The sequence below is a fragment of the Patiria miniata genome, unplaced genomic scaffold (genome assembly GCF_015706575.1).
Source record: "Patiria miniata isolate m_02_andy unplaced genomic scaffold, ASM1570657v1 HiC_scaffold_5, whole genome shotgun sequence".
NCBI lineage: Eukaryota > Metazoa > Echinodermata > Asteroidea > Valvatida > Asterinidae > Patiria > Patiria miniata.
Genome location: NW_024037072.1, coordinates 35,776,990 through 35,849,078, shown reverse-complemented (window position 1 = coordinate 35,849,078; position 72,089 = coordinate 35,776,990). Strand labels below are relative to the sequence as shown.

The 72,089-nt window shown below is 39.1% G+C and overlaps 2 protein-coding genes across 2 annotated transcripts; one reads left to right on the top strand and one right to left on the bottom strand.

Moving 5' to 3' along the window:
* The first annotated feature begins 25,215 nt into the window (after positions 1–25,215).
* On the top strand, positions 25,216–60,839 carry LOC119740592 (symplekin-like). Its single transcript, XM_038215945.1, is given in 28 exon segments — positions 25,216–25,386; positions 27,726–27,848; positions 29,361–29,434; positions 29,975–30,107; positions 31,424–31,530; positions 32,786–32,897; positions 33,835–33,938; positions 34,618–34,715; positions 34,963–35,021; positions 35,743–35,838; positions 37,625–37,732; positions 38,793–38,990; positions 39,805–39,951; positions 41,649–41,724; positions 42,827–43,009; positions 44,004–44,090; positions 45,475–45,667; positions 47,007–47,088; positions 48,481–48,663; positions 49,703–49,881; positions 52,324–52,393; positions 52,834–52,942; positions 53,965–54,065; positions 55,350–55,542; positions 57,005–57,240; positions 58,258–58,386; positions 59,095–60,168; positions 60,171–60,839. Coding segments are annotated over 28 exon segments (4,467 nt in total). The 5' UTR covers positions 25,216–25,284; the 3' UTR covers positions 60,282–60,839.
* A 623-nt stretch (positions 60,840–61,462) lies between these two features.
* On the bottom strand, positions 61,463–66,731 carry LOC119740594 (protein dpy-30 homolog). Its single transcript, XM_038215946.1, has 4 exons — positions 66,587–66,731; positions 65,424–65,479; positions 64,264–64,451; positions 61,463–62,876 (listed from the first exon to the last, which is right to left on the bottom strand). Exons 1-4 carry the CDS (start codon positions 66,639–66,641, stop codon positions 62,804–62,806), a joined length of 372 nt encoding a protein of 123 aa, XP_038071874.1. The 5' UTR covers positions 66,642–66,731; the 3' UTR covers positions 61,463–62,803.
* Positions 66,732–72,089: the final 5,358 nt, after the last annotated feature.

Sequence of the window (72,089 nt, the reverse complement as noted above, 5' to 3'; positions counted from 1 at the left end):
TAACACTAAATCAATTTTATTCGACACGGCATAAGCACATTTGAAAGAGGCCTTACCAAATTGTTTATATTTTTGATCTGTGATGAACGGTAACCTGCTCGCATCCAATTACAGATGTGCACAATGTAGACCTATATATATATCTTTGATATACGATCACTACGACGAACGGTAACCTACACATTTGTTGTTATTTTAGGATGTGAAACAAATGGCAACCGAACAGTATTTTTTATGTACTACGAGGCAGTGAACATGTTTCAGTGAGGTCAGAGGATGTTTTTCATTTGAAATTACTATTTCGGCAAAAAAGTAATTGACTATTTTTTTTTATTCACATGCTTACTTTGATTTTTGTTCTTTTAACTGATTTGTTTAACTTTTTATACTTTTATATAGATTCATATCGAACCTTCGTTTTTCTTATAAAGTGTATGCAATGATGTTGATGTATCTTTGAAATCAAACATTTTTTAATTTTTTTCATATTTTTTTGGCACTTGGAAATGGCACATTTCGTTTATTCAAACTGTAAGGTAGTTTTATAGTTATTTATATTATTTGTTACCCATCTAGGCTGTTAATTTCATATTCAAAATATGCTGACTTTTGTGGGTGTTTTGAAGTTGCTTATCGTTTAGATCCGTGAATGGTTTATATCTTATATTTTATTTATTGACTTTAGTTTTATCCAGTATTATATATAAATGAATAACGTTTTGTTTGCAAGTGTTTATATTTCAATGTTCATGCTTTCCGATTTAATTTTTCTATGAAGACCTGTGCTGGATGTGTTAATTTCGTTACGTATAAAGTTTGGATTAAAAATGAAATAACATGAGAAAAATGGCATGAACGTTATCACTTAACATGTGTTAATTTTAAAAAAAAAATTAACAAATAATAAAATACAATTTTAGTAAAAGTTTACTAGAGTTATCGCATTACAATTACAATGAAAAATTATACTAAACAGCATCACTGTAACACATGTAACTTGAACGGAATGGGGAATGTTTGAAAACGTGCATAATGAGTCCGAGTTGGTTGTGGGTCCGATTTGGTAGTGGGTCCGAATTGGCATGGGTCCGAGTTGGCTTGGGTCCGATACGTACACAGTGCTAAAGAGATGTTGAAGACCCCTTTAGCATTATGTAGATAGTGTAGACCTCTTAACCACTGTGTAGATGCTGTAGACTTCTTAACCACTGTGTAGATGCTGTAGACCTCTTTAGCACTGTGTAGATGCTGTAGACCTCTTAACCACTGTGTAGATGTAGCACTGTGTAGATGCTGTAGCCTTCTTAACCACTGTGTAGATGCTGTAGACCTCTTTAGCACTGTGTAGATGCTGTAGACCTCTTAACCACTGTGTAGATGTAGCACTGTGTAGATGCTGTAGCCTTCTTAACCACTGTGTAGATGCTGTAGACCTCTTTAGCACTGTGTAGATGCTGTAGACCTCTTAACCACTGTGTAGATGCTGTAGATCTCTTAACCACTGTGTAGATGCTGTAGACCTCTTAACCACTGTGTAGATGCTGTAGATTTCTTAACCACTGTGTAGATGCTGTAGACCTCTTAACCACTGTGTAGATGCTGTAGACCTCTTAACCACTGTGTAGATGATGTAGACCTCCTTAGCACTGTGTCGATGCTGTAGACATCAAAGCTCTGGCACTGTGGCAGAAACTAGTTCCAATCATGGAGCTGTGTTTTAAAGCTCCATGTTCCCATTAATATTATATTGAGGGATGTTTCGCATGCTCAGTATGTGTAGCGTGTAGTGTATCTACACGACGTGCGGTCTGTGAAAAGTGTGTAGCGTGTAGTGTAATCTACATGACGTATGGTCTGTGAACCTGGTCTCAAATGTTGCATCATATGTTTGGGTGTCGCAGCAGGGGGGAGGGGTTTGCATTATTTTTTCGGAATTTCTATGGACATTTTTTTTGACAGCTGGGGGAGGGGCTGGATCCGCGCCTGGGGTTTGACCTCCTCTGGATGTAATCCATATCCCCATTTATACTTATTTGATTTTATTAATTTATATTAATATCAATTTCTTATAATTTGTCATTTAATTTGTGTTGCACAAGGGTCATTCCATGTCAGACCAACGCACTTTTTTACCTCATGTCTTCCGATTTTGATAAAAATTGCTGTGCTTGTAGGTCCTAATGAGCAATGAATACACACCAATTTTTAGCCCGATCCGACCTATTATCTGGTCAGGGCAGAAGCCACAAAAAATTGGCATTTTTAGAGTAAAATACCACCCTTTTGGTATAAATATGTCAAAACTATGGCAATTTTCATCGAATATATGTGAATTTGTTATTAAAATAATGAGGATTGCATGCTCAAAGCACTTCTTTTGTCAAAATTAAATTTTGTGAAAAGTAGGTCACATGACCTTTAATATGCTATCGTGACCTTTGACCCATTTTTTGAAATAATGTATCATTCCGAAAATCAACGAAATAAAAATAACTTGCTAGAGCAGGTCTTCCTCTATCAGAATCTACTAAAAATCAGTTGGGGTCTTCAAAATTTACAACTTTATGACTATTTTTGTACAGTTGGTAGGTTACAAATGAGTCAATTTATAGACTTTACATAAGAAATACACCAACACAACTTACTATTCTGTTTCTAAAGTTACTAAAATATATCTTGGTTTGTGAATTTCTCATTCTGAGGGCTGATGAGGTCTAACCAGACTCATAGTGTAAATTATCAGCAGTGGCGCACCCAGGATTTGGCTTTTGGTGGGGGGGGGGGGGTCATGAATCGTTTTTTGTTCAAATTTCTGTAAAAGATTGGACCAACAAAAACTAGCCTAAAATCAAACAAACAAATTGACAATGTTGGGGGTGGGTTCAAGCCCCCCCCCCCCCCCTCCTGGGTGCCACTGATAATTAGTTATCCCACGAGCGCGCTTGGAATATGAAATAATGCAATGCTGCTGTGACCCATATGCCACTCGATGCACTACATAATTCCGTGTTATTATAGCCAATTTATCTTCAAGCAAACTTGATATCAAATGCGTACACGCGGTGAAGATGTACGTGCATACATGTAGTGTATTGGTCCGTTTTGCAGGAAATAATACCACATATGTACACGTGCATTTTTAATATCTGGGGTGCAATATAGCTGTGCAATATTATATAAAATCACACAGTTGTTGCTATAGATGGACTAATCAGGGTCTAGGATTCAAGTTTGCTTGAAGATAATACTTAATATTACAATCAAAGTGACCTTTAATCATTCATCACTGTGCTTCTTAATGACTCTCACTGACTTGGCATTTTGTTCCTTTGAGATGAATTTCACCTGGACGTGAGTCCGCTGTACTGGGTGAAGGTCTGGTTACTGTTAGTGGTTAGCACACTTCCGAGTCCAGATATTCTGATTAGACAGTTTCTTTGGAATCAGAAGGTAGAATTTTGTTTTTCCTGGCTTTGTACTTTATACATAAAAATCTAGATTAATTTTAGTAACTTAAGAAACAGAATAGTAAGTTGTGTTGGTGTATTTCTTATGTAAAGTCTATAAATTGACTCATTTGTAACCTACCAACTGTACAAAAATAGTCATAAAGTTGTAAATTTTGAAGACCCCAACTGATTTTTAGTAGATTCTGATAGAGGAAGACCTGCTCTAGCAAGTTATTTTTATTTCGTTGATTTTCGGAATGATACATTATTACAAAAATTGGGTTAAAGGTCACGATAGCATATTAAAGGTCACGTGACCTACTTTTCACAAAATTTAATTTTGACAAAAGAAGTGCTTTGAGCATGCAATCCTCATTATTTGAATAACAAATGCACATATATTCGATGAAAATTGCCATAGTTTTGACATATTAATACCAAAAGGGTGGTATTTTACTCTAAAAATGCCATTTTTTTGTGGCTTCTGCCCTGACCACATGGTAGGTCGGATCGGGCTAAAAATTGGTGTGTATTCATTGCTCATTAGGACCTACAAGCACAGCAATTTTTATTAAAATCGGAAGACATGAGGTAAAAAAGTGCGTTGGTCTGACATGGAATGACCCACAAATGGAAATAAACAAATAAACCCAAAGTATGGAAAAAGTAGTTCATAAAATACCCTATATAATCATTATATCGGGTATTTTATGAACTACTTTTTCCATACTTTGGGTTTATTTGTTTATTTCCATTTGTGCAACACAAATTAAATGACAAATTATAAGAAATTGATATTAATATAAATATAATGTCCATATCTCAGTCATTTCTGCATATTCTCTACGGTCATTGTTTGGTATGTGCTTGTAATATGCAGGTAAATCTGTGTTCTCAAAAAGTGAGTAAACTTTTTATCGCAGGTATGCAATAAAATATTTTATGTTCGGTGCATGCAGGTTGGGAAAACTATATTGGAAATGGGCCTACTTGTGTTTCATTCTTAAGGGTCACGGACGTTCAGCTTGGATGGCGCTATGCTAATTATAGTCTGGTTCCCAGACCTAACAATTATTCCCGACGCTCACGTCTTAAATTGTAGGTCAGGCAGCCTCCGTGGCTAAAAATAAACATGACATTAATGGCCCTTTTTCAAAGCGCGGCTTCGTTTCCGATTTCGCTTTATCACTTGTAGCTTTTAATGTTCTGACCAAATCTTTAAATAAATCACTTGCTTCGTAATATCATACAGTTATGATAATACAGTTTGATGTTTTTGTAAGATAATATTGAGTAATGTTGATCTGGAATCTTCAAAATTAGGGAACCAAATAGCACTGTTAGCAGGCGGAGCCGAATGAAGACCGAGTTTTGGAAAATCTCGGTAACGGTGTCAAATTCAAAATTGTACATGACGCAGCAAAAAGTTCGCCCGTACGATCCGAGTATATTTGATGCACAAAATCGTCGTTGAACTATTTCAAGTTTTCTAAATGAAAACAATGAATATTAATTATCAACTCATTTAAAATAAAATTAATAAGCAATTAGCAGTTAATTAAACCTATATTATATACACGGAAAACTTCGGAAATTTTCGGAAAAAGGAGGAATTCCTCCCGTTTTAGTCACGTGACGTAAATTGTAATACATTGTATTACCGGAGGCTACCTATGGCGTGTCCGACGTTGCAATATTCAATATTTTGCAATATATATGTTGGATGTTCAATATGTGTTTGTTATCTTTTACATTTATGTGCGATGTTCAATATAATTCATTTTATCACTGAAAGATAAAATACATTATTCTCCACGAACACAAGGCAGGCTGAGTTTCAAACTCTCTGTTAATCAGCGGATGGTTGCTATAGTGTAGAATTAGTAAACATATTGATTGCCTAAATTGCAGCTGACCATCCATTGCTGGCATGAAGCTAAAAACGCTGTTCATAGGCAGAAGTTGATATAACTTCCAAGGGAGATATAAACATTGATACAAATGTGATAAGTCCACGCGCGCGCACAGACGCACTACGTGCACGCCGTGAATGAAAGGCCAGTTCGGCGTAGCTTTTTGAGACCGCTACATCAAAAATAAACCCACCTCCTCCCCTTCGCCCTCCATACTTTTATACTTCTATAAATGATCGAAGTTGGCTGGGAGCGACGGGCAGTGCTTCAATTCAAACTAAATAAACAAGTTGGGTGAATAGTTCTTAAGTAAAACCTTTGAATTTGGACGTTAAACATTTAACAAGTTGTGTTTAATCTTTGTAAAAAAGTACGCCAAGCATCCATTTGTAATGATGGGGCATGCCAACCGTATCTACGAGCGGTGGATCAAATCGGTGTGCTTTAACTACAAATAACTTCTTGAGTAATATAGGCATATAAATACTAAAGTCACGTGACAAATACTTAAGTCATGTGACAAAACACTTTGGCTAGCATCCACTTGTTCAGGTGGGGCTAGTGAATGGTTGGCAAGCGTGCCAAGGTTTCGGGCCAAGTGATGCCAAGCATGGCAAGGCTTTGGGGCAAGCGTGTCCCATTTTTAGCTTGTTTAAAATGTTTCTAAGGCAAATATCGTTTAGCAAATAGGTAATTATTGTTATGTTATAGCTTGTTAACGTATTTACGGACATTTAATACAGTTAAACATTGACCGAGGAGAAATAAATTAGCGGCTCAAAAAATCTATGCCAGAAAAGTCAAATCAACTCTCACTGTGTGGTTTTGTGTGTTGTCTGAGAATAAGTGTGCGATGTTTTTTTCATTATTTGCGCGATGTTTAATATATTTGTGCGATGTTTTACAATATATGTGCGATGTTCAATATATGTGTGCGATGTTTTACATTGATATGCGATTTTCAATTTATATGTGCGAAGTTTTTGACGATATATATGTGCGATGTTTTCAATATTATGTTCGATTTTTTGCATTAAATGTTCGATGTTTTTCGATACAATTGTGTGTGTTGTTCTACAATATATTTGCGATATTTTCAAATATGTGAGCAATGTTTTACACATATGTTTGACATTTCGAGCTATTTGTATTCGATGTTTCATCGGTATGTTTGCATTTTATCTTTTGCAATATAAATTTGATATTTCCCTTTTCATTCGATGTTTCTTTAAGAGTCAAAGTCTGGTTACTAGACCGCAAAAGTCTGACTATTTTGCCTAAAGTCAGTGTATGAGACGTCAGGGGATCGCGTAAAGTGATTAGAGCCAGACCTAAACGGTAAAAACCGGAATTGTGGGTAATTCTTTAAGCATACGCAATGCGTTCATCATTGTGTGGGCAGTACCCCCAGCTGTGCCTGTACTACCCATAGTGTTATGTGCATCATCTATGCATTGAGGAGTGCATGACAAATGGTCTGAGCTCCAAGGCCGATATGCACCTGTCCCATTTAATGATCCAGTTACCTGATAATTTGTTAGCATAAGCTGATGTAAACTTGGGCAAAATGAGATGTTTATGAAAAAAAATCAAATTGTAAGGGGTTAACCTTGATTTTTTTAGCAAAATAGGGAAAAATCAGATGTTTCTGGAAAATTGCAGATTGTATGGGGTTAGATGTTTATAAAACATTTCAAATTGTAAGGGGTGAACATTGCATATTTTAGCGAAATTGGGCAAAATCAGATGTTTCCGAAAAAATTCAGATGTAAGGGATTAAGGCCAAAAAAAAAGTCTCCGGTTTCTGGTATGCGGGCGCGTCGCCGTAGCCATGCGCGTCGGCAAAATGAAAAAGTTTTTATTTTCAATGAACGATGATGTCTCAAAACCGCCAAACTCACTGGTTTGACTGGAATCCTGCTGCTGCAAAATTTTAACGTGTTTTTAGATGGGGTTATGATCGAGAATAAGCTTTATGTGGCCTCTCTGGTCTCCCATAATATTTGCACTAAGTTTAGTCGGGCACCATTTGCAGTCATCAGCCGACATTTGAACCAAAAAAAACCAGGTATAAAAAAAAAGCCGCGTCGCCGCACCACTTTTTGGGCAAGCTACATACCAGAAACCGAAGACTTTTTTTTTTGGCCTAACCTTGCTTTTTTAGTGAAATTTTGCAAAGTTAGATGTTACGAACAGTTTCAAATTGAAAGGGGTTAACCTTGCTTTTTGAATAAGATTGGGGAAAATTAGATGTTCATGAAAAAAATTCAAATTGTAAGGGGTTAACCTTGCATTTTTTTTAAAGCAAAATAGGACACAATCAGATGATTCTGGAAAATTGCAGATTGTTAGGGGGTAACCTTGTATTTCAAGCAAAATTGGGCAAAAAAGAAATGTTTATGAAACATTTTAAATTGTATACCTTGTATATTTAGTAAAATTTGGCCAAATCAGATTTGTATGAAAAATCTAAAATGGTAAGGGGTTAACCTTGTTTTTTAGCAAAATTTGGAACATATTTTACAAAAATTGGGCAAAATCAGATGCTTCTAAAAAATCCAGATGTAAAGTTTCCGCAAAAAACAGCTGTTGAAAAAGAGCCCAATGTTGAACTTTACTGAGTCTGAGGTCTAGCGAGGGGACGATCCTTATTTCAACTCCCGGAGATTCACTGACAGTCTCTATTTTTCTTTTTAACAAAGTCGAAATAGCTGAAGAGGGAGGTGAGAATCTATATGTGCCCAGATACAAAGAGTAGAAACCTACGCGTCTGCCTTTTGAAAATACACAATTGCGGTGTTCATTGTTGCGTAATGATCCGCCTATCACACGACTGTTTTGCACATTAGGCTGTGTTATGCAGCTTCCTAACAAACCAAACACACTGGGCTCATTATATCGACTTGTTTTTACCCATTAAGGTAAAGCAAATGGACCCAGTAATCTTCCTGGCGCGTTTGCTCACCTATAAAGACAACTTTTCTCAGTTTAAGGAAAATTCTAAGTTAAAGAAATGGCCGAGTGGTTACGATTCGTCGTCCACGGTTAGCGGGGTCCCGGGTTCGAATCCCGCTGGTGTCTTTTTGGTTTTTAACGTATGAGTTCAATTATTCACTATAAGAGATTTAATTTCCCGTCGTAAAGTACCAACAGTACCTTAGCTTAATCGGTAAGCACTGCTGCTGGTACTGTCCGCGAGTTCCAGGTTGGCGCCTTCGTACAGATTCAGGGCATGTGGTCCACTCGGAGGATCAGGGCTTAGGGGCCGCCCTGTTCCTCCCTTAGCTCTTTGCTTTTACATGGTGCCTGGCCCTCCGGGGTTATATGGATGGATAGGGAAGGAAGTGTGTATTGGTCGGGGACGCCGAGACCCCGGAAGAGAACTAAGGGATCGGCTGGGGCATTGTTATGGCTCAGACCGATCCCTGAAAGCTTGACTAGCACATAACTTTTTGATTTCTTTTACCCTCTTTCTTTTATACTTTGGTTTAGTTTGATATCTACAGCTGCTCGGCAGGTCTACGGGTAGTATTAAAGTTGAAACAAAGGTGTATGTCATAAATCAATGAATATTTCATAATTGACTATAATTTAAACGGAGTTTCGTTTGATCAATTTGACTATCATTATATAATGACGCGATTGCCAATTGACGTAAGAAAAGCCATAAATTATACCGGGAAAGAATAAAGATGTACATTGTAATATGAATATATTTATACATCTTTCAAATAACGTGTCTTTAATTGTGAGCATTCCAAACAATACAGTAATTCGCAATAGTAATAGAATGGTATATGATAGCACGATCAATGCGTCTCTATTATATTTAAAAAAATATATAATTTAGGCGCCTATTTGTGAAATATTCTTTGATTGACTATGAGCATTCCATACGAATGAGTTAATTCGCAAAATATAGTAACAACAAAAGAGAAAGGAAAAAGAGAAAATTCCTTTACCCTAAAAACTGGGGAAATAATTTGTTTTAAAACAGTCAAATGGGACACTTCATGTATTGATTTAACAGTTTGTAGTTAACCTTACATTTTAGCAAAATTGGGAAAAATCAGATCTTTCTGGAAAATTTCAGATATTAAGGGGTTAACCTTGCTTTTGTTGTAAAATTTGGCAAAATAAGATGTGTATGAAAAATTTCAAAGTGTGTAAGGGGTTAACCTTTCTTTTTTAGTAAAATTGGGAAAATTTAAATGTTTACGAAAAATTTCAAATTGTCGGTGGTTAACCTTGCATTTTTTAGCAAAATAGGGCAAAATCAGGTGTTTATGGAAAATTTCAGATGGTAAGGGGTTTACTTTGCATTTTTGGCAAAATTGGGCAAAATCAGATTTGTATGAAAAAAATCAAAAATTGTCAGGGGGTTAACCTTGCCAAATTAGGGCAAAATCAGATCATTCTGGAAAATTGCAAATTGAAAGGGGTTAACCTTGCTTTTTTAAGCGAAATTGGGAAAAATCAGATGTTTCTTGAAAATTGCAGATTTTAAGGGGTTAACTTAGCATTTCTAGCATAACTGGGCAATATCAGATTTATATGAAAAATCTCAAATTGTAAGGGGTGAACCTTGTATTTTTAGCGAAATTGTGCAAAATCTGATCTTTCTGGAAAATTTCAGATTGTAAGGGGTTAACCTTGCTTTTTTAGTGATATTTGGCAAAATAAGATGTGAATGAAAAATTTCAAATTGTAAGGGGTAACCTTGCTGTTTTAGTAAAATTTGGCAAATTTAAATGTTTATGAAAAATCTCAAATTGTAAGGGGTGAACCTTGCATTTTTTAGCAAAATAGGGCAAAATCAGGTGTTTATGAAAAATGTCAGATTGTAAGGGGTTCACCTTGCTTTTTTAGCAAAATTGGGAAAAATCAGATTTGTATGAAAAATGCAAAATTGTAAGAGGTTAACCTTTGCCCAATTAGGGCAAATTCAGATGTTTCTGGAAAGATGCAGATTGAAAGGGGTTAACCTTGCATTTTAAGCAAAATTGGGCAATATCAGATTTTCATGAAAAAAAATCCGATGTAAGGAATTAACCTTACTTTTTTTTAGTGAAATTTGGTAAAAATTAGATTTGTGTGAAAAATCAAAAATTGTAAGGGGTTAACCTTTGCCAAATTAGGGCACTAAAAAAGCAAGGTTAATCCCCTTACATCTGAAAATTTCAAATTGTTAGGGGTTAACCTTGCATTTTTTAGCAAAATACGGCAAAACCAGGTGTTCATGAAAAATTTCAGATTGTAAAGGGTTCACCTTGCATTTTTTAGCAAAATAGGGCAAAATCAGGTGTTTATGGAAAATTTCAGATGGTAAGGGGTTTACTTTGCATTTTTGGCAAAATTGGGCAAAATCAGATTTGTATGAAAAAATCAAAAATTGTAAGGGGGTTAACCTTGCCAAATTAGGGCAAATTCAGATGTTTCTGGAAAATTGCAGATTGAAAGGGGTTAACTTTGCATTTTAAGCAAAATTGGGCGAAATCAGATATTTCTGAAAAAAATTCCGATGTAAGGAATTAACCTTACTTTTTTTAAGTGAAATTTGGTAAAAATTAGATGTTTATGGAAAATTTCAAATTGTAAGGTGTTAGCCTTGCTTTTTTAGTAAAATTTGGCAAATTTAAATGTTTATGAAAAATCTCAAATTGTCAGTGGTTAACCTTGCATTTTTAGCAAAATTGGGCAAAATCAGGTGTTTATGGAAAATTTCAGATTGTAAGGGGTTAACTTTGCAGTTTTAGCAAAATTGGGCAAAATCAGATTTGTATGAAAAATCAAATATTGTAACCTTTCCAAAATAGGGCAAAATCAGATGTTTCTGGAAAATTGCAGATTGAAAGGGGTTAACCTTGCTCTTTTAAGCGAATTTGGGAAAAATCAGATGTTTCTTAAAAATTGAAGTTTGTAAGGGGTTAACTTGGCATTTTTAGCAGAACTGGGCAATATCAGATTTATATGAAAAATCTCAAATTGTAAGGGGTGAACCTTTACATCTGGATTTATAGAAGCATCTGATTCTGCCCAATTTTAGTAAAATATTCTCCAATTTTTGCTAAAAAAGCAAGGTTAACCCCTTACCATTTTAGATGTTTCATACAAATCTGATTTTGACAAATTTTACTAAATATACAAGGTACACCTCTTACAGTTAAAAAATTTTCATAAACATTTCTTTTTGCCCAATTTTGCTAGAAATACAAGGTTCACCCCTAACAATCTGCAATTTTCCGGAATCATCTGATTGTGTCCTATTTTGCTAAAAAAAAAATGCAAGGTTGACCCCTTACAATTATAATTTTTTTCATGAACATCTAATTTTTCCCAATCTTATTCAAAAAGCAAGGTTAACCCCTTAAAATCTACAATTTTCCGGAAACAGCAGATTTTTTTCCCAATTTCACTAAAAAAAATGCAAGGTTAACCCTTTATAATTTGAAATTTTTCATAAGCATCTAACTTTGCCAAATTTCACTAAAAAAGCAAGTATAATCCCTTACATCTGAAATTTTCCAGAAACATCTGATTTTGCCCAATTTTGCTAAAATTCATTTTATCACTGAAAGATAAAATACATTATTCTCCACGAACACACGGCTGGCTGAGTTTCAAACTCTCTGTTAATCAGCGGATGGTTGCTATGGTATGGAATTAGTAAACATTTGATTGCCCAAATTGCAGCTGGCCATCCATTGCTGGCATCAAGCCAAAAGTGCTGTTCATAGGCAGAAGTTGATGTAACTTCCAAGGGAGATATAAATATTGATACAAATGTGATAAGTCCACGCGCGCGCACAGACGCACTACGTGCACGCCGTGGATGAAAGGCCAGTTCGGCGTAGCTTTTTGAGACCGCAACAACAAAAATAAATTTCTCCTGGAATAAGCGTTTGTTTGCTTACATTCCATGGATTTTCGTTCACATTTGAACTTCGGTTAGTGAACTTATGATTTGCAAATGTTATGCAGCTGACTTCAGTGATCTTTGGGGGTTTTGGAGACGGCATTTACGTATATCCTACGAGTACGACCATACAGCTTTTACAAGATGCCTCGTCAGAACGTCAGCCCAAGCGATCCGCTCGCTTGTCGACATTTCATGTGATTTGTCACAGCCGTCCAAGGTTTCCAGAACATGAATTCTCAGCGTTATAGGCCTAGGCCTACTCGTATTTTTTGGAATGCTGAATCACCACTGGATTATGTCAGCCGTCCATGATTAAAGCTTGTGTAGTCCTATTTGAATCATGGCCCTTCATAAGTTTACGGACACCGAAGTCCAGGTGCTAAATCAACGGTCATGACGGTGCGTTCCAGTCGAGTCCGGGCGGTGCATCCCCGCCCAGCTTTCAATCCGCCCCGGTGCTGGTGGCTGGTGTTCTCGGCATGCTTGACCGCGGCAACGTGTCGGCCTGCAGTACAGTGTGAACGCTGGATCTTTGTTCGTCACGACCCTCTCTCGAGATTTCCCGCTTCGTGCAATGGCTTGGACATCATGCTCAAACATGCCAGGCATGATGGAATTCAAGGTGAGAATTTTCCAATCACACAGCATTTGTTTTGGGCCCGTTTGTTTGTTGTACTGTGCAATATCGTGTGAAGTTTTTGTTCACCGTTTCTATGATTTTAGTTTTAACGCTAGGCCTCAATTATACGCAGCCAGCGGTAGGGCCCTATTGAAAGTGCGGAGATCGATCGACATTTGATTGAATCCTACAATTTACTTTCATACCTTCATGGTTTGACCTAATTTGGATAGTTGAATTAATGATTTTGATATTTAAACTGAAAAAATTGTCCAATATGTCTGATGAGTTTTACGGCACATTGAATGTAATATCACCATGATCACTCAGACGGGGCATCGGTGTTGACGTCGGCATAGGCCTAGGCCGATTTGATACAAATTCGATCATTCGGGGACCGTTAAGCGCGATAATAAAATGCCTATCCACTGCAAGCTGAAGGCGAATCATGGCGATTAGGCATCACTTGATCACCGAGGCCTTAACTTTGGTAGCCTACTGAGTCAACTTTATACCTGGGTAGCTTAATTGTTTGCCATAATTAATAAGCCTAGGCCTACATCCTGGTTTCCTTAAAGCTATGACTATGAGCGTGAGCTATTCTAAGTGTGCAGTTGACTTGTTCATTCACTTTGCAATTACTTCCCTCAACGGAGATACCTGGTCCCTACTTCATTTTCTTAAAAAAAAAAAAAAAATTATTGAATTTTATCAATAGTTTTGTTTTTGCAGCCAGCCATTTATGTTTAATAATATAATTAATAGGCCTTTGTTGGCCCTATATTACGACATGTTGAGGCATGCATTGGGGGCTTGTTTTGTTTTCCTAACATATAGGACTAAAACTCATGAAAGAATTAGCAGGGGCTAGGCTCTTGCGCCTATTCAGTTATTTCATTTGTTTCATTTGTATTTGTCTCAAATCGTGGCCAGAGTGCAAATGTAACCGTAAAACATAATAAGAAGTAAATGAATAGCCTAATATAGTAATAAATAAATAAACTAACAAACACACAAATATATATATAAAAAAAAAAAAATCCAATAAGATACTAGAGCTAAAACAGCCCTGGGCAATTAATTAATTTTTCAGACCATTTCTAGTCTGACAAATGTTATTGTTCTGCAGCTAATTTGAGCCGATCTTTCGGCATTGGTTCCTAATACAATAAATAGGGGCCCGGGGCCTATAATAACACCGCGGTGCAACCTGAGCAGTTTTTAGCCAGTGCATGTAATGCTAATTACATAGTTATAAACATAATCATGATGATATTAATTGTAGGGCCTACACAATTAAATGTAAAGAAAGCACTTTAATGCAAATTAAAAAAAAAAAAAAACAAGAAGAAGAAGAGGAGTGACAGTGTCCCCACTGGCATGATTAATCTTGACAGTTCCTAAGATAAGATAGTACTTCCACATAAATTTGCGATTTTGGCCAAACATGACATGATCGCTGTTTGTCAGAGCAGCTGCTTTCGGAGCAGGTTGGCAGATCTGAGATCACTGGATGGGCACTTTCTTAACCTATTTTGAAAAGGCATGTTAATTGTTAACCCAAGGAACCTGGCCAAAGAGTCCAAAAACGCAGTAGGCTCCGCTTGACAATGTGTAATTAACCCAACCTTGTATGATTGCAGCAAAATGCTAGATTCTTTTTCACACAATTAAGGGGGACCTATTCATTCGAGGTATAGTTTCTCTCCTGTTTAGCTTGACATCCTTTTCTGTCACCTGGGCCAACTTGTGAAGCCATAGGAATTTATACTGACATTCAAAATTATAATGAAATACTATACTACAAACTTTAATAATTAAATAGTAAAAATTTCTACTAATGCTATAACAGCGAGACTTTACCATAGACTTGTGCACAAACCTAAACTATCACCTAATCCAAGTTTACCTTTTATCTTTTCTTCACGAAATTTGGTGATTTTCTCGAGTTAGATAATTTGCAACACAAACATTCCTTGTCCTAAGGGTCGTTCTAACAATAGGGTGACTCCAATTTGTCACCCCCACATGGCATGTTGCCAAAATCCAGATGTGACTTGCCAAATAAATTAAAAAAAAAAAAAAAAAAAAAAAAAAGAACCTGTCGCCCATTTGTGGGATGCTGTAGATTATATAATAATAATGATAATTATGATAACTAACACCCTGACAAAACAAATAAACACCCCAACAAACAAACAACCTAACGAACACATAAACAAAAAATAAATGAATACATTTAAAAGATAGATATGTTTGCAAAGGATAGCTGCTGCTTTGAGTATTTTCTGTTGCAGGATGCCAGGGGATAGCACACGCTACAAATTGGTTTGGGACCGGGACTCAAACCATCGAATGCTCTTCAGATTTGCAACATTGAGGTCTTCCAAGGTTGGACATCTTGTCAAGTTCGGTTGGTACTGATCGTCCAGCAATTTGGCCAGTTTGGCGTCCAGATTATAAACTGTTGCCTAAAGGCGAATATCAGGAAAATAACTGTCAACAGGAAAAAGCTGTCAACAGAAAAAGCGGCACACTTTTTTGACCATGACCTATTAAATTCTATGGACATCCATTTCAATTAAGTTGACGCGATTTAAAAGCATGATGGCATTGAGGAGGATAATACAACATAAAGTGTACGCTAAGTTATATGATCCGTAGACACATACATTTAACCACACGTTGCGCGTTTACGTGCTTGACGCAGATCTTTAGCAGCCCAATTGTACTATTCATATGTAGGCCTACCTGTAAGTGTATTAATATTTCCCATTGTCATGTTAACGTTGATGCACCGTACTTAAGCCTCCTGCTGGTTATGATTTTTCAAAAAAAAAAAGAAAATTGGGCTTCAAAAACAAGAAACAGATAAAGCTGGTTAGAAACATTTCTTGACATGAAATGAATATTGCTAAGTAAATTACAACTTGGAATTTTCTAAATTGCATTCATGCTTTTGATGTCATTGTATTGGGTTGTAGGTTGTACATAGTCCTGGCTATTTTGTACTGTATTTTATATTGAACACGGAATACTTATCTTCAGGTAACAGTTTGAATGACTAGCTATAGCTATACATTGACTGTTTACATTTAATAACGGCTACTTCAACAAGTTCATTGTTTTAAGGGGATTTAAGTAATAATTGTACTTTTGGAAGTTAACATAAACAATTAAAAAGTAAAAAAAAAAAAAAAAAAAAATCTGTATGCCTCCAGATAATTTTGCTCCAAAAACTACAAAGAAAACTTGGTCGCCTATTTGGGGGCCGGAAGGGAATTTTTTCGATCTTTTCCACCAGGATGGGTTTCGTACTGGCTTTTTCACCTTTTTCAGGAGCAATAATAGCTAATTTGTTTAGTTCACGTTAGTGATACTCACAATAGGAGGTTGATATGTTGGGGATATTTCCCCTTACTGATTTATATTAGATCTATCCACGGGAGAATAGTACATTTCGTCCTCTTTTTGTCCACGAATGGTTTTGCCACTTTGTAGGCCAGCTTAGAAGGTAGCCACTAACATTTCCCCCTTTGTATCAATTGAATCTATATCGATCAGGATTGGTTTGAGAAATATATAAATGCATTTAATCAACATTTGTAATTAGTTTTACCTCTTTTGACAACGTTATCCAATGATCAAGTTGTGGCGTATGATTATAATACCTGACTTTGTAATGTGTATTATTATAATGCATGTTTAATTTTCAAAAATTTCAAGGAGGCAGCTTGTGTGGTTTAGGAAGAGTGCCTAAGATTTGTGGCAAGCATGCCGATGAGGTTACAGCATTAATGATGTTTGCAACATTAACTCTTTAAAAAAAAAAAAAAAAAATGGTAGCAATCCTCAGTTGGTAATAGTTATACACAACTCCAGTAGGGCCCTGGCGCTAGTATTTGTTTCGTTCAGTCTTTCTCTTTTGGGGTTCTACTCTTCGGGGTAAGGGTGTGAGGGTACTGCCTGTCGTCCCATGGGGCGCGCGTCGCGCGTTTGGCGAAGTTGGCTGGGAGCGACGGGCAGTGCCTCAATTCAAACTAAATAAACAAGTTGGGTGAATAGTTCTTAAGTAAAACCTTTGAATTTGGACGTTAAACATTTAACAAGTTGTGTTTAATCTTTGTAAAAAAGTACGCCAAGCACCCATTTGTACTGATGGGGCATGCCAACCGTATCTACGAGCGGTGGACCAAATCGGTGTGCTTTAACTACAAATAACTTCTTGAGTAATATAGGCATATAAATACTAAAGTCACGTGACAAATACTTAAGTCATGTGACAAAACACTTTGGCTAGCATCCACTTGTTCTGGTGGGGCTAGTGAATGGTTGGCAAGCGTGCCAAGTTTTCGGGCCCAGTGATGCCAAGCATGGCAAGTATTTGGGGCAAGCGTGCCCCGTTTTTAGCTTGTTTAAAATGTTTCTAAGGCAAATATCTTTTAGCAAATAGGTAATTATTGGTATGTTATAGCTTGTTAACGTATTTACGGACATTTAATACACTTAAACATTGACCGAGGAGAAATAAATTAGCGGCTCAAAAAATCTATGCCAGAAAAGTCAAATCAACTCTCACTGTGTGGTTTTGTGTGTTGTCTGAGAATAATTCATTTTATCACTGAAAGATAAAATACATTATTCTCCACGAACACACGGCTGGCTGAGTTTCAAACTCTCTGTTAATCAGCGGATGGTTGCTATGGTATGGAATTAGTAAACATTTTGATTGCCCAAATTGCAGCTGGCCATCCATTGCTGGCATCAAGCCAAAAGTGCTGTTCATAGGCAGAAGTTGATGTAACTTCCAAGGGAGATATAAATATTGATACAAATGTGATAAGTCCACGCGCGCGCACAGACGCACTACGTGCACGCCGTGGATGAAAGGCCAGTTCGGCGTAGCTTTTTGAGACCGCAACAACAAAAATAAACCCACCTCCTCCCCTTCAACCACCATACTTTTATACTTTTATAAATGGGCGAAGTTGGCTGGGAGCGACGGGCAGTGCCTCAATTCAAACTAAATAAACAAGTTGGGTGAATAGTTCTTAAGTAAAACCTTTGAATTTGAACGTTAAACATTTAACAAGTTGTGTTTAATCTTTGTAAAAAAGTACGCCAAGCACCCATTTGTACTGATGGGGCATGCCAACCGTATCTACGAGCGGTGGACCAAATCGGTGTGCTTTAACTACAAATAACTTCTTGAGTAATATAGGCATATAAATACTAAAGTCACGTGACAAATACTTAAGTCATGTGACAAAACACTTTGGCTAGCATCCACTTGTTCTGGTGGGGCTAGTGAATGGTTGGCAAGCGTGCCAAGTTTTCGGGCCCAGTGATGCCAAGCATGGCAAGTATTTGGGGCAAGCGTGCCCCGTTTTTAGCTTGTTTAAAATGTTTCTAAGGCAAATATCTTTTAGCAAATAGGTAATTATTGGTATGTTATAGCTTGTTAACGTATTTACGGACATTTAATACACTTAAACATTGACCGAGGAGAAATAAATTAGCGGCTCAAAAAATCTATGCCAGAAAAGTCAAATCAACTCTCACTGTGTGGTTTTGTGTGTTGTCTGAGAATAATGCAAGGTTAACCCCTTACAATTTGAAATTTTCCATAAACATCTGATTTTGCCCAATTTTGCTAAAAAAAATGCAAGCTGAACCCCTTACAATTTGAAATTTTTCATAAACACGATATTTTACCAAATTTCACTAAAAAAAAAAGTAGAATTAATTCCTTTCATCGGAATTTTTTTCAGAAACATCTGATTTTGCCCAATTTTGCTGATATGTGCAAGGTTCACCCCTTACAATTTGAGATTTTTCATAAAAATCTCGTTTTGACCAATTTTGCTAAAAATGCAAGGTTAACCCCTTTCAATCTGCAATTTTCCAGAAACATCTGATTTTGCCCTAATTGGGCAAAGGTTAACCCCTTACAATTTTTTGATTTTTAATACAACACGATTTTTCCCCATTTTGCTAAAAATGCAGGGTGAACCCTTTACAATCTGAAATTTTTCATGCACATTAAAATATGCCTAATTTTATTAAAAAAGCAAGGTTAACCACCTTACATCTGAAAATTTCAGATGTAAGGGGGTTAACCTTGCTTTTTTATTGCCCTAATTTGGCAAAGGTTAACCCCTTACAATTTTTGATTTTTCATACAAATCTGATTTTTCCCAATTTTGCTAAAAAAGCAAGGTTAACCCCCTTACATCTGAAATTTTTCAGAAAGATCTGATTTTGCCCAATTTTGCTAAAAATGCAAGGTTCACCCCTTACAATTTGAGATTTTTCATAAAAATCTGAAATTGCCCAGTTTTGATAAAAATGCAAGGTTAACCCCTTTCAATCTGCAACTTTCCAGAAACATCTGATTTTGCCCTAATTGGGCAAAGGTTAACCTCTTACAATTTTGCATTTTTCATACAAATCAGATTTTTCCCAATTTTGCTAAAAATGCAAGGTGAACCCCTTACAATCTGACATTTTTCATAAACACCTGATTGTGCCCTATTTTGCTAAAAAGTGCAAGGTTCACCCCTTACAATTTGAGATTTTTCATAAACATTTAAATTTGCCAAATTTTACTAAAAAAGCAAGGTTAACCTCTTATCATTTAAAATTTTTCATTCACATCTTATTTTGCCAAATATCACTAAAAAGGCAACCCCTTACAATCTGAAATTGTCCAGAAAGATCTGATTTTGCCCAATTTCGCTAAAACTACAAGGTTCACACCTTACAATTTGAGATTTTTCATAAACATCTAACTTTGCCAAATTTCACTAAAAAAGCAAGGATAATCCCTTACATCTGAAATTTTCCGGAAACATCTGATTTTGCCCAATTTAGCTAAAATGCAAGGTTAACCCCTTACAATTTGAAATTTTTCATAAACATCTGATTTTGCCCTATTTTGCTAAAAAAAAATTCAATCTTAACACCTTACAATTTGAAATTTTTCATAAACACCTAATTTTTACCAAATTTCAATTAAGAAAAAAGTAAGGTTAATTCCTTACATCGGATTTTTTTTCAAAAACATCTGATTTTGCCCAATTTTACTAATATATGCAAGGTTCACCCCTTACAATTTGAGATTTTTCATGAAATTCTGATATTGCCTAGTTTTGCTAAAAATGCAAGGTTAACCCCTTTCAATCTGCAATTTTCCAGAAACATCTGATTTTGCCCTAATTGGGCAAAGGTTAACCCCTTACAATTTTTGCTTTTTCATACAAATCTGATTTTTCCCAATTTTGCTTAAAAAGCAAGGTTAACCCCCTTACATCTGAAACTTTTCAGAAAGATCTGATTTTGCCCAATTTTGCTAAAAATGCAAGGTTCACCCCTTACAATTTGAGATTTTTCATAAAAATCTGAAATTTCCCAGTTTTGATAAAAATGCAAGGTTAACCCCTTTCAATCTGCAACTTTCCAGAAACATCTGATTTTGCCCTAATTGGGCAAAGGTTAACCTCTTACAATTTTGCATTTTTCATACAAATCTGATATTTCCCAATTTTGCTAAAAATGCAAGGTGAACCCCTTACAATCTGACATTTTTCATAAACACCTGATTTTGCCCTATTTTGCTAAAAAGTGCAAGGTTCACCCCTTACAATTTGAGATTGTTCATAAACATTTAAATTTGCCAAATTTTACTAAAAAAGCAAGGTTAACCACTTATCATTGGAAATTTTTCATTCACATCTTATTTTGCCAAACATCACTAAAAAAGCAAGGTTAATCCGTTACAATCTGATATTTTCCAGAAAGATCTGATTTTGCCCAATTTCGCTAAAATTACAAGGTTCACCCCTTACAATGTGAGATTTTTCATAAACATCTAACTTTGCCATATTTCACTAAAAAAGCAAGGATAATCCCTTACATCTGAAATTTTCCAGAAACATCTGATTTTGCCCAATTTTGCTAAAATGCAAGGTTAACCCCTTACAATTTGAAATTTTCCATAAACATCTGATTTTGCCCTATTTTGCTTAAAAAAAATTCAATCTTAACACGTTACAATTTGAAATTTTTCATAAACACCTAATATTTACCAAATTTCACTTAAGAAAAAAGTCAGGTTAATTCCTTACATCGGATTTTTTTTCAAAAACATCTGATTTTGCCCATTTTTTCTAATATATGCAAGGTTCACCCCTTACAATTTGAGATTTTTCATAAAAATCTCATTTTGCCCAATTTTGCTTAAAATGCAAGGTTAACCCCTTTCAATCAGCAATTTTCCAGAAACATCTGATTTTGCCCTAATTTGGTTAACCTCTTACAATTTTTGATTTTTCATACAAATCTGATTTTGCCCAATTTTGCTAAAAATGCAAAGTTCACCCTTTACAATCTGAAATTTTCCATAAACACCTGATTTTGCCCTATTTTGCTAAAAAATGCAACGTTAACCACTGACAATTTGAAATGTTTCATAAATATTTAAATTTTCCCAATTTTACTAAAAAAGAAAGGTTAACCCCTTACAATTTGAAATTTTTCATACACATCTTATTTTGCCAAATTTTACTACAAAAGCAAGGTTAAGCCATTACAATCTGAAATTTTCCAGAAAGATCTGATTTTGCCAAATTTCGCTAAAAAAATGCAAGGTTCACCCCTTACTATTTGAAATGTTTCATAAACAGATTGTTTCACACATAGGGGCCTAAATTATATATTTTTAAATTTAATAGAGACGCATTGATCGTGCTATCATATACCATTGTAATACCATTGCGAAATACTGTATTGTTTGGAATGCTCACAATTAAAGACACGTTATTTGAAAGATGTATAAATAATATTTATATTACAATGTACATCTTTATTCTTTCCCGGTATAATTTATGGCGTTTCTTACGTCAATTGGCAATCGCGTCATTATATAATGATAGTCAAATTGATCGAACGAAACTCCGTTTTGATTATAGTCAATTATGAAATATTCATTGATTTATGACCTACACCTTTGTTTCAATTTTGATACTACCCGTAGACCTGCCGAGCAGCTGTAGATATCAAACTAAACCAAAGTATAAAAGATAGAGGGTAAAAGAAATCAAAAAGTTATGTGCTAGTCAAGCTTTCAGGGATCGGTCTGAGCCATAACAATGCCCCAGCCGATCCCTTAGTTCTCTTCCGGGGTCTCGGCGTCCCCGACCAATACACACTTCCTTCCCTATCCATCCATATAACCCGGAGGGCCAGGCACCATGTAAAAGCAAAGAGCTAAGGGAGGAACAGGGCGGCCCCTAAGCCCTGATCCTCCGAGTGGACCACATGCCCTGAACCTGTACGAAGGCGCCAACCTGGAACTCGCGGACAGTACCAGCAGCAGTGCTTACCGATTAAGCTAAGGTACTGTTGGTACTTTACGACGGGAAATTAAATCTCTTATAGTGAATAATTGAACTCATACGTTAAAAACCAAAAAGACACCAGCGGGATTCGAACCCGGGACCCCGCTAACCGTGGACGACGAATCGTAACCACTCGGCCATTTCGTTAGCTTAGAATTTTCCTTAAACTGAGAAAAGTTGTCTTTATAGGTGAGCAAAAGCGCCAGGAAGATTACTGGATCCATTTGCTTTACCTTAATGGGTAAAAACAAGTCGATATAATGAGCCCAGTGTGTTTGGTTTGTTAGGAAGCTGCATAACACAGCCTAATGTGCAAACCAGTCGTGTGCTAGGCGGATCATTACGCAACAATGAACACCGCAATTGTGTATTTTCAAAAGGCAGACGCGTAGATTTCTACTCTTTGTATCTGGGCACATATAGATTCTCACCTCCCTCTTCAGCTATTTCGACTTTCTTAAAAAGAAAAATAGAGACTGTCAGCGAATCTCCGGGAGTTGAAATAAGGATCGTCCCCTCGATAGACCTCAGACTCAGTAAAGTTCAACATTGGGCTCTTTTTCAACAGCTGTTTTTGCGGAAACTTTACATCTGGATTTTTTAGAAGCATCTGATTTTGCCCAATTTTAGTAAAATATGCTCCAAATTTTGCTAAAAAATCTAGGTTAACCCCTTACCATCTTAGATTTTTCATACAAATCTGATTTTGCCAAATTTTACTAAATATACAAGGTATACAATTTAAAATTTTTCATAAACATTTCCTTTTGCCCAATTTTGCTAGAAATACAAGGTTAAGCCCTTACAATCTGCAATTTTCCAGAATCATCTGATTGTGTCCTATTTTGCAAAAAAAAATGCTAGGTTAACCCCTTACAATTTGGATTTTTTTCATGAAAATCTAATTTTCCCCAATCTTATTCAAAAAGCAAGGTTAACCCCTTACAATCTGCAATTTTCCAGAAACATTTGATTTTTTCCGATTTTCGCTTTAAAAAAAATGCGAGGTTAACCCCTTTCAATTTGAAATTTTTCGTAACATCTAACTTTGCAAAATTTCACTAAAAAAGCTAGGTTAGGCCAAAAAAAAAAGTCTCCGGTTTCTGGTATGGAGCTTGCCCAAAAAGTGGTGCGGCGACGCGGCTTGTTTGTTTGGTTTTTTTTACCTGTTTTTTTTTGCTTCAAATGTCGGCTGATGACTGCAAATGGTGCCCGACTAAACTTAGTGCAAATATTATGAGAGACCAGAGGGGCCACATAAAGCTTATTCTCGATCATAACGCCATCTAAAAACACGTTAAAATTTTGCAGCAGCAGGATTCCAGTCAAACCAGTGAGTTTGGCGGTTTTGAGACATCATTGTTCATTGAAAATAAAAACTTTTTCATTTTGCAGACGCGCATGGCTACGGCGACGCGCGCGCATACCAGAAACCGGAGACTTTTTTGTTTGGCCTTAATCCCTTACATCTGAAATTTTTCGGAAACATCTGATTTTGCCCAATTTCGCTAAAATATGCAATGTTCACCCCTTACAATTTGAAATGTTTCATAAACATCTAACCCCATACAATCTGCAATTTTCCAGAAACATCTAATTTTGCCCAATTTTACATCAGCTTATGCTAACAAATTATCAGGTAACTGGATCATTAAACGGGACAGGTGCACATCGGCCTTGGAGCTCAGAGCATGTGTCATGCACTCCTCAATGCATAGATGATGCACATAACACTATGGGTAGTACAGGCACAGCTGGGGGTACTGCCCAAACAATGATGAACACATTGCGTATGCTTAAAGAATTACCCACAATTCCGGTTTTTACCGTTTAGGTCTGGCTCTAATCACTTTACGCGATCCCCTGACGTCTCATACACTGACTTTAGGCAAAATAGTCAGACTTTTGCGGTCTAGTAACCAGACTTTGACTCTTAAAGAAACATCGAATGAAAAGGGAAATATCAAATGCATATTGCAAAAGATCGAATGCAAACATACCGATGAAACATCGAATACAAATAGCTCGAAATGTCAAACATATGTGTGAAACATTGCTCACATATTTGAGAATATCGCAAATATATTGTAGAACAACACACACAATTGTATCGAAAAACATCGCACATTTAATGCAAAAAATCGAACATAATATTGAAAACATCGCACATATATATCGTCAAAAACATCGCACATATAAATTGAAAATCGCATAGTTAAATGTAAAACATCGCACACATATATTGAACATCGCACATATATTGTAAAACATCGCACAAATATATTAAACATCGCGCAAATGATTAAAAAAAATCGCACACTTATATTGAACATCGCAAATAAATGTAAAAGATAACAAACACATATTGAACATCCAACATATATATTGCAAAATATTGAATATTGCAACGTTTGACACGCCATAGCTACCGGACCTAAGATTCATCAGGAATAGTCGGAATCTTTTGGTCTGGGAACCAGACTATGCTAACTATTTCGCGCGCTCTCCAATGATTGCCAGTATTTCGGCCCTAATAACGTGCCGTTTGTTCGTTGTTTATGTTCTGTGACAACTTTTTTGAAAACATGCATTTGCTTTCCAAAGGTGGTGATAGTTAACTTGAAAGTTGATAAGGTTGATGCTTGCTGAGACTGAAACACCTTTGACAGGATTTTTTTTTGGGGGGGGGGGGGGGGGGGGGTTGAGGGGCTGGATTCGAAAGATGCTGACGAGAAAGATGCTGACGAACATGATGTGATATGATTTTTTTTTTTAATCACTCTTGGCCGCGTGTACGTTCTGGGCCACCGTAAATTGAAACACCGGCTCCGTTCTTATTTGGGCATAATTTCTAGCTGGGTGCTTGATCCTGCATGGACTACAAGGGGCAACCAGGAATGCAGCGCGACGGGACCAAGCTGGGACGGTGCAACAACTGCACGCAAAGCTCCTGAATTTTTGAAGTGGAATCTCTAGATAATTCACCATGGATTCGGAGAGTAGTCGACGGTCCATTGCCTCGCAGTACTTTATGGATGAGGATTCCACAACGGCCGATATGGCAGAAGGAATCAACACGTCAGATCGGGTAAGATGCTAACCCCTGCATGACCTGGCACCTGGCTATCAACGAATGTCAGACAAGTCGACCGTTGAGACAACTCGACTCGGGACAAGTCGACCGTTGAGACAACTCGACCGTTGAGACAAGTCGACCTTTGAGACAACTCGACTCGGGACAACTCGACCGTTGAGACAGCTAACGTGCACGGCACGTGCACGGTACGGCCACGCGGTTGACCGGAGATGCGCGCAAAGGCCCGGCAAAAACGAACGACGTGCACGGACAATCACGCTGCGCTATATCGGCTCTGCTCTGTTATATGCAACAAAAAAAGTCGTGTCTAAACGGCGATCAGCCGCCGTCGAAATCCCCGGTACTATCCCCAGAACTAGGCCCAAAAACATGCGAGGCGACTTGTCTCAACGGTCGACTTGTCTTTCAATTTATCGCACATACGGTCGAGTTGTCTCAACGGTCGAGTTGTCTCAACGGGCGACTTGTCCCGAGTCGAGTTGTCTCAACGGTCGACTTGTCTGACCCCCCTATCAACTCAGTGTCAGTTGTCAGTGTCAGCAACGGGTACATGATTAACGTTTAATAGTTTAGGATAGGGCCCCGTTTAATAAGAGAATTAAAAAACACTTTTATGTTTCGGGATTTACCTAAATAGTCACCAGCACTATCACTGCATTTGTCGTGTGCCTGGCCATGCTGGCAGAAGGGTGAATGTGCGTGCGGTCTTATGCCCAAACACGTACATGTAAGCACCCAAATGAATCTCAGTCAAAGGGCGTAGGCCTAGGCCTAGCCCGACTGCGTCTGGCCGTACAGCTATCGCAAGCTCTGTAGTACGGCCAGACGCCCGATGCTTCCACAGAGACTGAATTTTGTTGGCCGCCGATGTAGCGATTTTGCTACATCTTTCGATCGCGATTATCTTTTCATCCAGGACACAAATTTCCAAAGTTAAGGTTCGTAGTCGTAGAGCCACTCATACCTTTTCGAAAAAACGTTCTTTGGTCTCAATATTTTCATCCATCTGGCCACAAGACGAATTTCAGTCATCAGATTCCACAAATATCGTCCCCCATGCGATCCCCCATGCGATTTCAAAATGGCGGCCGCGCTGTAATGTATGCAATATGCAGGCGCGCCCGCGCAAACTCTTGAATATGCATAAACAGTCTGTGACGTATGACCTCGTGTTTTTGGACGTGCGTACGTGCGGCGGGCCGTACGGTTATACGTCACAGATTGTTTATGCATATTCATAAGTTTGCGCGGGCGCGCCTGCATATTGCATCATTACAGCGCGGCCGCCATTTTGAAATCGCATGGGGGATCGCATGGGGGACGATATTTGTGGAATCTGATGACTGAAATTCGTCTTGTGGCCAGATGGATGAAAATATTGAGACCAAAGAACGTTTTTTCGAAAAGGTATGAGTTGCTCTATGACTACGAACCTTAACTTTGGAAATTTGTGTCCTGGATGAAAAGATAATCGCGATCGAAAGATGTAGCAAAATCGCTACATCGGCGGCCAACAAAATTCAGTCTCTGTGGAAGCATCGGGCGTCTGGCCGTACTACAGAGCTTGCGATAGTACTGTACAGCCAGACGCAGTCGGGCTAGCCTAGGCCTACATGTATATGTAGAAAACGGCAACTGTGTAGTTTAGGACCCTGTTCCTATAAGAGTTACTGGACAGTGGACTCACCTAAGAAGTAAGATGTCATGTGGATGGATTAATTTGGTGAAGAGAGGGTAGGGTTTTGATTTTGGAGCGAAATTACATCACAGGTGCATGATAAAAGGGCGAACGTTAAGTGTAGGGCTCCTGGGTTTTTTTTTATCAAATTAGAGTCAATAAATGTTTTTTATTGCTCAAAAATCACCTTTTCAATCAAAAGCAGACTTTTCTCAATTCTAGTGATGCCCGTTTTCCAATTTTGAACAGTTTCTTGTGGTAGAAATCACGATTTTCCTGCGCGGTTTGTGTTTTGCGATTCAGTGCGTCATGTAACAATGTCCTAAAGTATAGTCAAATTTAGCTGGGAAAATATTGAATCATTTACTGAGAAAGCCTTTGGAAAATATCAGTTACCATGTTTATTAAAAAAGAAAATCAGTGCTGGCCAAATATCAACTGCCTGTTTCAAATTGTTCACAGAATGTTTCTTAACCACCGTATTTCGGTCTATTTATTCAAATTCACAACACATAATAATTTGGAACACGAAAATATTGCTCTGCGAAAGAAAAAGCTGTTAAATTTTTTTATTCAACATAATTTCAGGTGTTGGCTTCTATTTGGTTTTGAAACTTATCTGTGCATTTACCGGCATTTAATCGTTCATCAGGTGATCGACTTAATCAACCAGACACATCTGCTGACCAAGGATTCCCAGAAAATCGCCAACCTCAAGCACGTGCAGGAGCTGATTGTGCACAAGGATCCAACGCTACTGGACAATTTCCTTGATGTAAGTTGAGCATGTTAATACCCAGTTAGTATTTTAACCCATTATCCCTAACCGCCCTGAATCCTCCAAAATCCTTTTTGCAAATTGGAGGAATCTGCAGGATTGAGGTTACATGGCAAAAGTGCGTTGCTGATTTCGGAGTACGCACTGTGTCAAGGTCTTAGGCAGGACCTTGTGTTGTTTATGCTCAGCCGTGCATAAATTTAGTCCTTGATTATACTTGACATCCTCCGCACTGCTCCAGGATGTCACTGCCTCAGCCTCAGCCTATTGACAGACATAGCCGGAGGATTTTGCAGGATTCAGGCAGTGGTCACCCCTCCATGGACCATATTCAAGAAATAACGGAGGAATTTGCAGGATTGAGGCTATATGCTATTTTTCCATGAGGCCAATTGGAGGATTTTGCAGGACTGAGGCTACATCCTAGCAAAAAGGCCTAGGGAGTTACATGTAGGGTTAAGATGTTGTAATATTCCCTGATGAATTCATTAAACCATTGAGTAGTCAGTGGTTTTGAGTGTTAAAGGGAGTTACACGCAGGGTGGTTATTGGCAGTACATGGACTTCTGGTATAAAATGGACCTACATATGTACATGTATTCCAAATTGTAAAGTTAACAGGGGAACACAAGAATCATATGGGAAGGGAGGATAATGAATCAAATTCAGGGGGGGGGGGGGTTCGCACCACCCCCACCTGAAAGATTTCTTTGTAGTGTAACACCACTGCTGCCTGTTGTATCTGGCATCAGAGACTACATGTAGCAAGCATTTCGAGACAGCTACAATGTACATGTACATGCATTTGATGGTTAAGGCCAGAGTCCATCATTTGCAGCTATCCCAAAAGTAACTGGCGTAATTATTGTTGAAAAACATACTTGGTTGAAAGATAGTAAGGGGACTAAACTCCCTGTGAAATTATTCTTTCTGGCAAGCTGTCATTTTGAAGAAATCAACGAAAGAAGGCCTTTCCAACGGTGCGTCTTAAGAAGCACTGTTGAAAATTTCCGTTAGTAGTTCGTTTTTTTATTCGGCGAAGCGCGCGCAAGCGTTGACACGACGCACCCGCACGCGCACTTGCTATAATTCGTCGGATCGGTGCGCGACATCGCGTAGCTGCAATCGGCTCAGTGAGAACGTGTCTTGGACGCTGAATTCAGGCCCAATTCAAAACATGATTCAGCAACTTTTGATTTGAAATCAAGATCCTAGAATGTTGTTTTTCTCGAAATATACAGCTGAAGCTGAGCTGAAACTCAGGTTAGTTGTTCAGCACCCTTCTTTAGATTTTGAGCACTTTCGTTGAGCTTCAAACGAACAAAATGCACAAATTACAAATGATGGACTATACCTTTGAACCTTGTGGTCTAAAGGTTTTTTTCCTTGAGGGTTCATCAGTAGACTAGGAGTTTCCAATGTCTCAAGATATAACCAGAATTAAAGTTGGTGCTTATTTCTTCCCCATCATAGCATAACAATTGGTGTTTGTCATTGTCAAATTCACAGGAAGTTCTTCAGTTTCAGCACGACAAATCGGCAGATGTCAGAAAGTTTGTGGTTGGCTTTATTGAAGAGGCATGGTAAGATTTTATGAAATTACAAACTTTTTTAGTGTCCAAAAGGGGTTGGAATCTAGGCCCCCCCCCCCTCTCAGATCTCGGCCATTGAGTGACGAAAAATTATGAAACTAGGTACAAGCATAGAAAAATTATACCTGAACATACCCAAGAAATGTCATGACTATAGGTCAAAGGGTTTTGGAATTAAGGCTAATTAATTATTCATATGCACGAATGGTAATTCTGCTCTGTGTACACAACGTATATATGGGGAAATTCAGTTTTCACGGCGCCTGAAATTTTTTTGCTGCGCGGCAACTCGTGGTCCGAATATTAGGCCTATGTTTTTGGTATCAAAAGATGAGCAAGGCTCCAGGTTAAAAAGTCAGAACGGCTCGGGTCGCGAAAAACAATTTTTTTCAAGGCTATCTTGGAAAAAGTTGAAGGGGGCACCCCCCCCCCCCTTTAGGGTAAAACTTTGGAACAAGTACATGCATGGCATATGAAATGACCAAAGAGAAGAAATAAAAGTATAACTTGTAACGTTTTGTCTTTTAACAGCAAGAAGGACAATGATATGTTATGCAGCGTGATTCCGCATCTGAACCTGATGCTAAGTGATGCAGCACAGCATGTGGCGGTCATTAAGAAGGTCATCCTGTGCAGCATGCAGCTGTACAGAGTTGCTCTCAAGGTATGTCAAGTAGACAGATACAATGTACTCTAAATTTGTTCGTCATCGTTGGAAGTATATGAATGTTTACTTTTTACAGTATAATTAAAAATTTCCACAATCATAAACTACAGGGTGAGTAAAAAAAAAACGAAACCGAAATGTCGGGACCATTGTTATAGTGAAGTTCTGCATGTAGCACTGTCAAAATCTAGGATATGAAAGCCCAATTCATAAGCTTTCTTTTAGTACAAGAATCATTCAAATCACTCATGTACTTTTCAAGTTACGGAATTTTAAACACAACCACCATTCTATAGCTCTGTCCACGGATCACAAGAAATTAAGTGTTCTTTCAGCAAAACGAAAACAAATCCCATAGGGATGTGTGTGAATTGTTTTTGTTTTTGCTGAAAGAACGCACACCTTTTTTGTGATCCGTAGAAAGTACTTTAAAACGGTGGTTGTGTTTAAAATTCCGTAACTTAAAAAGTACATCAGTGATCTGAATGATTCCTGCACTAAAAGAAAGCTAATGAATTGGGCTTTCATATCTTAGATTTTGATGTGCTTACAAGCAGTACTTCACTAAAACAATGGTCCCGACATTTGGGTTTCGTTTTTTTTTACTCACCCTGTAGAATTGCCAAATACGATGAGAAATATGACATTACTTGCCAAGGGAGGGCTTAATTTCGCAGACTTGTTAAACAAATTTTTTTTTAAATCAACTAATAAGAAATTCCACAACTACTTTTTGTAAGCTGAATTTTCTGCTGCTCTGCATTTTTGGTAATCCTTACTTTTAGGACACCTCTATTTTGTGCGAGTTCTGTTCAAAACTGACTTTTGCAGATGACTGTCCAATACCAAAGTGACTTTTGCAGGCTAAAGAAGTCTTTTTTCTTCAGACAAACTCACGTTAGTTATAATTTTGAAAGCACTTTCAAAGAAAATGTGACTTTCCTACCTTTTTTTGCAGTTCGCCATCTTGCTTTTTAAATTTATTTTCTGTTTGTCATCGTCGTCTTTAACCCCTCATAAATTAAAACCCTGCCCTCTTTCTACAAAATCAAACCTGCTGATATTCAAGAGGTGTCATTGCCAAATGTTCGAGTGTGTCATGAAATATCAGAATGTCACTTTTGAGTGTCATTTAGTCAGCTGTTTTGGTGAGTCTTTTAACCTTATAAAGGAAAGGGGTCCTAAAAGTAAGGATTACCGCATTTTTTTCTGAGTAGTTTCACTCCCAATGCTTAAATGGTTTGTTGGTACACTGAAGAAGATGGGGGATGAATTCAAATTAATGGCGCTTTAACTGTTTTTGTTTCTTTAAGTGGTTGGTCAACGCCAGGACGTTTGGTGAAGAGATGGAAGCAGTCTGGGACCAGATACAAGAAATCAAACGCAAGGTGTTTATCATGCTGGACTCGGAAAATGACGGGTGAGTCTACGTCTAGATTCGAATGGAGCCTTTATTGCCAAACGATATTTGCTCAGCGAAAAACAAGTACACGTAAGCAGCAAAAGTGTCAAGCAATGTATGTGTATATTGCTTGTGACCAGCAATCAGCTGATTTTTGCTTAGTGTCTGAAATTTCTTGGCATCAGTTTCTGCATCGAATTGGACCCAGGTTAGAAAAACAAGGTGCTTAAGATGGAAAGAGAAAATGATGGGCAAGTTTTATTGATCTCAAAATTATATAGGATGTCGAACGTAAACAGTTTATCTTAAGGGCATTCTGTAAAAGCATTGCTTAAAACCCTCCTATGGAAACGTGCATTGTCAGCCTTGTTATTACTAAGGTCAATATTGGTCAAGACCCCCATTGGTTTGTACACAGTGTGCCAGGAGGTGAGGAAGAAAATTTGACCATTGGTGACCTATTAAATAGTAGGAGGGTTAATGTTTTGCCAGTCTAGAACCTGGGCCTCATTTCCAGCCTGTGCTAGCGCTTACAGCAGTTCTGCACTTACAGTGGTCACCAGTTTGTGCTATCCCTGTAAAGACACAATCTTTAGCTACGGGGTGTACGCATGTGCACAGTTCTTAATATACCAGCATGACCAGTGAAATGAGAAAATCTTGCTATATGGGCTCAGTGCATACTTTCACCGTTATTCCCTCAACGGCAACAAAGGGAGAGTTAATTGGGGGAGACCACTGGGAGATACTTTTGAGCGCATTGCCATCAATGCCTGACACATACGTGAAGACGCTATGGCTTTGTGCACATTCAGCATAAAATAAGTCGTGCGTACTTGGCTCTATTCGGCATGGACCAGTATACGCGCATGGTGTGTCCCATCCACTTGGCTCTTGGAAGTGATAAAAAAAAACGCCCTCTCATGTTTGCACACGGATCCAATACAGGTAGAAAAGGTTCTTCACTTAGTTAAGCAGAGCCATGAATTTGGGCCCTGGTCTTTCTCTGAGTATTATAAGGACACCCTAGTTTGAAATTTGACCTCTTTGGCCAACCTGGTTTGATATTTGCGTCGAGAAGTATGATTATGCAAACAGTGTTTTTAAGTTTGGTTGAATCCCCCCCCCCCCACCACAACAACAAAAAGAAGAAAATTAAGGGACCCCGGGGTTTTATTTTGATGGCAACCAATTCGCACCCTTCAGCTTAGGTGAATGAGGCAGGATTTGATTCATTCATTTTATTGTGAGTACTGATATGTGTTGTTTGCAGCATCCGTACTCACTCCACCAAGTACATGGAATCCCTCATCCTGGTGGAGTCTGCCAGAATCCAAGGATCCGAGATCCCCAAGAAACCAGAAGCAGATATGTCCCTGGATCAGGTACTGTACATGTTTATTATTTATACTATTGTCCATTGGCACTTGCATTAACCCATTCGCTCTTTTCACGCTTCGCCATAGGCATGCACAGCCTCAATCTGGCAACTTTACACAATAAAAATAGCCGGTTCAGTGATCTGAACCCGGACACGAAATCACTGAACCGGCTATATCTATTGTATAAAGTTGCCAGATCGAGGCTCTGCATGCCTATGGCGGAAGCATGAAAAGAGCAAATTGGTACATGCATTACATGTGTATTTTGTATTTATTCTCTGGAGAATCCATAAAACCATGCTGTGCAGGGATGGTTTTGGGATCGTAGGAATATCAGACAGGTTGGTTTTGGGTTACATGATTTGCTAAACGCATGCAGCAATGCGCACTTGAAAACTTGGGTTCCTGATCATGTACGTGTTTAAGCAGGCATTTCATGGAATTTGTGTAGGCAAACCTTTGTTAAAAACATTTACATATATTTATCGTCTCAAGTGATCGATTCTGACAGTGCTTTATGTGATCCCTGATAAAACTTCTTCATCAATCTTTAACATTTTTCCATTGCAAAAAAATGCCAAAATCACTCATTTGGTGTGTGTTGCCAACGCATATGTTTGTGACGTTCATGGGCGTATCCATGACAAAACGCGGGTCCTACGCATACGCATTCTAGCGAAAACTTGTACCTGAACCGCTCATCAAGTGTCGTATATCTGCTGTGGTCTTAAGTCTGGCATACATGCAGTCGATTTATTTTACCCCAGACACAAAAGTCTTGACAAGTACATGCACACTTGCTACATTTCCTGTATGTCGCAAGTGTAACAATTAAGTACATTTCAACTTCTACAACTTGGTGCAGTTGGAAGGAAGAAAGGACAATTTTATATTTCAGTTCCTTATTTTTAGAATGATGATTATCTTTTGCAATCAACAGATTCCAGAGGAGCATGGGCTTTTGAAACGTGATGAACTGGAGAAAGATGGTCTGCATGGCTTTGAGCTGTTGCTAGATCTGCTTGCCTCTCCTAGCATTACTAGGTAAAAAGAAATCTTCAGTTTTCATGAATGGATTCTTAAAGAGAGTGGGGACACCCTCTTGATTTCATCAAAGATTCAATTTCAACTACAAACCCCAAGCAAAAGATACGCATTTATAAGAAAAATGTGATGCGATCAATTTAAATGTGTTTGTTTTTGGGGGTTTTTTTTGAGATTTTTGAATAGAGATATCTTTCAGTATATGGTGAAAACCCCATGTGAATGCGACCTTCCGTTCAGAAGTTATGGGACTTAGAACACAGGCAGATCAGAAAGAAGAAAACAGAGAAATCAAACTGAGAAATCAACGATTCAAAATTGAAGTGTTTATTAAGCAACAGTAAACATGCTTTATTTCAGGTTATTGAATATTAACTCCTTATCAAAAATGTCACATTTTAACTACTTTATCATGAGTTTTTCTTGGAAAATATGCATTAAAGAAGACATACCAGTATGTAGCGTTCCAATTGTACAAAAAAAAAGTTTCATTTTGTAATTTCCACCCCTACTGACCTATTTTGGGCTGTATCTTAAAATCATAATTGCCGACAAATGACTCATTTAACTTGATAGCATCACAAATCTTGATCAAGAAAACCACAATTAAAACTTTGTGGCTTGTACAAGCTACCTCAGAAGTTCAGGATGACTATTCTTTTTTAATGATTGTTTACAGTGTGAACCTGATGGCATGTATGGGCTCCCTTACCACCATTGCCAAGCAGCGCCCACAGTTCATGCCCAGGGTCATCCAAGCTTTCGAAACTCTCCACGGTAAGCGGACAATTAGAAATTGTTTGTTTCAGGTCGTATTAGATGAAAGCATATTACTAACAATTATCCAGATATACTCTGCCATTTGTTTTGAAGGCCATGTTCAAACTGGCTTTGTCGGAGTGTGTGTGATGATATGGTTACCAGCCATAAATTGAAAGGTAACCAGTGAATGGAACACCTGTCGCTGACTTGGAAGTGGAAATTAGTTGCGTCTAACTACAAGATTTTGTTTCTCCCTTTTCAGTCAACCTACCACCAACACTGGCTAAGTCACAAGTGAGCAGTGTCCGCAAACACCTGAAGGTAATATCTCATCTCTGGTTTGCCTGTCAGACATTCTGTCCGTCTGTCGGCCAAGCTTCATCTTCCCTTTGATTTTTTTCATGTTTATTTTAGTGGTTAGTATTTCTGAATCTAGGATGTGTATTTTCATCACTTAACCAGTTCACGCTAGGATTATTTTGACAACAGAACGAGGCGCAGGATTACTTTTCACTCAACCGCAAGCCAGGCAGGTTGAAGCCATCACGCTCGGGCAGCACACTCTACTTCCGGCCTCGCTCACTGCGAGCGGGTCGCTGACAGATATTTTCCAACCTCTCTGTGTTTATCTGTCATCCGTTGCAAATACCGCAAAACCCTTGCGAGTATTCACTGCATCCGGCACAAACTGGTTAAATACATGTGTTTATACTTGGCAATAGGCAAACTTGGCAATAAACAAAATTATTTGACCAATTCAACATTTTTAATCAAAATCATGCAGCGATTTTGGAAATGTGTTCCTAGCCAGGCCTCAATTCGAAATCTGTTGACCAGACTGGGCATGCAATCACAGAGCCCCCTTCAATTGCCAAAGCATTGTGTGGGCTAAATGTACATGTATTCAGATAATCCGTCACAGGGCAGTTGCTTGGTACAGTATCCAGCACAATACTTTCTCCATTGAAGGTGGCCCGTGAGTGTATAGTGATCACGTTCCCCGGATAGCGAGATGAACTCTTGTGTGTTTGTTTTATAATAGATGCAGCTACTGAACTTGTTGAAACATCCGTCGTCAGTCAGTCTTCATTCCAACATCACCACATTGCTGACAGACTTGGGAGCATCAGAAGCGGAGGTGGGTTTTTCTGTGATCATGTAGGACAGAGAAATTTTAGACATTTATTGGACATGTAGGACATTGACATTTTAGACTTAAAACTTAATTAAACTTCATTTTCCTAAAGTTCCATCCTATGTTCCTATGTGGAACCCTAATGTTCCAACAATGCTAACCCTTCCATATCCTTCATTATTATTTATATCAGGCTTCCAGCGGTAAGAATAAATCAGCATATTGTATGCTTTTGTGAAACGTACCGGATGACAGCAATAATTTTGATATTGTTGGGCGCGCCCTCATCCAGGCATTTTTGCTGGTTCCTGCACCTTAAGAGCGTAGAGACTCACAGTTGTCTAGCACTCTACAGAGCATAGCGCGCAGTACCGTCGAACACAGACGCCTACACAGCGAGCATGCAATAGCGCGCAGCAGGCCAGGTATACGCGCACTGTTGTCAACAATTAAATGGCAGCTTCAAATAGTTTGACGAAAGAGGATAAATAAAGATGAATCAAGTCAGCCTGATATAAATAATAATAAAATATTGGATGGCTTTTTGGGGGGGATACAAGAATATACTGCACTAGCTATGACAATATTGCACTAGTCTTCGACTCATGCGATATTGTCGTAGCTTGTGCAATATATTCTTGTATCCTCCTCGAAGCCATCCAATATCATATTGATATCTGAAAGGAAATTTTGGATTGTAGCCTTGGTGCACGAACAGAAGAGGACACTTTTTGACCATTTTGAGAGCCCAGTCATGGCGCTAAGTACGCACGGCTTATTTTATTCTGAATCTGCACAAACCCACTGCGTCTGCATGTGAGCATCAGGCGTTGTCAGCAATGCATTCAAATGTCCCTTGCAATGGTCTCTCCAAACCCTCCCTTTGTATCCATTGAGGGGGTACTTGTACATGGAGTCCACTTTGCAGAATGAAGGAAAGTGCAGGTCTGATGGAGCTTGTTGCCCAAAGTACTTAGAGTATGAAATTGGTTTCCTGGATAAGAAAATGTCACACTTTGCGACCGAAATGTATAGATTGACCCACATGTACGTACGTGACTATATTCATCTGCATGTATTCAAACTTGTAAAAATCTTCCCTTTGAGTGTCAGGCGTATGTGTCGGTGGCATTCAACAGTCTTCGTAACTCTCTTTATCCCACAATGGATGTGAAACATGTCGTTGGCTTCAGCCGCGTATGTTGGTGGGTGGGTTGGTCGGTGGACACTTTACTTGGCCGTATATTGTATTCATGCAACTCGAGTATTACAGCTTTGCATTCGAAGACCAGTTTTGCAAATACTGATGTGCATGCGTCTAATTTGCATATTTTTGATCACCCCCCATTCGTTTTCGTATTCTGTACTCTTGAGGTACCGGTACGGCCCAGGTGCACGGACGGTGTTGTAAGCCGTCTTCACACGTTACCCGGCCTCCGAGGGCTGTACTACTTGGTACTTGTTTTTACCATTGATGGGTTACTTGTTCTCAGAACATATCACTCTCATGGAAACAATACATGTATGTTACATTGACACCATTTCAGATTATTAAAAATCCTCCAGGTTCTGGGGGATCTTGTAGGATTGAGGAAGGTACACCCCACAGTACAACTTTACCTTGAATCTGTTGCCCACTGGAAGTTCAAGTATTATTAGAGTATACCGTCAGTTTCCTCCATATAGTGAAGTTTTAGGATTTTGGAAGTTTCCTAGCAAAAATGCAAAGGGAGTAAGGATTGATAGAAAAAGATCATTGTCATAATGTCAATTTAACGGTGGATTTCAGATTGCAAAGAACACGCCCAAAGTACGTGAGAGCTTCAAGCGTCCCAGACCAGCAGATGATGAAGGGTCATCTAGCAGCAAGAAGCCAAAGACGACAACAGTGAAAACAGTATGTACTACACTATGCTATACTATACTGTGTGCAAATGTGTTCAACTACTATCTTTTTGTTGCAATGGAATGCTGTAACATTGTGATTGAGCACATTTCCAACAAGATCTTTTTGGGTCATTTGGAGATTGTGGGTTGAAGTCCAATCTGTGACTTTGTGGTTTGTGTGTCCCTTGGCAAGACACTTTACCTCTAATTGCTTGTCTTCACCTAGGTGTACATGGGGTACCAGTGAGGTCAGACATGGCTCAGAGATTAGCCGTTTGTGCCAAAATGGCAGCATTCAGCTGTCCACTCTGTAGGGAGTCGTGATGGTCTAAGGAATGTTTAAGTGCCCAAAGAGCAGGGGTAATAATAATGTAAAGAGCTGCGATCGTAATATAAGGATAACATAAGTAGTCATCATTCTTATTATTGCTTTTTCAAACCCCAACCTATATGTCACAACCAACCTGCTATATCCAACAAAACAAATGAAGTTACTCGATTTCACTGACCAAACTGTAGTGCTGGGCATTTTTCGAATAATATAGTGTTTGATTATTGGCACTTGGATTTGATCAAATATTTAATCATTGAGGTAAAAACCTTTTATGAATATCATGTATGTGTCGGTATATTTTTTTTCAAGTGAGCTGATACTAGCTGATATTTGACAGATTTTAAAGATGCAAATTTGGGCTAATCTTCCTCACAGGAAGCTATCAAGTCATGCATGTAAAGTGGCTGTCCACAATACATAGTGGCATTTGACAAACAATAAACCACTCAACTTATAACAAATATAATTATATCACAGAGCTTTTTCTTCAGCTTCTCCAGACGGCTCACATTTTTTAAATATTTTATTTGGTAAAATACTACTCAGATATTGAGTGGATGATCAAATATTCAGATATTCTGTATATTCAGCACAGCCCTAAAACTGTCAGGGAGTGAAATTATAATGGATGGGATGATGCATGAATGAATGATGAATTCAAGGCAACATTTGAAACGGCTGCCACTCACGTACAGGAATTACAGCCACCATGATTTTTTTCTACTCTCATTTGCAGATCCAGCAGGTGATGGATGAAGATGAGATGGGTCGGGAAACCCCCATCCACCCCTCCCTCCTCCCCTCCATGCCAAGCACCAGCAAAGCCGGTGTGCAGCCGCCGGCCAAGGTCTCTGTTGTGGATTTGTTGGCAGAGGAGCTGACACCTTTGCTACAGAATGTGGAGAACGTGGCAAACCTTGTGCTCATCAGTATGGTCAGTAACAGTACCATAGGTGTGGTGAAGTCCTTACAAGTCAATCACTAGCCCATCACAAGCCATTCAGTCTCAACTCAAACCGCTGTGACAAAGGCATTCCTTTGTCAGTGTCTATCCTCTTTTCCCTATGGGCTCCGTGCGCCAACAAAAGAGGGCGCGTTTTTACCACTTTCAAGAGCCCTGTGGACGGGACACACAGCGTGGGCGTACTGTACTGAACTGGTTTGCATGCCAAGTACGCATGACTTTCTGAATAAGCCAAAGCTATTGGCCACAGCATCTCCATGTGAGCATCAGGCGTTGTTGGAGTGCGAATACGTTCCAGTTTAACTTGCGATGGTCTCCCAGACTAATCCCCGCCCCCAATAACTTTCGATCATGGGAAATACGCAGATGATGGACCGGGAACCAGTCTAGGTCTCCCCCAACTCTCCTTTTCTCGCCGTTGAAGGAGTGCTTGTTCACGGAGCCCATAACTGACTTGTAATTTGACTTGTGACAGACTAGAATTCTGCAGTTACTTGTAGTTCATTGTATAGCTCCAACTGGAAACCATCTCTCAAAACTAAAATAGATCTGCCTCACATTTCTTGTAAAGTTTAATGTGAAATGTTTGAGAAATTTGTGAATTTTAGAGTTCATTTATGATATAGGAATGTAAGTCTTCAAAAGGTTTCATATAAACGATACCTCAAAAAGGTCCATGTGAAATACAGTTCTTCCAAGACCAGCTATATTAAATTCTCATTTCAAACAGGCCACAATTCATGCTCTGAACCCTGTGACCGACGTAAGATATGATTTGTGACAGGTGACGTTGCCAGATAGCATGCCCCCACAGTTCCAGTCCACCTACACCCCCATTGCGGCGGCAGGAACCGACAGCCAGATCGGCCACTTGGCCCGCATGATGAGCAGTCAGTTTGCGGCAGCAGGCATCAAACCACAGAATATGGAGGTAAAATTTCTAAAAATATTGCTCAGTTATTCTCATCAAGTTGAATAATGAAATTCACAGGAGCAGGATTTGAACCTTTGACCTCAGGGCTCTACCAACTGAGCTTTCCACCCCATGTTGGGGGTTCTCCCAATTAGTCAATGTCTTTCTGCAAGGGGTGCGAGTCAGAAGCCAAACACCCATGTGTGCAAAATCATGGATTTTATTTGATTTGATTTGATTTCCGTGCTTCCTAGTAAAACCAAGAAGTAAACCAAGTAAACTAAATATGAATGAAGTAAACCATTCAAAAGAAATAAATGAACTGAAATAATTAAATGAAAATTTAAGTAAATAAAGTTAATATAAAATCTGAAAAATAAAGAAGAAAGCACGGAGGCATTTTCTTGAAGCGAAAGCTTGTACAGATATGCCTTGTGCAAACGATGCTAGGAGCATAAGCAATGCTGCAAACCTGGTAAATAAATAGCAAACAGGGATCACTGAGAGAGGATATGCCACTCTGATTACAGTATTTCTATTATCTGTCTTTTTGGTTCAGGAGATAATCACTTCTCAGATACTGTATTACCCTATAATTACCAGGTTGGACTCTCTGTAGTTGCTGGTTTTGCTTCTTTGAGATTCAATTTCCGGTAGCGCCTGATGTTCTTATACCAACATTAATATTATTTATATTGATGATGATTATTATTATTATTGTGGTTTATTAAAAGAGTGCTTATACCAGCCTGCAGGCTGAATTAAAAGACACTTGACTGAAAAAGTTTAAACAATAGGCATATATCAAAGTAAAAGAACACAAATACAATAATTATACAATGATAAGGAAAGGAGAAATTCAACATGAGTTGAAAGATAAGAAAATTCGGGGAGGAAACAGATACTATTGACATTTTAAATGTCATGAAGTGTGTCACAAATCATAATTTGTTAACGTAGGATCTCCTCATGTGAGCAATTTACTAGTGGGTTAGATTGAGGGATTGTTCCCTTTTCTGTTGGGGGACATTTTGAGACGATTCTAAATAGTGCTGTGCAGCTCTAGTTTGATTTCACTAGTCAGATAGTCGTGTAATAAGTACCTGTAGTCGTGACTAGTCGATTTGGCGCGACTATGTGCCCTGATTAGTTCTTAGGAAATACCGGTACATGTAGCTCCGATTGATATTTTGCATGTTAAGTGCGGAAAATGCAGTGATAACTAATGAAAAGCCAACTTTCTGTGGGTAAACACATGGACACGATGATGTCCCGACCCTCATTCTGTTTGTGAAAAATGTGCACATGCACGTTGACTATACTGTCAGGCATCAGCACATGAAATCAATTCATCAAGTTTACCTTAAAAACTTGTGGCATAAGATATTTGGCACAGCTACACTGTACCAAGTCGCAGAGCAAGACTAGTCGCGACACAAGACTAATCATTGGCCAAGACCTGTTGCTGGGCGCGAACTAGTCGTGCCACCGCAACTTTTTAAAAATGGGGATTGTGACTGCGAATTGTGGTCACCGGTAAAGACTAGTTGCACACCGTTAATTCTGAATAGAATTGTGACTTCTTAACTGAGCCATAGTCACTTCCAAATCGCTCAGTTACTGTACATGTACATATGCCCACCTAAAAAATCTTGTACATCTGCGTTTGTTCAAACAATGAGTTTAAAGTCATTGATTTCTTATTCTTCAATTAGGTTATTGAAGAAGAAGAGGCAGCTGATAAGGAGAATAAGTTGCAGGCACAGAAGCCAACGGGCATTCCTGTACTAGGTGAGAACTGGTTAATGGGTTTTTAATCAGCTGTATATAATTTAAAAGGAGCACTGCTCAAAAACAGGTGATTAACTCAAATGGATCATTAAGCCTATTGCAGAGAAAGTTGTCTGTAACGTTTATATCCTGGCTATTTAAAGCCACATGGGATCATTTGCAATTATCTGGAAAAGTACTGACCGATTTAATGACAGAAACCTTGGGACATTTACCAAATACCATGTGAAGTAACTCCACCCAAAAATGTTTCGTTTGGCATGTTTGGAAGAAAACTAACACAAAAGGTGGTTTCAAATGGGTGCCATCAGCCACAGTTTTTTGCGTGTGTTAACCACGGAATCCAGTGAAGAGACACAAGAAATTCTGCATGCGTTTCCTCCGTATTCTCAAACTGTATAGGATCCACTGACCTGAAAGTTTCAAGGGAAGATACAACATTTGCCAACATCAAAGAACAAAATGATTAAATTGTTACGAAATATTTTACTCAATTGTTAGTGAATGACAGTCTAAAGCATCCTGTAAAATCTTGGCTCCTGGTGTTGTGACATTTTTAAGAAAACTTGTATTTTTCCAATGCTGGTCGGCCGATCATCCTTTGAGAACACTGGCTTCTTCTTTTTTAAGTGCTTCTAACTTTTCATATTTAGTTATTCCGCATTTTCTTTGCAACTGATAACACATCTGTAAAAAGGTACAAGTCTGTTAGACTGATTCTCTGACCTTATAATTCCCTTAAGTCTTAAAATTGCAACGTCTCATCTTAAGTTGGGTCAGGGAACCAGACTACAAGAACATGGTTGGTTTTCTTAGATTTTCCAGCATCTTCAGTCCCAAAACGTGAAACAAGTCAGTTTAACAATATTTTCTATAGCATACTAATCCTCCAAATCCATTTATTTTTGAAAATTGCAGCAAAAGCAAATGTTGTATATTCCCTTTAACAGATACATGTAAATTGTTGTACATGAATCCTACTTAAGATTTTGAGTAATTCTGTTACTTCAATTGATAAAAAAAAATACACTAAAAACAATTAATCCTACCTACTTTTAAATAATATGACTCCTAAGATACAAGTTTGTTCCCTCCATTTCAGGGGAGGCAGAGGAGGAAACTAGCCGCAAGAAATCGGGGCTATCCTTCCAAGCCCCGATGGGGGTGCCCAAACCACGAGCCAGAATGAAGCAGTTCAGGCTGGGTGATGTGACTGTACCGCTGGAGCAACCAGTGGCCAATAAGCTCATCAAGGGGGCTGTCTCTAGGATAATTGCCACAGAGAGTAAGTCGTCTTGTTGAAGAACACTTTCATGGATGAAAATGAAGAGCGATCTAGCACCCGATTTCAAAAAACACATCGTAACTTACGATGCATCGCAGCGCTGCTACGCGTCGTATCCTTACGACGCGTCGCAGCTTCAACGCATCCTGCGATCCATTTCAGAAAACACGTCGAAAGTGTGACGTGTCGTAGTTATTTTTATAGTAACTCGGTTACTGTTTTATGTATTTAGTCAGCATACAGTAAATAGTCGTCTGATATTCAACAAAGAGTCGTCGGATCTCCTCTCAAAATTGTTTAAAACGTAAAACAAAATGGCAGACGTGTGATGCAATTTTAAAGGAAAACAAGCTCTGAGTGGATTCCGGGCTAGTTCATAATTATTCAATGCTTTTTCTATTTAGAACTTTACACACATTGTCTCGGTATTATAGTCTCGTTTATGTATTTTTATGGCATAAAACAGGCTTCTTATTTTGCGATGACCATTAGACACATCGTAACTTGCGACGTGTTTTAAGCAATTGTCAAGAAACTTACGATGCATTCAACACATCACAAGTTTCCTGAAATGGATCATACGACACTTCGCGAGTTGCGACGTGTTACACGTCGTAACTCGGGTTGCGACGCGTCACAGCGCTTCGTGAAATCGGGTGCAAGACATGCAGATATGTGGGCCCCTATAACCCTCAACTCTAGCTGACAAATTGAACAAAGCTGTCTCAGCAGTCAAAAGCAATAAAGTGACTGTTTTTAAGAGTAGAAGTGCCATTGACTTGCTGTGACAATTTATGCTACTTGATATTTAGTGATTCATTTGCCAGTTCTTGAATTTGACTAGTCAAAGTGCTTACCATATCTGGTGACTAGCCTGTGAATAAAGTCATAAAAGCGGAAGTGCATTGAATGTTTGACTGTCTGTGGCTGTTTAAACAGAGGGAGGGATGATTTTGTTTTCTTATATTTTGTAACTTTCTTTTGCTGCGCTCAGAAATGTCTCAGCAGGGAGGGGCATCTCAGGCCCGGATCAAGATTCTTGTAGGACTTGTCAGCCAGTTTGGCGGGGATCTCTTTCCAAGTAAGTTATTGTTTTCGGAAAAATTCTGTATTACTTACTTACTCAATGCCTTGATGATGCCTAGTGGCACATATGCCATCTACAAAGCTCCTCCATCTTGGTCTGTTCTTTGCTAGCTTTTCCAGCTCCTTCCAGCTGTATCCCATCTGTCTCGCATCAGCCATTGTGTCTCGCTGCCAGGTGTTCTTTGGTCTTCCTCTATTTCTTTTCCCTTGTGGATTCCAAGTCCAGGCTTGAGATGCTTGAGATCGGCTTCCTTAGAGTGTGGCTGATCCACCTCCATTTGCGCTTCAGGATTTCCTCCTCAATTGGGGTTTGTTGAGCTCTCCTTCACAGTTCCTGGTTTGAGACATGTTGCTGCCAGTATATGCGGAGGATTCTTCGCAGACACTTGTTTGCAAATGTTTGGATTTTCTTCATTATTTTTTTTTTGTGGTTCGCCATGTCTCTGAGCCATAGAGTAAGACTGACTTGACGTTTGAGTTGAAGATTCGGATCTTGGTGTGGGTAGAGTACTTCGTCGAGCTCCAAACCTTAGACAGCATTGGGAATGTTGTTCGCGCCTTACCGATTCTTGCCGTCATTATCTGTGCCACCTTGCTTGTCGATGATGCTGCCCAGGTTCAACATGTAGACGAAGGAGTCCACTTCCTCAAAGCTTTACCGCCAAGAGTGATTCCTGTGTTCAGCTGCATTCACTGTCAGTAGTTTGGTCTTGCCGCCGTGAATCCCCATCCCAGTTGGTGCCGATTCTTCTTCTATTCTGTATTACTCAGCTCTTAATGCCAACAAGGTTTCCTGTAATCATAGGGTCTGGTTCGTACATCATGTTAATGCAAACTTGAAGCTAATTTGACATTAAACATTCACAGCCAAATTTGCCGAATTGAAGTATTTTTAAATTTGCAGGTTTGCAGCATGAAAAAACCTGTTGATTTGTATTGCTTTTGCCTCTTCTCTGAACTGTATCTTGAAGATGCCTATATCTTGAAGGTTGAAGAATGGTCACTGGATTTCTACCTAGACTTTGAGAAATTGGCATCACTTCAGAAACTGAATTTGAAAAATGTAAATTAAATGTAATTGTGAAACAGAAACAAAATTTTAAGGGTGGAGAATGCCCATTTGATATCTAAATTTTGAAAACAGTTATTTCTCCTCGTCAAAGAGTGACCTTGAGAAATGTAAATTCAGCATCTTTTTGGTCTCACCTTTGTTAATCAAAAGTATGGTTCATTAAAGAATATTTTATCTTCAAAGATCTAGGTTAACCAAACTTTATTTTAGACAAATGTATGTGAGATCATTGTTGTTAGATTAGTTTGGGAAATAACTGGTTATTCACTGTTTCATTCTGCTGTTTTGTTTTTTGTAACTGATCCAGTGCTGAAGGACCATGTTCTAGAAGATCTTCGTTCGCGTTCTGAGCTGGCCTTTGCCTGGCTGTATCAAGAGTACAGCAGCTACCAGGGATACATGCCTCGCTACTTGGACCAAGAAATCACCATGAATCGATACGACAAGTTGCTGTGTGCCATGCTGATGGCACTGCTGGACAGACCGGACCAGAGAGATGGGTGAGAGTTCCCTATCCTCTTCCATGAGTTTCCAATGTGACACGCTCAAGCCAAACCCTCAACCAAAACCCCAACCTCAACCCAAACCCCAACCTCAACCTAAAGCCCCAACCTCAACCTAAAGCCCCAACCTCAACCCAAAGTCCCAACCTCAACCTAAAGCCCCAACCTCAACCTAAAGCCCCAACCTCAACCTAAAGACTCAACCTCAACCCTAACCCCTACCTCAACCTAAAGCCCCAACCTAAACCCAAACCCCTACCTCAACACAAACCCCAATCTCAGCCCAAACCCCTACCTCAACACAAACCTATCCCCTATCCCCTTCCATGAGTTTCCAATGTGACACGCTCAACCCAAATCCTCAACCCAAAGTCCCAACCTCAACCTAAAGCCCCAACCTCAACCCAAAGTCCCAACCTCAACCTAAAGCCCCAACCTCAACCCAAAGCCCCAACCTCAACCCAAACCCCAACCTCAAAAAAAAAAAATCCTCAACACTAAAGCTCAACACAAAGCCCCAATCTCAACCCAAAGTCCCAACCTCAACCCAAAGTCCCAACCTCAACCCAAAGTCCCAACCTCAACCTAAAGCCCCAACCTCAACCTAAAGCCCCAACCTCAACACAAACCCCAACCTCTACCCAAAACCCCAACCTCAACACAAAACCCCATCCTCAACCTAAAGCCTCAACCCCAAACCCTAACCTCAACCCAAAACCCCAACCTCAACACAAAACCCCAACCTTAACACAAAGCCCCAACCTCAACACTAAAGCCCAACCTCAACCCAAAGCCCCAACCTCAACCCAAAACCCCAACCTTAACCCAAAACCCCAACCTCAACACAAAAGCCCAACCTCAAGTCAAAGCCCCAACCTCAACCCAAGCCCCAACCTCAACACAAAACCCCTACCTCAACACAAAAGCTCAACCCGAATCCCTAACCTCAACACAAAACCCCAACCTCAACACAAAGCCCCAACCTCAACCCAAAGCCCCCAGGTGCCTACTATCCCAGTATGAGCCCATGTTAGCTGCTTTTTTTGCCATGCTGACGGCACAGTTACACAGCCAAGACCAGTGAGACGAGCGAGAGTGCCCTTTCAGTTCCATATGTCACCAACCAACTCTCCACCCTCATTCCCCACTCCCCCCATCCCCTTCCCTAACCGCAAACTCCAACCCCATGCCCCAGCCTCAATCACAAACTCCAACCCCAACTGTAGACTGGTCACTAAGGGTGTTAATGGTTGGAAATAAAAAAGAAACAAGGAGAAAAGTTCTATCATTTTGGCTTTTTGGACTTCTCTTAAATGTGAGCCCTTTATCATTCCAGATTGTTCACACGCCTTATAATGGAAGCGCCAGTTATTACTGAGAGAGCAGTCAAAGTCATCCGGAAATTCTGCGAAGATGAGGTACAGGAGTTGCATTCTTTTAATGAAATTAATTGATGTCAATAAACAGTTCACAAAAAATTCTCTGTAAAGAGGTCTGAGGAACGGGGTATTTAAAATCATGTATCTGACTAAAATAAATTGTATGTTCTTTGTAACCCAATAAAATTGTTGTCTAAAGTATAGACCTCTTCAACTCGATATGAGAAACAGTCAAAATCTAGTCTCTGTTTATGTGAAATTAAGCAAGATATTGATCAAAATTGTCAGTGTGTACATTTACAATGGACACTTTTTTATTACATGTGTGTAAAACTCATTTCAGCTGTTGTTAATGTGAATGAACTTGAGACAATTAAGGTCGGACATACAGATTTGCTCAGTCGAATATTCTACATTATGCATTCTAATCCGTGTGCAAACAAGAGGGGGTGCTTGCTCATCACTTTCAAGAACCCAGTGGATGGGACACACCGCATTCACGTACTGGTTTGCGCGCATATATAGCGGGCATTAAACACTTTACCCACAGATTCTGTGTCTTGATTGGCAAAGAACGAGTCACATGGTACTTTTATATTTCTGCTATCTTTCTGTGCACGGCCAAAAGTACTATACCATTAGCAACCAAAGTACTATATCCATGGCGCAGTATTTGTGTGCAAATGCATGCTGGTGTGCGCGTAGCGCGTTTTGTTCCAAAGAGAGCGCGCCGCAGAGTTGGATTCAAACATTTCGTGAAGGGGTAGTTTGGAAGACAGAAATACATTTTCCACCAATTTTGTATTGAAATTGAAGTTTATTTCAACTGTGTTCAGATTTAAATAATTTAAAATATTAAAACCAAGCAGAATATGTGGGTGAAGTGTTATAAAACAAATATTGAATGCTTTATCTCGTGGTGTAGTAAAACTAGCCTCCCTCGGTGATCCATGGAGCATTCTAATTTCCCTCGGCTCCGCCTCGGGAAAATAGAATGTCCATGGATCACCTCGGGAGGCTAGTTTTACTACACCACTCGAAGCATTCAATATTTGTATAGTGTACCCAACTAATTTGAATGTGTACCAATGTGTACCATAGCGTCTTCATGTGAGCGTCAAGCATTGTAAGCAATGTCATTCTTAATCAAATTAGGTTTTGCCCATCACCTACATATAAACACTGTATACTCAGTATGTTAATTTGATTTATATCACCCCGACACAAAATTCCATCTTATGAATAATGTCATTCTAAATGGTCTCCCCAACTCTCTCTTTCTTACCGTTAGGGGTACTTGTGCACGGAGCCCATTTAACAATGTAAAATGGATCATGGAAGTTCATTTTATCCAAGCAGATTAGATATCTGATTTCACTCTCAAATTCAAGATTGTTTTCCTTTTCATTTTTTTTTGGTTTTGTTTGTTAGACCCATTTCTTCACCGGTATGCATGCCCTGCGTGAGCTGATCTTGAAGCGGCCAGCAAACATCAAGCGCTACCTGCAGGAGCTTCTTGAACTCAGTTTTCATGAACGGACAGAAGTCAGGTCGCAGGCCACCCAGTACGTCAAACGACTCTACGAGAGGCAAGACTTGAAAGAAACAATCGAGGTAAGATGAGATGCTTATTAGAAGTGTAGTAGTCGAGTCCATTACAAGTCCTTAAAGTCCTCACAAGTCCATTACAAGTCCTCACAAGTCCTCACAAGTCCATCACAAGTCCTTGAAGTCCTCAAAACTCCATTACAAATTCTTAAATTCCTCACAAGTCCATCACAAGTCCTTAAAGTCCTCACAAGTCCATCAAAAGTCCTTAACATCATCACAGGTCGATCACAAGTCTTCCAATCTCAATTCAGGTCAGGAGCTATTCCAAACAAATTTGACAAAGGCATTCCCTTGTATTCGTTTATCATCTGTTAACTTGTGGCTGGACTTGTGAAAGGACTTTTGATTTACTTTTGACGGGAATTGTGATGGATTGGACTACAACGCTGCTTATTGGGTAGTGCCTTCTAAGCTAAACACTTATCAGGTTCTGGAGATTTTAAGGTGGGTATATCTGTGTTCTGATGAAATAATCCATTTTTTTTTCTCCCTGCCAACAAACTACAGAAAGAAACTTATTATGAAAGAACTAGCTCTCATTACACCCTGCTCTCTATTTATGGAGTGTTCTGTCAAGACCAGTACATTTGGCCAGAGCTTGAAATGAATATTTGACAAAAAAATGAAGTTGGGCCATATCATTTGTTGTCCTAAATCTTGGTTAATTATACTATTGAAGTTTCAAAACTGTAATATTGCCTCTAAAGGTGATTTTTTGATGATTTATGGCGTGGATCAGTTTAAGAAATACAAAAATCCAAAACTGTTTAACAGGAAGTTTCTCCCTTTTAACATAATTTTGCCAAAGAAAGTCCGTTTCAAAAATTTTAACTGTCTCTGTGAAGGCAAGGAGCTGTATTTAAACATTTTTCAAAAAAATGTGGGGTTTTTTTTCAACAAGCCGCCAAAAAGAGTCCTTTCCTGGCAGCACACATAACGCTTTGATCTTCCAAAAATGTACTCTCCCCTATGTGAAGCCTTACAAAGTACTTCGCGAACATCCAAGAAATATCCAACTCGTTGAATGGTTTAAACCACTCAGGATTTTGCTAGCACGTGTCTGCACTACCTGCTGAGTGAGCCGAAGGCTGCCCTCATTAGTCGAACCTCGGAGGTGTCAGAAGGCAGCGAGGAGGGTGGTGATTGGACGGAAGCCTCCATCAAGCTGTGCCTGCATCTATACCTGGCCTTGTTACCTAGCAACCACAGCCTCATACATGAGTGAGCTCTCTTTTGTTTTCATTGTACTTTAACCCTCCTATTGCAAACATACATTCTGTGCCAAGTTGTCCTTGCAGTCGAAATCGATCAAGTGACTGTTTTCAGCACTGAAGACTGTCTGCTCCTGTCTGGCTTCCACACCAGAAAAACCACATTGAGTGCCTTGAATCAATCCAACGACGCTTTACTAGGTCATGCTTTCCGTTTCAGGTTTCCAATTCCCTCTCTTATGAACAACGTCTAACCACACTTCACTTGGCCCCTCTCTACAACAGACTGATATTCCTCACTGTATGCTTCATTACTAAATGCCTACACAGACACAACAGCATTCCCGAAACTTTCCTACCACTGCCAAATACTAGAAAGACCGAAACTTTGCTGTTTAAACATCAGTACAGCAGGACTAACTGTTTAAAATTTTCTTCATTTATGTTCTTCCCCAGGTTTTTTAACTCTTTTCCTTGTGACCTAAGAGACCTTTGTATCGAACCTTCATATAAACCATTCATTAACTCTTTACGCGATCATCTTTTCAGTTCTAGTCCAATCCTTCAGGCCTATTAAGGCATTCACTAACTGTCTTGGTTAAAGTGGTTACCTTCTTTTTTTTTTTTTACATGCGATCCAGGTTGTTTTGATTTTGATTAGATACTGTTATAGATTTTCGTATATTTTACTCAGTGTATGATTTTAATTCTTGTTGATTTAGTTGTATTTTGTATTATTATTATTTTTTTTTTTTTTTTTTTTTTTTTTTTTTTTTAGTTATGTAGTTATTAAGTTATTTATTTATTTACTTGTTTATTTATTTATTTAATTAATTATTTGATTATTTAATTAAAAATTAAAAATTAAAAAAAAATTTGTATGTATTTATTTATTATTGTACATATTTATTGATGGGTTGTTCGATGTTTTTTGGTTGTGTTTTTGTTGTGGTTTTTTTTTTTTTTTTTTTTTTTTTTTTTTATCTCTCCCTTTAAAGCTTGGTGATGTATATTGAATTGATTTGATTTCAGCGATTTTGTTACAGTATTCAAATTTCATTAATACAATTAATAATCACAAGCTTTGCTTTACACTGTACACTTTATTGAACTTATTTATCTAACCTTCTTCAACCCCTTCATATAATGAAAACTTTTCTTTTTTTTTTATTATGAATCATTTTTTTTTTTTTATTGTAAAACTGTAATTTTTGTTTATTTATTAATAACTATTTATTTAAAGAATTAAAAATGCAATATTTACTCATTCATTTAATTAATTAATTAATTAGGCTAACTTACCAACTTGTCTAATTATTTATTTATCTATTAATATAAGTAGTAGTAGTAGTACATGTAGTAGTGGTAGTAGTTGAAGTACAATGTATATATTAATTTGTTTATTCATTTAATTTACTTAGTACAAATGTAATTGATTTTTTTTTTCTTTTGATTTGTTTGTCTAATAATTATATAATTTACCAACTTTGTTCTTGACTTAATGTAACTTATTTAACTTTTTTTTTTTTTGTATAGTTAACATTTCTTTTTATATTTATTGCTTGTTGTTTTCACGTATGCCATTCAGTTTGGAGAACCCCTAGACAGAAACAACGTTTCTTTTGGGCAATCCTTCGGGAGCTGAATGGTATTTTGTTTTTGTTTGTTTGTTTATGTATCTCAAGCTTTTGTTGCTTTGTGTTGTAACTTTAGTCATTTGTTTACATGTATTTGTTGATATTTTCCCGAGAAATAAAATAGTAATAGTAATAGTAATAGAAGAATTCCCAGCCCACATAATGCAGGATCGACTGCCTTGTCGTGATTAAGTAACTTGATACAGCTATGCTTTGACTCCTAGTGAGTGATATAACAACTGTGATTACAACTTATCTGCTTTGACTGTTGACCCAGTTTGACTAGTCAAAGTGCTTGCTTGATTTTGATCTGACTGTTGGTGACTAGCGTTTATTAAAAGTATAGCAGGGGGAGTGGAAGTAAATTTTGACTGTCTGTGACTACTTAAAAAGCAGGGGGTTGCTTTCCCTGTGCTATTTTCGAATTTGTAACAAATTTTGAATTATATGATTCAGGTGGATCTTTTTGTGCGTTTACAGGGGCAAAATGAAGCCAAATGAACCCTTTATTCAGATGGTTTCCGAAAATCTGCGAACATTTCTTGCCCATTGACTCTCAACTGGAACTTCTGGAACTAAATTTTGTTAATTTTTTTTCCAGACAAGCATTGTTGGACATAAATCTTGGAAATTTATATGTCTTAATAATAATTCATTGTCAGTGTGTCATTATTATTTCACTCTTAGATAATAATGATGATAATAATTTCAAGCATAACATTTTGGCCCTTTTTAACTATTTTATGCCCAATTAATAAGTGATGTCTTCACGTTTACTTACAATTTTTTCTGTTGTGCATTTTTTTGCTCTGCAGGCTTGCGACAGTTTATGTAGCCACTGCTGCTCTCATCAAAAGGACCGTTCTAAGAGTGCTTGAAGCGCCGGTAAGGACAATTAGTCTTGAAACGTCTAGATTTTTGTCAGCTAACTTCTCATCAAAATGCTTGGTGCAGGTTGCACTTGAGAAGTTTACTTGAGAAAAGTAGTTCTCATTCAGGGCTATGTATCCGATCGCAAGCTAAACTTTATTTGGTCAATATTTGAACAAAAGCTGGGTTTTTTTTCTTGTGTGTTGTGACGATTCAAACCATTGCATTGTAGGTGCAATGATTTCACAGGATGGTATAATTTACTTAAATTCTAGTAGGATATTTCGTAAAAATTTGTCAGTTTTATCTTTGAGTGTTTGCAAATGGTGTCAACTACCTTATAAGATTGAATATCTATGGATAGACTTGTCAAATAGATTTGACTGACGTGTGAGCACTTGCTACTAGCAAGTGCTAGGATGTTTCATTACAACTTTGATCTTGCAATTTTGAAGGTGCGTGGGATGGGCATGTCTTCCCCTGAACTGCTGTTGCTGGTTGAGAACTGCCCAAAAGGAGCAGAAACACTAGTCACTAGAATGCTACACATATTGACTGACAGGGGTAAGTCCATGGCACTGCCAAAAGATTGTTCGTTGGATGAAATGGATAGTTGGTTAAATGGCAGGGGGATGAATTGTATCAACCCTAACCCCTGGAGCACTTTTACTAGAAAGTATCCTGAATCCGCCAAAATCCACCTGTTGTGTCATGCACAAACATTTTGGTGTTGGTGACTGCTCAGTATGGAGGTATCCTGAATCCATCAAAATCCTGCAGTACTGCTAGGCTTACAATCCTGAATCCATCTAAATCCCCGTTGTCAATATAAAGGTATCCTGAATCCGCTGAAATGCTCCAAAACAGGGGTATGGATTTTGATGGATTCAAGTACATGTACGTTAGTGTTTCAGCATGATTTGTGAGCTCACACTTTGAATGTAAATTCCTTGTTTTTGGGGGGACCTAACGCAGTATTTACATTTACACGTACATCAAAGTGTGCCAAAGTTCACTATGTGTAAATTGGCTTTTTCTATTAAATACTCACAATGTCATAAGTTTGCGTGTGAGTTCAAGTTTACAAGTGGGCCTTAAGACCAGCTAAAATTTCACAAAAACTGGTAATGCGAAGTGAAGTTGATGTCACGAAACATTTGTGGCAGAATTCACAAGAGTCGACATGTTCAGTTTGTATAAATTAACAATGCGAATGCTCTCCGTGTTGGCACAAATTCTTGTTTGTGTTTACATTAGCCTTCACATTCAAGTTGAGTACCAGGATGATCGTTTTGTTTATACCACTACCGTCGCTTTTAATTTTCTATTCTCTCATACCAACAACCTCAGCCAACAATTTCCTAAGATTGGACCTATTTATCAGTTTATAAAAACTTTTGTCAGTTTTCAATGAGGTTTAGTGTGCATTTTTTTTTCATTTTCAGTTGAATGTGTCAGTGTTTTCTGACAACCTTCCTTTTGCTTTTCATTTCATCTTTCCTCAATTTTATGTGATCCGCTTAATGATGTAAAGTGTTCAATAATGATTTACCAAAAAATTGATTTTGTTCATATCTGAAAATTAGCTCCGCCGTCGCAAGACCTTGTAAAGCGAGTGCGTGACCTGTACCTGAAACGTGTCTCTGATGTACGCTTCTTGATCCCCGTTCTGATTGGATTGGAAAAGGTATGAACAGAAGAAAAAAAAGAGTACAATGTTGATGAGTTTTGTCCATTCATGTCAGGTTCTGGACATATTGTTTTAGGCCATCAGCCTGGGGGTTTGGTCGGTATCAGATGAGGGGAATAATGCTCATTGTGATTTTTGGCACGGTATACACCCCTGTAGTTGGAAAATATGTGATAGCATTGCAGTGGTGGCAGCTTTTTGGGTGCTATCACTTTTTTTAAACAATGGCGGCCAAAACATGCTTGTTACCACATATAATTAATCCAGTAACAAGCATATTGGCGGCCATTTTGAAAAAAATAACCAAAAGGCTGCCACTGCTCACACTGCAAAGCTATCACACATCTTCCAACTCTAGATGTGCTTACCTTTCCAAAAATCGCTATGAGCATTGCTCCTTTCGATCATTTGATACCGGTGGCCCAATTTTTGGACCGAAGCTGATAGCCTATTTGACAAATTTATGTGCTATTGGGAAAATAAGCTGGTGAGAACCGGTCACGAACAATATTTTACATGGAATTTTACCTGGTAACCTGTTTTGGCTATTAACCCTAACCTCACCTAACGCTACAACATACTACTCAGTAGCAACCTGTAGTATGCTTTTCTTTCCATACAAGTGTGCACAACACATGTAGTATTCTGTGGCATTTGGTCCTTGACCCCCAAAGAGCCCTTAAGACGCGAGGGTTAAAGCAAACATTATCTTTGCCAGGAAAAGTCCTCGAAACTGGTCCCAGATCGGATTTTTGTGCCCCAAATCTTTGTGGCCTGGGCCCAGTTGCATTGGTCTGTTAACTTCTAGCGAAACATCGCCACTTATCAAGCAGAAAATTCTGTGCTTGCAGTTTAGCATATTTCATGGATTAGCACAGAATTATGGCTTATGTGTATGCGTACATAACTTAAAATCTGTGCTTACAGGATTAGCAAAGCTATTTTTTTCTTCTTTTTTCTTTTATTTTTTGCTAGAATGGTGATTTTTTTTGGCTAGCGCTGTTAATTTAGAATGGTAATTGTAAGCTCTGAACTCGGTGGTTATCAGAGCCATAAAATTGGGCCCAGTTCCTTAGCTCTTTTGGTATAACAGTTCTTGGTTAGGTATTGAGTCTGAAAAAGATCTTGTTGCAAATCATGTTGGGAAATTCTAAACATTGGATTCTCAATGCTATTCCATTTCTTATAGACGATTTCACAACTTTTCCAGGATTTTATAATTTTCCAATTTAGAAATGATCCATTAAAAACGAAAATTGCATTTTGTCCCAAATTTTTCAGAAAGAGGTGATAGCGGCCCTGCCCAAACTGATCAAGTTAAACCCCATTGTAGTCAAGGAGGTGTTCCATCGCCTGCTGATGAGTCATCAGGGGGACAACAGCGCCGGTCAGAGCCCGCTGACGCCGGCCGAGCTTCTGATAGCACTGCACAACATCGACACATCCAAGTGTGACATCAAATCCATCATTAAAGGTTAGCAAGGATTATGAGTGGACTGGATCAAGTTGGCCAATTTCACAGCGCTGCTAAGCACAAAAGTTTGCAAAGCACAAAAAAGTCTTGCTTATAAAAGGTTACCAGCCAAAACTCCATGTGATGTACATTGCTCGTGATTAGTTGTTTGCTGAGCATGAAAATCACATAGAGTTTTGGCTGGTAACCTGCTTGTATAAGCTAGATTTTTTTGTGCTTAGCAAACTGTTGTGCTTAGCAGCGCCGTGAAATTGGCTCCAGGTACCCAGTCAACTTTGACAAAGGGTTAAATAGACAGTCTCCTGGATGCCAGACGCTGGGTGCCCAAGTGCAGACCAAATGGGTTTGTGCAAATTCAGATGACAGTTCAGGCGTTTCACAATGCAGTGCGCCACCAAGAGTTTGCCACGGAGAGCTCATTTTTCCCAGTGCATTGTTGGAGATGGGCGACAAATGCGCAGCGCGGGCTATTTGAAATTGTTAGAGTGATTATTAGAGTGAATGATTTGAGTATCTGTTTGTCCTTTTCTTTTGTTTTAATCAATATGATGTTTTTTGTAAGGCGGCAGAACGCTATGCCCCAATCCTTAACAAATTAGCTCAAGTTGTCTACTGATACACGTTCAAATGGGTCATGTTTTGTCGACCGTAAACTTGAAAAATGGACTCTCCGTGGCAAACTCTTGGTGGCGCACTGCATTGTGAAACACCCAAATTGTAAGTACATTGTGCTATAGACCACAACAAGCATGCTATTGCTGCACACTCGGGGAGGCCCCTTCAATGGCAAAAGCATTGTGCAAGCTTTTGTTGAGATAATCCGTCAAGAGGCAGTTGCTTTGTACAATAGCTGTGACGATGCTTTTGCCATTGAAGGGGGCATCAGAGAGTGTACAATGATTGTAATGTATGCTTGGAATGGTCTATACTCGTGTATACTCGTGTGAAGAGCAAGAGTTCATGACGATGATTCACTTTAACCTTCTCAGATGAAATCTTAAATGCTTAAAGTGCTTTGGTAGTTTCGGGCGGTACAGGTAGTAACGGGCAGGGTGGATTGAGTACAGAGACTTGCAGGTTAAGCTCCAATTCGTCAAATACAATTAGAAAGCTCTAATGAGGTAGTACCATTGCGGGCATGCTGCACATGTTCTTAAAATTGAGGTACCACCTAAGTATAGGTCTCGTTCAAATGGCGTCATTTCCTACAGACCATCCACGTGCATCGGCATTTTGAGCGACAACTTGCATAACGAACATCAGCTGCGTCATATTTTGAACACATTTCAAGCAACAAGGGCGCGTTTGGAACATTTTCAACACTGAGCAATGAGTGCTTCATTGCGTAAAATACGCAGTTGCACTTCTCCTACAGAAATGGCCATCATTGAACGAGCCCTATTAATGGCTTCTAAATGAGCCTGCTGGATTAGTCTATAAGCCCACATTTTTATCTGCACAGCCACCAGCCTGTGTTTCAACGAGAAGACCATCTACACCCAAGAGGTCCTGGCCGTAGTCATGCAGCAGTTGATGGAGCAAGGCACCGTGCCCACGCTGCTCATGCGCACTGTCATCCAGTCTCTGGGCATGTATCCTAGACTCAGCGGCTTTGTCATGAACATCCTGCAGCGGCTGATCGTCAAACAGGTCTGGAATCTGCCCAAGGTCTGGGAAGGATTTGTCAAGTGCTGCGAGGTGAGTTTTCGTAGGGTCTGACACTTTTACAGTCCACACTAACGGAAACAAAAGTGTGACATTTAGAGGGAACCATGGACACGAGTCGATATATGAAGTAATCTGTCATGTTTTCCATCTTTTTACATCCAATATCCTAGGAAAAACATTTCCCACCAACAAGTTCGATCAGTTTCTCAGGTTTCGAGAAATTACAGAGGATTATCTTTAAGATTTAATGTTCATAACATGGACCGACATTTCATGTTTTAAGTGTTGGGAAGCTGTAAATGAAATACATGAAGTATCACAAAAGTGTTCCTAATATAAAGCTATCCATTGAGGGATTGCCACTGGCCAATCTTAGGTTAAACCTCTAGGTATTTTAACAGGGTGCACACATCTTCAAGACTTCATGTTCATAACAGGGACAGAAATTAGTTACAAATTTCTGTCCATTTATGAACATGTATTAAGTTGCATCGTAATATCATAAATACTGAACTGGTTGCTTTAATGTTGAATGATACCAATTCATTATTGAACATGTAATATTATTGAACATGTTATATAAGTGGAATATAGGCTGGATTAATTATAACAAGAACATAGAATGATTCAAGAATGTCCGTCCATGTTATGAACATTATCCTTCATTGCATCTTAAAAGATGGCCTAGTAGTTTCCTACATAGCCAGTGAATCAGCCTACTTATTTATCCATGTTATCAGTGCAAACACGAATAATACAGGAATGTCTGAAAAACAGAAATAAGCAAAAAACCTGCTTTGAAATCCACCTCCCATGTCTCACCCATAAAGTTATCAGTTGTAACCGTTAGTGTGGACAGACCCAAATACAATTATTTCACATGATGTCAAAAATTCTTGTTTTCATTCTCTTTAATGCTGATTATGAAATTGCCTCAACAATACGAAACCATCTATCCATACACTCAACATTTCGGTCCTCAAAACACGTCCAGGTTTCAAATTCTCTAACTTGTCATAGTTTTGTTTTTGTTTTTTAATCTTGTAGCGCACCAAGCCCCAGTCCTTCCAGGTTCTTCTGCAGCTTCCAGCCGACCAGCTCAAGAATGTCTTTGAGATGAGCCCAGATTTGCGCACTCCGATGCTGGCACACGTGCAGACCTTCACACCACATCAGGTAACGATCTCTACGACCCAGCCTTTAACTCTAACACTCCTGGATCATTCTAGACCAAACAGTCAGATTTTGAGGCCATTTGGTCTCAAAAGCTGATTTGTGGAGTGGGGTGCTGTGGTCCAATGGTTACGGTGTTCGACTCGTGTGCCGTGGTACATGGGTTCGAATCCTGACCGTGGGAACATGGTGCTTGTGCTCTTGAGCAAGGCACTTTACCATTATTGCTTCGTCCTTCGGAGGGGACGTAAAGCCGTAAGTCCTGTGTGTTGTGTAATGCACGTTAAAAGAACCCAGTAACACTTATCGCTAAGAGAAGGGGTTTGCCCCGGTGTTTCTGGCAGTGGCTGCAATATGCACCGCAGCGCCTTGTCAACCCATATAAGGTGCTACATAATGGGTCACATATCTCTCATAAACTTGATTTACCTTTCTTTAATAATAGACATATCTCCAGCGCCTTGAGTACCTAATAGTTTGTAGATACGTGCGCTATTTAAGACTCCATTATTATTATTTATTATTATTAAAAGCTTTTTTGCCATTTGTTCACCTCTAAATCTTACGAATTTCAGATTATCTTAATTTTCATCCCTATTGCTTTTTCATTGTAAACAAAAATGAAAAGCGGTTAGTAACAGTTACAGATTCCATTAGTAATTTTAAATGCCAAGTGCTAAATTTGAAGAATATTGATTTCTGAAATCACAGCAATCACACATTCCACCAGCCATCATGGCAGTCCTAGAAAAGGATCCGCTGGCCGAGAAGAAGAAGAAGGAAGAGGAGGAACGAAAGAAACTTTCGGAAGAGCTGAGGATCAAAAAGGAGGCGGAAGAAAAACAGAAGGAAGAAGAGCGACTACTCAAGGAAAAGCTGGCCGAGGAGCGGCGCAAGCAGGAGAAGCTGAAAAAGGAGGCCGCTGAGAAGGCCGCCAAGGAAAAGGCAGAAAAGTTGAAAGCCCAGCGGGAGGCAGAGGAAAAGAAGAGGAAAGAAGCTGAAGAAAAACTGGCCAGGGAGAGGCAGGAGAAGATGAAAGCTGAGCAAGAGGCCAGTCTGAAGGCAGCCAGGGAGGCAGGGGAGAGAGTGGCCAGGGAAGCCAGAGAGAAAAGGGAGAAGAGAGAAGCAGCCAGGGAAGCCGGACTGAAAGCGGCACGAGAAGCCATGGAGAAGAAAGAGGCCGAGGAGAAGGTCCGGAGACAAGAGGAGCAAAGAAAGGCAGCACTGGCTCGACAGGAGGAAGTGGAAAAGAAGAAAAGGGAGGAGGAGTTAAAAAAGCAGGAAGAGATTAAGAAGAAAGAGGAAGAAGATGAGAGGAGACAGAAGGAGGAAGAAAAGAAGAAACAAGAAGAGAGAACGAAACAGGAAGAGGAACAGAAAAAACAAGAAATGGAGGCAGAGAGGAGACGACAAGAACAAATTGAGGAGGAACAGAAAACACAAGAAACTGTGACAGTTAAGCGAGAGGCAATTGAGACAGAGGAACCGGAGCCGGCAGTAGAAGAGATGCTCCCAAAGATTAAACTAGAGAAACTAGACGAGGAAACACCAGAAGCCACCATTGGAGGCGAGATGAAAATTAAGGATGAAATTGAGGATGAGACAGAGGAGGAAGCGACTGAGACGCCATCTCAGGAGACCACGGAAGAAGAAAGCCAGTCCTCTGATGCACTCGCCTCGGCTGATACTGAGAGTGTAGATACTGAGGAAGGGCTACACTCCGAGGAGATGCAGTCACCTTCGGTAAGGGGGCGGGGAAGGGGAAGAGGACGAGGGCGTGGAAGGGGAGCCAAAAAGACTGCAACGCCATCCCCCTCAGGTACGAGGAAGAGCACGAGGAAAAAGAACTAGTGGCATTCCAGGACAGTTTCTTTGGCGGGTACTTTTATAGCTCATAAAGATCTTTGTGGTTTTTGTATTCTGTAGTTTAGGTTTCACTGTGAATTCTATAACAGCTGTGGGTGAGTGGTCTTGGAACTACACATTCATATTACTCTTATAAGGATAAGAGGTAACATGGACAGGACAAAATGTCACACTTTGGACCCCAATATTATTGAATGACCCAGATATAAATTATATTAGTTTCATTTTCTTTATGCACCTTTGCTCTACGAAGTGAATAAATGTATGCATATTATGTATAGCCTTTGTTCAAGGAAAGTGGTTTTGATGCTACTATGTGCATACATGAGACAAGTTTAAATAAAGAGCATAGTCATAATGTATTGATGAATCTTTCCACTTTCTGAAGTAATGATTAATGCAGGGGGCATTAGACACGAGTATAAATGGTGGTATGCTGCCCTCGTTGGGTCATGCGTGGCCCAGATAAATATGGTGATGGACCATGAACAGAACGGTCGAGCCTTTGTCTGTATATTACACATGTACATTATAACAACATGAAACTTGTTCTGCAGAATCAAGAAATAAAAAATCACACTTCTTAAAAAGTCTGACTTTGTGCTCACTTTGTGGTAGACGTGAGGAAACGTGACGTGTTTTGTCTGTTGGCGCCCCCAGTATCTACTAGCATGGCACGAATGTGTTTATCATCATATTCTGGGTTCGACGTGTCTAGCGAGTTGACTAACATGATTGGGACAGAAATTCATTTACATTTTGTATGCGCCCACCACATTGCGTACATCTGTGCATTACATGTACGTTTCCATAGAGATGGCCAATGATAGCTCACCTGTCCCACTCTGGGAGCATCCATTAGAGTGAGGAATCTTTGTCTAGATCAGTGTCATTTTTCTTTTTCTTTCTCCTGTTTGAAAGCTTTTTATCAGAAAATTGAACTCAATGGTATAATTAATAGAAAATAAGAAAATATATGTCGAATAATTGTTTTCCTGAATGAAAAAAATATGATGGAAACCAACAGGCTCTGGAATCAGGTTTAAACCCTTAAGAATGATAATGCTCCATTGCATGCACCAGCACCAAGCACAGTTCACGTGTACATATTCTAGACGTGCATGCTGTTTACATGTAAAGTGTTAAACGAATATTGATATTCTTGTGATTCTTAATCTTAACCACACTAATAAGCAGCAACTTGACCAAGATATTATTTACAAAGGGAACATTTATTGACAATACACAAATAAAAGAACGCAACTACGAAAGCAAATATCAAATACTTTATACCTCAAAAGACATGGCGTTCAAAGTTGCATTTTAAAGATTCACTTCGAAAAAAAGATTTGATTTTTAAAGTGCTATTTCGCAGTCGACTCGCAGGGCAGATCTGTCTGTATGCAAAACCAAACCAGAAGTAAAAGCCTTGTTTCAGTGTGTTCCAGACTTCCGCCCCCCCCCCCCCATGAATTATTCTTCGTTAAAATAAAACATACATAAGTAGACACACATGCATGTCAGAAAAAAAATATTGTTCGAGAGCATGAGAGAGCAACTATAAGGTTTTATAACATTGAAAAATCTTTTGCCTTTGGGGACATTTCTTCAGGTATTGACCCATTTCTTCAGTGCAAATATTGCTATTTCACAAATTGCTTGCGATTTTACACTCATTTACAACATGGTGTTGTATCACTAAAACAAATGCATGTAGCCTTAACATTGTATCCAACTTCTACCGAATATACAACTCTATAAAAGAATCACATTTTCAAAAAGAACATTTTTGTTACCATATGATTATGGAAAGCCCCCTTTCTACCTTCATATTAAAAAATGGTGAAAATTGATACCTCAATATTTACATTATATGTGTGGGATTCATTGGCATTACAACTGCCAAATATTTGGATGAAATGCAAATTGACCATTAACCAGTGGGTTTTTTTTTCAAGTCTGCAGGGCTTTGTTTCAACACAGTAAGCATGACAAGGCTATACACATTTTGTCAAGCACGTTACTGATCAGTCAATCTACAGGGTATTTGAAAAGTGTGACCCTCTTTACCAAACATGCATCTTGTGACTACAGGCTTCAAGGGAAAAGAAAACAGTAATCCCCCCATGAGTGTGTTGGACTGTCTTGAAAAGGTCCAATCTACAGTGAAAGGATCTTATAACTGAATCTCAATCCTATGGACTCCGTGCACAAGTACCCGCTCAACACTTACAAATGGATAGCCTCTGACTCCCAAGCAAAGACACTAAAAGTTTGTGCAGTTCAGAATAAACTTTGTTGTACTTCGCACCAAGTTTGGCGAACATGTGTACTTCACCCTATACACCTGCAAACCAGTACGTGCACTTGATGCCCTCCCACTGGGGCTTTCAAAAGAGTTCACAAAGCTTCATCCACCGTTTGTGTACGGAGTCCATAAGCTCCCCATTCTGTTGCAATTCAATTCAAGGACAGTTCAATTCAAAGAACAAGACAAATGCTTACGTTATTTCTTTCCCCCCTTTATTTATTTTTTATTTATTTAAGACTTTTTTCAGCTGCTTCCCTCAAATTGGTCTTTATTCTTCAGAAGGTAGCCAGCAAGGTACTCAATAGGGTTGGGTGGCCTGTTCAAAAAGACAACATTTAATATAAATGGTAAAATTGAATTAATATCACAGAAATACAGCAAATGGACAAAGCAATGCAAAGGCTTTTTGTTATTCATTGCCATCCACCACTCATATGTTATTATGCAAGTTTGTGTGAATGTCCAAGGCATGGTCTTGTGTGTTGGAGCTGAAGTAAGTTTTAGCCAGTGACTACAATTGTTGAGACCCATCTGTTGGCCGTTATATTCATTTTTCAGAAAACTGGTTCCCTGAAAGCAAGCACAAGTAAAAAGCCAAAATTTGGGGGCTAAGGCTGCTGACCCCATCAAAGTACCAGTAATTATAATTTAGGACATGGGCAGCCTCTAAATATGGCATGATCCATCTGAGATTTTACGTTTGATTCAATGGTAAATAACACAAGTATACAACTGCACCTGAGTTGAAATCAAGCCATCACAAGTTATCCTGTTTCATGTTATGTGATAGGTCTAAGCTTTTCAACTGAACTATTAGGAAGGCAATTGTTTGTCAATGCTCCCCTTTTACAGTGCAAAGCACCAGGGCCAAATTTCACGGCGCTGCTTAGTACTAGTTAGCAGAAAAGTTGTGCTTGCTAAAGCAGAAAATTGTGCTTTTAAAAGTACTATATATCATGGCGTGGATGTGCTAACGGATGCGCGTGCGTGGAGATTTCTGTCGTTATGTCGCCTTTGCTGTGCTTTTACTGCTTACGGTCTCCAAGAAATAGACGTAGGCTTAGCAGTACCATAAAATTGGGCCCAGTAGTTCATGTGCTTGGTCAATCACCTGACTTGTGATGGACTAGATTACAACTCTGTGAACCGTGTTTTATGTAAGATATCATGTGAAGCACAGATTGTGTTAAGTAAAAACTCAGAGCATGTACATGAAGTGGCTTTACCTAGGATTTTCTAACCGCCTATGGAAAAACAAATTAAATGTATACAGCCGCTTTACACCACCTTTGCTTATTTAAAAATTGGTTTGGGTGAGACAGAATGTTGGTACAGTTAAGTCTCGTTAACACAAACTGGTTCGAATTCGGACCTAGCCAAATTGTTTGCTATATCAGAATTTTGTTTTAAGAGGAACATCAGTCCCATTCGTTGTGCACATAAATGCACAGTCGGGACTAAGGCTTTTTGTTTGTTATAACCAGAATTTTGTATTAACAGAGTTTGCACTAACGAGATTCGACTGTAATTACTTTCCAGTGAAGCACAGCTTATCAATGGACTGAGCAAGCTGTACGCAAGGTACCATTTGAAACTGGCTGTGATTTTGTTTTTAAAAAAATCAGCCATGCAAACAGCTGAATGTTCCCTGCCTACAACACTGCTGTGTAGTAGGCTTGCTGCAGATTTTGTTCTAGTCTCACCTCTCCTTTGCCAATGCCGACATCCCCTGGAGGAGTATCGGCACCACAGTGTTGTCCAGGTACGCTCGTGTCGTCAGCGACTCCAGGTCCACTTTGGTCTTTTCTACCTCCACCTTCTCGTGACTGATGATTTTCTGGATGTTCTCTGTCAGCCCGTGTTCCACGTGTGGCGACTCGGGCTTCGGGGGCTAAAAAGGACAGGGATGGTGCATTTAGGTATTAAAACACAAGCCAGCTTTGGTTTCATCTCTGGCTCTAGAATCATTGAGAAGCCTTAAAGGCATGTAGGATCATTTGCTTTCATGCATTTTCTTCATTTCCAATACTTACACCACTCAAAATCCAAGCAAGAATGTTAAAAAACCCAAGTTTCAGCTCATTAGATGTTACCATTTTTGAGAAAAAAAAGTGAAAAACAATGCATTATATTTTAATCCTCAAACACGATTTTAGCATTCTCTTATTTTCAAAATCAGTCGATTGACTAGGTGTTGGAAATGACCTAATAATAACGAAGCATTTGAAAGGCGCACAATATCTGAAAATAATGGTCATTTAAAGGCGCCGATCGGTGAAAAGTCAGTGTTCGTGAAGGTAAGAGGTCATTATGTGTGAGAGAGAAACTGATTGAAGAGGTGGGTCATTAGGTGGCGTGTGAAGAGAGATAATTGGTGTATTGCCCTTATTAACTCGTCTTTTAACAAGTTCCAGAGACACGGTGCAGAGCCAGAAAGTGCACGGTCTCTCTAGGTCGCCTTGAAACGAGTCTTTCGGACAAACAGTTCTTCATTTCTACGAAATGAAAGCAAGCCGGACAGAATAATTGGTGCTTGCATCCAGCTTTTCTGATGATTTCCCGCACCACAAAGCACCTGGAGACTTGCCTAATCAGCGTGACCCCATTCCCCGACCCCCTAGAAATGAGGGTTCTCACTCATTCAACCTCTTCAATGGGTACCATCCCATGCTGGGCCGCCTCTCTTGATCCACAGATGCCTGTCTGCATGTGCCAATCTACATGTACCCCAATAACCGTTGGTTCCTCCGGTTCTACATTGTATCATGGCAAAACCACATTCAAGTTTGAGCTCTTCCATTCAGCTTGTCCACGGTATTGAGGGGGTATTGTGCACAAAGCCCATAAAATTAAAATTACTTACAGCATTTTCTACATTCCCGCCTACATTGCTCTCCACAGGCTGCGGTGTCATCTCAACTGCAATTTGAAAAGGACATGCACAAAGTCACCATTTAAATTGGAATGCACAGTTTAGCAAGATAAGATTCTAGTATTGGTTTTACTGAAACCCTAACTCTGCCAAGCCTGCACAATCCAACAGGATCCAACTACTTTACACACCCGCTTGGACATGGTGGAAGCCTTGGTCCTGTTGGATTGAGAAGTAAACCCCTTAAGTATCCCTGTCATGCCTGTTGAAATCTGTTGGATTCAGCTTCATTTTGGCTTCATTATGTAAGTAATGGCAAAATGACGTGCCTCGACAAATTTGATTGTTTAAGGTAAGGCTGGAGCATATAGCGTTTCATTATTTTCAACTTTTTCATTCATAGTTTTTGACCAAAACATCCCCTGAATAAAGTCTGATAATGTTTCGGCACAATTGCAGAATACACCGCCACTCAATCTATCCACCTCGTAGCCGGCTACGAGGTCACGGTTGGTTGACCTCAATAAACCTTCTCAGTGCTACTTGTATGTACTACCGGTATGCGTCATGCTCCATTGCACTCCCACTCCGTAACCGCGAAGCCGCCAACAGGGTAGTTGGTTTGGACTTCGAATTTTTTTCAGCAACTCCCATTCCTTTTGTGTTGCTTCGTTCTCAAATAATGGACCCCCACTCACCCGCGTAGCTGGCAATGGACTTAAATAGTTTCTTTTCCAGTGATTCCAACCTCGTAAGGTGTAGCCAGTGATTTTAGGGATGTATTTCCGAGTGGCGGGGTATTCTGCAATTACTCCAATATTTCCCTTTAATTTTAACATGTTTAACGTTCAAGTTGATTGTAGATTATATGCCTACAGGATGATTTCTTAAGACCCTGCCCTACCCCGAAAGGAGAACAAAAATCACTGTGACAAGTCTACTGATTGGGGATTGGGGCACCATTCACTTTACATATGTACATGTACACTAGTAACTAGTCACTACACCGTAGACGGTACACGGTCATGACGGTAAAGTGAATGGTGTACAGTGTTGATCAACTAACATGACTAAAGGGAAATGGGAATCTTTCCAAATTTCCTATGCTGCGATAGTATAATTGCTTCGATAATACTAATAGTAGAGTGACTTACCTTCAGCCATGACTAAATTCCAAATTTTCGTCAAGAAACTGCCAAATATCCGCATACAATTTGCAGCGTTTTTGTTACCAACCGGGAGCCAAGGCTACAACATGTATTTCTGCATGGCCAGTCGGGTACTCTACACCTTCATTTCCATTTCATGTACAATTTATTAGCCGTTAATCTTGAACAGACGTCTAGATACTAATCTTGTCGGTGCAAAACAAAGGTTGCCCAATCTGGAAAAGGAACCCAACTACATTTTTTTTGTTAAGGTGGCCCCTGAATGCCATCAATTAAAAAAAAAATGTTTTCAAATGTAATGGCTTCTCTTCATCTTCGGGTATGTGCACTAAACAACCCAACACAAACAAATGCAAAACAGAAGGAAAAACACTCCCGCTATAGGCATATTTCCTAAAATACGGGAAAATACCACAATAGGATAATCATTTGCTTTTTGTGCATTTGATTTCGTTTCGAGCAACAATTGTTCAAAGTGCGTAACAACCAACTTGTCGAAGTTTGGGCTTATAAGTGAATGCTATACATTTTTAAGGGAAAAAGAGGGGGAGGGGCCTCATCCATGGGCGTCGCGAGAGGGGGCCTAGGGGGAAAAAAGAAAGAAAGAAAAAAGAGGCGCGAAGTCATATTGCTGTTTGTTTAATGGGTGGGGGGGGGGGGGCAAATGTCCCTGCCCACACTCGAAAAATGATAAATCGACAATATGCTGGAAAAGTACAGGAATTTGGAGGGATGTGTTTTGCCCCCCCCCCTAGAAAATATCCTGGTGACGCCCATGGCCTTTCATCCGTTGCTAACGCACGTGTCCGTGGGTACAGTGACACTTTCTTAAACCACGTTTAATTATTTCTTTTCCCAAATGGTATAGTACTAGTCAAGCAGATTGGCGCACAATAATTATGATGGAATAATTGGAATTGTTCATTAATGATAAAAGCACGAAATTTGGCAAGCAGTCAGAGCATATAATGGGAAAGATATTAGAGCCGTCGCTGATTTGTCCTTTCAAAAAAGTCAAAATATCTATATTCAAAATTAAGTTTCGTTCGATCAATATGACTAAAAATATTACATCTTTCGAATAACGTTTCTTAAATTGTTAACATGCCAAACCGTACAAATATAGTAATTCGCAAAATAGGAAAAATGAAAGAAAACTTTCAGGGTTCGAAATTAGCGGTAGCCCGCTAGCCAGATGCTAGTCAACTTACAGCGGCGGGCTAGTCAAATTATTCCTTAAAGGGAATATACATCATTTGCTTTTGCTGTAATTTTCAGAAATGGATGGAATTGGGGGGTTGGAAATATATAGCAAATATAGTTACTCTGACTTTTTGAGGTTTTGGGTTCGAAAATGCTGTAAAAACCAAGAAAAGCAGTCATTTTCCTGTAGTCTGGTTCCCTGACTCCATTTAAGAAGAAACAGAGCAGTTTACATACGTTGGGGAATTGTAAGGTCAGGGAACCAGTCTAGCTGGCTTGTACCCGTTCATAGGTGTGTAATCGATTGCAAACAAGACTGCAATGGTCAACTGGGGCCAGTTTTTGGGGAAAAAAGCCAGTTTTTTCCGACGCTGGTCGGCCGATCAGCGTTGGAAATTGATACAAAAAATACCACTTTTCTTGAAAATGACAGTATACCAGGTGCCATGATTTTACAGGATGCTTTACACTGTCATTCACTAACAGTCCAGCAAGGTATTTCAAAATGATTCGGTAGTTTTATTTTTTGATGTTTGCAAATGGTGTATTTTCCCTTTAAGTAGCCCGGCTGGCGAGTCAATGATTATTGGGATACAGCAAAGATGAGCGGACAGAGAGAATTAAATCATTACATTTAGAAAGAAAACATCAACAATTTGTGTCTAATTTTACCAACTGTTTTAAAAGATAAATTTTTAGATCTGATTATTAAAAACACTGACAAAAATGCCTCAGAATTGAGCCTGAAAATACGCCATTTTTTATTTAAGCTAAAAAAAAAGTGGGCTAGTGAAAATGGCCGTGGGCTTGTTAAGAGTCTGTTTCAGTAGCCGGCCCGGCTGGCTAGTGAACAATAAAGTTAAGGTCGAACCCTGGAGAAAGCGAAGCCCTTCACCATTAAAACTGGAAATACAAAATTCAACAATGTAGCCTACATTAAGGATTGAATTCAAAAATGCCATTACACGGGGCTTTATAGACTTGCTTTTTAAATTACTGTCGCTGACATGCAGGCGCGAATCCAGAGTTTTTTTCGGGGGGGGGGGGGTCGAACCCAAATTTTTTTGGGGGGACCCCCCCCCCGATCCACGTCAAATAATAATTAAGATTCCGTAAAGCTCATTGGGGTGCACACCGGTAAATCGGCCTCAATTCATCCGCCGAGCTCATGAATAAAAGTTACACCGTCACTAATATTCTATATGAGAGAGTTCTGAGAGCCATAAAATTGGGGAATTGAAGAGATATTGCAATGAACCTCTAGCCCGGACTTGGGGCGTCCAATTCTGAGCACTTTGGATGCAATTGGGCTCGAAGGTGGCGCTATTTTGCCTTGGAGGGATTGTTTTTCATAATGGCTACCTCTCCGCTTTGGGGAAAATAGGGGTCGTCTTCTTTGGGTGAGAATTTCTCGAAAAGTCAATGGTCAATCCACCAAAAAATGAAAAGAAAATGACAGATGACATGTTGATCATCATTTTTCTGTGCAGCTTAAATACCTACGGTGAGAGTATTTTTAAAAGAATTTTGAAGTATGGGCATTTAGCACTAGTGTCTATGGGAATTGTAATGCAGGATCGCACCCATCAGCCCTTCCCGGTCCATGCGCTAGCTCTCTAGGCCCTGTTTACAGAGCGGGGGTTACGAGCGAGGCGTTATCATACATAACATGAAGATGCACATTATGAACAGCGCCCCTACTGTAATGTGGTGTCCTGATTTAATGTTGTTTTCATATGATACAAAAAGGTTTTTTTTAGAATTCAGGATGAGAACGTACCGTTCCCGTTATATTTGAGGAAAATAATGTTTGATTACCGGCTGATGAAGGACTGTTGGGAACAGCGAAAGGAATAGAGGTCTTATTTACACTGATAACAAACAAATCCGTAAAAGCAAATTATCGTTTCCTTTTTTTAAGGACGTCCGTATAATATTGAAATAGGAGTGACGGAGTTGAGAATCTGTATCTTCCCAAATACAAAGAGTAGAAGTCAGGCGATGATCCAGAGGGGATGCAAACTTCCCCCCCCCCCCCCCCCCCCCCGCTCCTGAAACACAAAAAAAATGTAGATCTATCATAAAAATGACGATCGGCTATAAACATCTGACGGGCCTGCCCCCCCCCCCTAACAATTCCTAGATCCGCCCCTGAACGCACTTGATGCATGTTTCAAAAAGCCTACGTAATGATAGTGGTGATTATTGCGTAACGATATATATGTTACGCAAGCACAGGTATAAACTCACGACTTTTAACGAGGCTAGCCTATACAAACAAACGAAAACAGTTGACTCATTATTGCCCCGAAATATCGACTTCTGCTCGTCCATGGAGCCAAAACAGCTGCACGCAATGTTCCACGTTTCTCCACCTATTATTAAGACAAATTGTTTTTAGGAGAATTCTAAGGAAGCCTGATGGCCGAGTGGTTAGATTCGTCGTCCACGCATCGCGATGCACGGGTTCGAATCCCGTCGGTGTCTTTTTGCTTTTCAAGGCATGTATTATATTGAATCATTATAAGATGTTTCATTTCCCGGCGTAAAATACCAACAGTACCTTAGCTTAATCGGTAAGCACTGCTGCTGGTACTGTCCGCGAGTTCCAGGTTGGCGCCTTCGTACAGGTTCAGGGCATTTGGTCCACTCGGAGGATCAAGGTTTAGGGGCCGCCCTGTTCCTCCCTTAGCTCTTTGCTTTTACATGGTGCCTGGCCCTCCGGGGTTATATGGATGGACAGGGAAGGAAGTGTGTATTGGTCGGGGACGCCGAGACCCCGGAAGAGAACTAAGGGATTGGCTGGGGCATTGTTATGGCTCAGACAGATCCCTGAAAGCTTGACTAGCACATAACTTTTTGATTTTTTTTAATCCTCTATCTTTTATTCTTTGGTTTAGTTTGATATTTACATCTGTCCGGCAGATGTACGTTTTTTTTTGAAAACGAAACAGAGGTCCATGTCATGAATCATTGAATCATAATTGACTATGATTAAAACGGAGTTTCGTTCGATCAATATAACTACCATTATTAATGGCGCAATTTCCAATTGACGTACGAAACGCCATATTATACCGGGGAAAAAATAAAGATGTACATTGTAACATAAACATTATTTGCATCTTTCAAATAACGTTTCTTTAATAGTGTACATTCCCAACAAATATAGTAATTCCCAAAATGGGGGGGGGGGGACGCAAGAAAACAGACAAGGTTGGTACTATTTTGCTTTTGTTGTGTCCTCATATACATTAGGGTCCTTCATAATTTGCCTTGTTGCCCTCAATCATTTGCCTTGGTGCATTTCCCCATTCCTTGGTACAAAAATTTGAGGAGGTACGGCAATAGAGGGCGCTGCGGACAATTTGAAGAAAAAAAAAGGTTGACGCGCATGATTAAAATCGACGCGCGCGCTGACCAGAGACCGACAATTTTTTTTTTTTTGCCTAAACAGCAAATTTTGCCCAATTTAATTCCAAAAGCAAGGTTAACCCCTTACATCTGAAATTTTTCAGAAACATTTGATTTTGCCCAATCTCGCTAAAATATGCAAGGTTCATCCCTACAATTTGAAACTTTTCATAAACATCGCATTTTGCCCAATTTTGCTAAAAATGCAAGGTTAACCCCTTACAATTGGAAATTTTTCATTAATGTCTAATTTTGCCAAATTTAACTTAAAAAGCAAGGTTAATCCCTTACATCTGAATTTTTTTCAGAAGCATCTGATTTTGCCCAATTTTGCTAAAATATGCAAGATTGACCACTTACAATTTGACTTTTTTCAGAAACATCTGATTTTCCCCTAATTTGGCAAGGTTAACCCCTTACAATTTGAGATTTTTCATACAAATCTGATTTTGTCCAATTTTGCTAAAAATGCAAGGGGCACCCCTTAAATCTGAAATTTCTCAGAAACATTTGATTTTGCCCAATCTCGCTAAAATATGCAAGGTATATCCCTTACAATTTGAAACATTTCATCAACGTCTAATTTTGCCAAATTTCACTAAAACAGCAAGGTTAATCCCTTACATCCGAATTTTTTCAGAAACATCTGATTTTGCCCAGTTTTGCTACAATATGCAAGATTGACCCCTTACAATTTGACATTTTTCATAAAAATCTCATTTTGCCCAATTTGGCTAAAAGTACAAGGTTAACCCCTTACAATTTGAAATTTTTCATGAACAGCTAATTTTGCCCAATTTCATTCAAAAAGCAAGGTTAACCCCTTACATCTGAAATTTTTCATAAACAGCTAATTTTGCCCAATTTTCAC

Coding starts and splice junctions, on each gene's coding strand:
- LOC119740594 (XM_038215946.1), bottom strand. CDS start 66,641: ATGCGGATATTTGGCAGTTTCTTGACGAAAATTTGGAATTTAGTCATG. Junction 65,480..66,586: donor GAATTTAGTCATGGCTGAAG/GTAAGTCACTCT, acceptor TTCAAATTGCAG/TTGAGATGACACCGCAGCCT. Junction 62,877..64,263: donor TCGGCATTGGCAAAGGAGAG/GTGAGACTAGAA, acceptor CTTTTTGAACAG/GCCACCCAACCCTATTGAGT.